This window comes from Molothrus ater, chromosome 5, assembly GCF_012460135.2.
Source record: "Molothrus ater isolate BHLD 08-10-18 breed brown headed cowbird chromosome 5, BPBGC_Mater_1.1, whole genome shotgun sequence".
Classification (NCBI taxonomy): Eukaryota; Metazoa; Chordata; class Aves; order Passeriformes; family Icteridae; genus Molothrus; species Molothrus ater.
Genome location: NC_050482.2, coordinates 60414359 through 60486447, shown reverse-complemented (window position 1 = coordinate 60486447; position 72089 = coordinate 60414359). Strand labels below are relative to the sequence as shown.

Here is a 72089-nt window from a genome sequence, read left to right as displayed (position 1 = left end):
TCCACTCCTTTCCACTGTGGACTTTGGCATATGACAATTCCCTCTGGAGACAGCCATGAGATGTGGAATTTCTGAGCTCAGCACGTGCCTAGTGAGAGGCAGAGGAATATGTCTGTCCTCAGTGGTGATCAAAAGGAGATGAAAAAGGGGGGGTATGCTGACTGTGACTTGAAGTGTGGATTATTTCTGCCCTTCAGAAATAAAAGCCAAAAACTTTTGCTTGTTTATTGTATTACTATTCTAGTGAAGATGTGAAGAAAGATGATAAAAAACGTAAACTGGTAAATAATTCAGAAAAACACTTCCAGTCTGAGAGATACAATTTATATCATTTTAGGAGAAAAAAAAAAAAAAAAAGAGAAAACTGTCATAATCTGATTCCTATCATCTCTCTCTTCTGTAACAGTTTTTGTTGAGGCTGAAACAAGCACATCCTTACAAAAATCTCTGTGCCCTTGATTTTAATATTTCTGGTTTACAGGGTATCTACTCCAATCAACAAATAAATCATTCCAATGACCAATCATTCCTATGGTTGGAGAGCTATTCTCATTGAATTCTGGTTCCCACAATGAAATCCTAATCTATGGTGTGGCAGTTTGGCAATACTTGGAGATATTTGCAACACTGTCACAATGACGTTGGCTGCTGTTCATTATGCTCCTGACTGGAAGAAATCTCAGAAAGAAATGAGTGAGTAAGCGGTTTTTATAAGTCAGTATGGGCCAAAGCTCAAAGAAGTTCCAGGGAAAAAAAAAATAGTGAAGGCTTTTAGCTTTATCAAAACAAAATAAGTGATGCTGAGAGGCTGCCTGTGACTCTGGGTACCCACCATCAATCTAAGAAAGGTGCCTGCCAGCCTCAAGAACAGCAGCTCAAAGCCTATAGTGGAAGCAAGCGACCCCCAACAAGGGGAGAAAGATGAGGAGGACTCCATATTATCAGAAAACTAATTAATTACTTTATTATACTATATTATTCTATATTACATTACACTCTATTACAACTGAATCTGCAAAAGCACTCACTGCACTCAGAATCTCGTGACTGCCAGCTGACAGTCCCGACTCATACACGTGGATCCAATTGGCCAATGAATCAAAACACTCACACCAGAATCCAATCAAGCAAATTCCTTCAGGTAAATAATCTTCCTCAATGCATTCCTCTTGTTCCAAAACACAGGAGCAGTAAATGAGATAAGAATTGGTTTTTCTTTCTCTGAGGTTCAAAGAATGTGAATCTCAGAAACAGCCTTGGGAAGTTGTGCCTTGCTTTTCTCTGTGAGGAGAAATGTGGCTACAAAAGCCAAAGGGGACAAGTCTCCTTGCCCTGAACTTGGGTGTCCAGGGAATATGCCCTCCCTTCCTCGGCATGCTGAATATCTGGATAGCTGACCACTCACAGCACCTGATCTAGGCTAGAGGGAGTAATGAAATAGTTCCTGTTCTGCTTTCAGAAATGGCTGAAACAGAAGAGCACCTGTCTGTTAAAGTACAAGAAAAGGGCTTTGAGTTACAGTGAAAAGGCTGAAAGGCAACAGAAGTTGGCGTATGTTCATCACTTTTCATGTCATGTAGCCTTGTTGTAAATCTATGTAAGCATTTAGGGTCCAAATTTCAGAAGAACTTAAAAAAATAAATACTAAGTAGGTAATCTAATGGTCATATCATGAACTGTCTCATAACCATTCCATAAAGGAAAAATCTTAATTAAAAAAAAAAAACAAAAAAAAAAAAAAAAAAAACAAAAAAAAAAACTTCTGTCTATATTGTGTTAGATTTTGCAGTTCAGGGGAAAAAAAACCACCCTCATGGTGAGAGGTTGGCAGTAGATGATCTTTTAAGATGCCTTCCAACCTACCCCATTCTGTGATTCTAGGATGATTCTATGAAAAACAACAATTGAAAACACAACCAAAGTGTCTATCAAGACTCAGAACATTAGAGGATAAAATAAAGCCTCAACTTGTTATAGAAAATGTGAAAAAAAAGAAGAAAGACACAGTGCCCTGATTCATGCCTATCAGGGGTGGGACAGAGGAAACAAAACCCCAGAGTGACTATGTATTTAATGTTTGTGACAGGACATATTGCTAAGCTACAAAAGAACCTCAGAGATTTTCAGAAGCATCTAATGGCCCTAAAAGTATCCATGAATTTCTTACAATGGAGACATTCTTCACCAGGAAGAACTGCCTCAGCTTGATAAATCAATATTGGATGACTTGGAGCAAATTGAGAAACTGAACCAGTGAAAAACTGCCCAGACCAGATGATATTTTTTCAGGAGCTTAAAGCACTTCAGCTGTTGAGCTGCCATGAGACGTGATCTATGGTTCAGCACTGACAAAGTGCTGGAGGAATGAAAGGTGGCAGTGTGGCACCGACCTTAAACAAGGGCTCCCTGCCACTGCTGGAAATCACAGAAAAAAATCCCCCAAATAGTAAATATTATCTGTATGATCTATGTATCTCCATTCATTTTGTCCAGGGAAGACATCCATGTCACCCATCACATGGACACAATCTGTGCTCAAGTGCTGAGTTTGCCATCTTCCAAAAAAGGTGCCAACAGTGCTCCTTAGTGAAAGCTCTTCAACCCTCTCAGTTCTGGAGGAAGGATTCCCTCAAGGACTGATAACGGTTTAAGAATTAGGAAAGAGAACACTGAACTAAACACAGTGGAAAGGCAGCTATCATGATGCTCTCCGGTTCAGTGCTGGGATATTTATTCTTTAACATATCAATAAATTACATTAAATGGGCTAAAATGGAGTTAAGGAGTTTTCAGATGAGACAAGAATTTCTGGATGTGTGGCCTCCAGCTCTGGCTACTGTGAACTGCTGCAGAAGGATTACATGATGCTGACTGACCAAGCAATACAATGGACAATAAAACTCAAGAACAACGATGTCACAGACATCTTTTATGAAAAATCCTTTCCTTAGGATTTTTCTCCTGAGAAGCTGAGAGGCCTCAGGAACAAAATGTAAACAATGGTTATCTGCTGCTGTGGAATGCAACAGGTGGATCTGTGATTGGTCTCATGTGGTTGTTTCTAATTAATGGCCAATCACAGTCCAGCTGGCTCGGAGTCTCTGAGTCACAAGCTTTTGTTATCATTCCTTCTTTTCTATTCTTAGCTAGCCTTCTGATGAAACCTTTTCTTCTATTCTTTTAGAATAGTTTTAATATAATATATATCATAAAATAATACATCAGCCTTCCAAAACATGGAGTCAGATCCTCGATCCTCATCTCTTCCCTCATCCCCAGACCCCTCTCAACACTGTCACACAGTGACTGTAAAGTAATGCAGATGTGCAAAAACTGAAACAACCCCCCACAATCCCCACAGAGGCTTTTTCATAGATTGTAAATGAGATACTTTCATTCAGGACAGGGCTATTCCACACACTGTACATGCTGCTCCGGGAAGGCCAGCTGGATTTTCCAGTAGGTGTCAAATAGGCAAAAATAGAAGGTTTAGCCAAATAAACGTCTCATTGCTGACACAACTTGGAAGCTTTCCTCTCCTAGTCCCTCCTTCTTAGTTCTTTCCTTCATTGCTGTCCAGCCTTCCCTGCTCTTTCCTCCCACACCCACTGATCCCAAGTGCCTGACCCCTCCGTCTGGCGCTGCGACCTGGCGGAGCAGGAGGCGAGCCAGCCCGACTCACCACAGACAAAAGCATTTCTTTTTGTTATTATTTAAGTGACCTTTCTGCCACTGCAGTAAATTGGCTTACTGTGTGTCTGGAGGAGCACCAGCAATGCACAAGCCATCTGGGGTTTATGAAGCCAGGAGCTGGGGGTGCAGAAGCTGAAAAGAGGGGCAGGACCTTTCCCTCTTGGCAGCAGCGAGCTTTTATCTTGGCTTAAGCTGTATTATGAAATCATAAGCTGGTGCTCATTTCTAAGCATCTGCTCCTGGCCCTGGACAGCAAATTACCTAAATTAATCTTTATTCTAATCCTGCACTGAAATAATTACACTCAATGAATCAGTCTTGGAATGCAATATGGATAGTTACCTTCAAACAGTGTAGATAATTCTGTGAACAATGTCCCAGAAATCAATAGCCTTCTCACATTAAGTCATCACTAACTTCTCCCAGCACTTCTCCCTGTTTAACAAATCATTAGGAAATTCAACTACAGAAGGCTATTATAAATTTTATATATATGCACAGGTATTTTTGAATCTCACAATTTGTTCCTTATTTGAAGGTGGAATACATCCATCTTTATTGCATGTTCCTCTTTCTGAGCACAGAAATAAACATGTTGCTATATTCCCAGCAGAAATGTTATAGCTGAGTTCATACAGACATTTTGGAAATGATTTCACCATTATTGTGAAGTCCCATGTGTTGCAAAACTCGTCAAAGAATGAAATGCTTTAGGGATTAATTACAGGCTCTGAGTCATACTTTTCTAAAGCTACCACAAAATGGCATCCAAGGAGCACTCAGAGAAACTATTTTAAGTTTTGAAATCTTACAGCCTGAGATGACTCTACCTGGAGACAACCTTTATGCCTCTGCCCTGACGTATCAAATCCAGATTTGGAAATCTGGGGGCCAATCAGTCAAAAACATCCTCAATTTGGGATGAAGACAAGGTCAGCAAAAGAAAATGTCATTCACAGACATTACCTGCTCCTTCTTCAGGACATACAAATGGAGCAAAAAACTGCATGAACTTGAATGTTTAAATTGAGGAAATCCCAAGACATAAGAGTCTCTGTTCATTTTTCTGAGACTAAGGCATCTTGCACTACTGTTACTGTGATAGACAGTGAAACTCAGAGGGTTCATGCACAAGGCTAAAGAAGCACAAGAAATGTGAACATATCCAACACCAAGACTTCTGACTACCTGTGCTCTAAATAAAAATGAAACATTTAGCAGGTGTACTAGCTCATCAGCTGCTATCAGCACATTTTAAAGACAATCAAGTTTGGCCCACAATACAAATATGGGCTCTGGTATGTTTGTGCTTGTGTGGGATATTTTTTTACCTTTTTTTTTGCTCTGGAATCCCTATGACCATACTGATCAAAACACCTAGAAGCTTTGTGTGCATCTTTCTGGTATAGCCTGGCACAGAACTGGTCCAAACCATTTTAAGCTGTGCCACACCTCTCTTCCAGCAGCAGATCTGTATCCAGGTTAAGTGCAAATATAGCCAGGCCTATATGCACTGCTTGATTTTTGTGTGAACAGGAGGCCAGCAAAGCCAGGACACCAGCCTGTCCTAGATGGGAAGATGCTGGAATTTAAAAGAGCATTACAATCCACTGTGGTAACCCTGAGGAAAATAGCCATAGGCAGCTAACAGATTGGTTAAACATGCTTCACCTTCCTGGCCAAAGTGAACTCTGGGAGTGCATTAATATAAACATTTGCATTTAAGATATTACCTCATCCTGGGAAAATGGTCATGAATAAATACAAACTGACTAAATACAAACCCAAGCACAAATTTTATTCATCTAGTTTATAGCGAGAAAAACACATGATCCTGTATTCTGCTTTTCAAATATCCTCAGCCTGCAGGAGCCCAGGCAGGCAGCTGTGAAGCCATGACAAATTGCTGCTACAAAACATGAGGAAGAGAGGGAGGCAGCTCAGGAGCCCAGGAGCAGCACCTGGTGCACATCCTAGAGCTGAGATGGTGCAGCTCTGCTCTGGCTCCCACCTCCCCTTTGACTTTGGATAAAATGCTGCCTCTCTCCAGCTTCTGTTTTCTCTCCTGATTTCTTTTTTCCTTCAGTATGTCAGGCATATGATCCAAGGTGCAGAAGTTTGGCTGAAAGATTCCTCTGAAAGACCATTTGGGAATTGAACTAAATGTAACTAAAAAGTAAATGTTATGTCTGAGATTCACAACCAGACACCACCTAGGGTAAACCCAGCTTTAAAAAGTCTTGTCAAACAAAACACTTTTCCTAGTCATGTAGCACTGCTTAAGAGAGGCAACTGTTTGAAATCTCACTTTAATTCTCAATTTAATGAGACTTCACAAATTCGAACTTTAAAAAGGGCATCTTCGTAATCTGGCAGTTCAGCATATGGGTGCTGGGGGAAGGAAAACTATTTTGCATGTCTATAAAAGCTGGTACCAGAAGCTGACAGTTATGAAAAGTGTTTCTAAACAGAGTAGAAGCTGTTGGTCTGATGGTAGGTTGTGTGGGGAGCAGGGAGAATATCCAGAAGTGAGTGGGAGGATTCAGCCTGGCTTCAGCTCTGAGATAATCACAACTGATGTGAGGCAGGAGTGATCAAAGGCCAACACCAGGCAAGAGCTGGAAAGAAATTGTTGCCCATTGATATAAAACACATTTCTTCTTCACTCCCAAGCTCTTAAGGGACATACAATAATAACTTTTTTGAATGGCCCTATGGAAGGCCGGGGTGAAGGAATGATCCCCTGCGTGGTTTTTGACATTAGCATTGTGGTAGCTTTGGTGGCCAGAGAAAGTGAAGCTTGGAGCAGAGCTAACATCATTCATCAGAGCAGATATAAAACATTTCCAAAGCACAGAGTCACCTGCAGAGTCTCAGAACCTGGCAGCATACCTGATTTTTCCAAATATATCAGCAAGGCTAGTAAAAAATGTTGTCACTCCCTAGAGATATTGCTTTTCTGAAAATATTGTTCTATACTTTTCTACTATAACAAGTTACAACACAATTAAATTATGCAAAAAATGAGGTCTGGGGAAATTCTTGTATCAAGACTGAATAGAACAAGAGGAAGAGAATAACTGCTGATGGACACATCAACTTTTTGCTTCTTAACAATGTTGAAGGGACACATCTTTTAGAGTTTTGGTCCCTCATCTATTACTGGGTTCAGTGGATGTGACCCAAATGAGACAGAAAGAATAGTTATTCTTAGTATAAAGCAGCCATGAATTTCAGAGGGAAATGCATTCTTGAGTGAAATGAGAGGCCCCAGTCAGTGCTAAGCCAAGAAACTGCTCATTTTCGGTGTCAGTGGAGTTATGGCAGTTTGTCAGACAAATATGATTCTTCTCATTTCTCCAGACACTACCCTACAAAACTGATTCAGGAATACAATGATTAACACTAGCAGCAGTCATTTAAATTCCTCTCTGACAGCAGCCACACAACATTTGCCCTGCTGGCTGAATGATTTCCGCTGGGGCAGGGAGCCGAGCGACTGAGAGCAGAAAGTAAACCCAGGACACTAGAAAGCCAACAAGGGGAGCAAAACATCTGAAGGAAAATGAAAATTAAAAAAGTAAATAGTTAGTAAAAACACAAGCAAAATCAATTTGCCTGTTTTATTACGTGCTGCTCCCACTTCTTCCCAACCAATGCAGGAGGCCACATGCCAAGCCAGTGTAAATGTATTGTGCTCAGGAGTGTGTTTATTCCCTTGGTCACAGCCCTTTCTCACTGCTGGAATTCATGCTATGGAAGCTGGGTCTGACAAACCTCTGAAAAACACTTCCCTAGACAAGCAGAATGTGACAAGAAACCAACCTCAGTTCTCCTTTTATGACTGATTTTCCTTTAACCTCTGTCATCTTTGAAGGAAATACCAGAGTAGCAAAAGTCACTTGCTAATGTCAAGCACCTTCTGAAAGTAGATTCTAAAACCTGGCCTTCCAAAATAGTCCCAATCTCTGCAAACTGGTTTCAAAAACTGCAGTAAAGCAGGCAGCCATCCATTCTCAGCTCTTGTCACAGTAACTCAGAGATCCACAGCCATGCTGACGTGTTGAAAGCCAGTGAGATTCCAGAGAAGGCCATCTGCATGCAAAGCTTGCTCTGTTTTTGCTGTCTCAAGTAAAGCCTACTTCTATTTTCTTAAGTGATTTTTGTTTGTGTGCCCATGTGTGGCTTGCAATAGCACTTGCTTGAAACAGGCACAGAAGAAAAAAGGTCTCAAGCACAAGGCTGGAAAAATGCCCCTGAGCACACCCACCCTTTTTGCTCCAAAAGGCACATTTCTTAGCAGTGTGGTCATTGCCAGGAAAAGATCATATTTTAGGACTTGGTATTTTTTGTACCTTAAAATAAAGAGATTTACAAGCTTTTATATCCTGATTTCATCCAGTTTCTGTTCCCTCTCCCCTGGTTGTGCCTTTGCTGCTGTTCTTATGCCTACACCTCCTCCTCCTCCTTTTCATTCCATTTCGTGACTATTTTCTCTGGAGCTCTTGAACTATATCTTCTTCTAAAATATTCTGAAAATAATTTATTCTGAGAATAATTTATCTGAAATTTTGTGTTCTATGCTTTAAATTATGCTGGCCATGCTGGCACAGAAGATTTCCAAATCCCTGGTTCAATGACATGGGGATAAATGGAAGAGTTGTCAAGAATAATGGCAAAACAATTCCAGTGTTCTGTGTCAGGAAGGAGGCTGCTCCAGAGAAGCAGGATTTGCCATCACTTTAAGGGACAACTCACATTGTATTTTTGGTAAGAAAAGGATCCACAATTGTCATAGCATGACTGCACAAGACAAAAGCTGAATCATTATAATTTAATCTCACAAAAAAATGCATTTAAGAGTCACCCTCACTGTGCACAACCCACATGTACTATGTTCCTTCCCTGAAAAAAATACAAGTGCTCTATTATTAGCAAAGGGCAGCAGCAGAGCTGGGAGGGGAGCACTGGTGGGGCTGGAGAAGGCAGTGCCTGGTAGCTGAACACATTTGCTTGCTCTTCAGTGAGCCTGGCCAGGACTTGCACAGCTTTTGGGACTAGAGCCTGAAGGGACAGGCTCCACAAAGCTGCAACAGCAAAGCTGTTCTGTGCTTATTTAAGCAAAACTCTTCCTCGGAGGCAGTCTGAGAGCTCCCCATGGGAAACTTATTTACATATTTGAGTGATACCTCACTGGGTTATGAGAACGCTTCTCAGGACTGTGAATCCTGTAGCTAGGCTAAATCTGGGATCTTGCCATGGTTTCATAGCTTCTTCCCAGTTACAGGCAGAGAAAAATTCCAACTGATTAGCTCTTTTAAAAGCAGCTCTTTTTTTATTACTGCTGAAGGAGAAAGAGGAGCAGGATGAGCCTTAAGTTTTCATCCATCTGGTGGTGAAGTTTGTGACTGTTTTTAGCTCTTGGACCACAGACCATAGGCTTTGAAGACTTGCAGGCCCACACAACTCTGTCTTTGAAAATTGAAGGGGAAAAAAACTTCTTTCTTCTAGCTAACAAGGCTGTTTTGAATCATTCAAGCAGGGCAAATATATAAGAGTAAAAATCTAGTTGAGGTAAGGTTTGGGGAATCAACTTTTAATATGGAGCAGTATGGAATGGAAAGCCAATGTATTCTTTAAAGCACAGGACTCAGATTGTGAAAAATGCCAATCACTTGGTTTTTTAAAAATTTTAAAAGTTTAATAGTAATAAAATGGTTATAAAAATAGTAATACAAGTAGACTAATAATAATTTGGACAATTTGAGTTAGGACAATATAAGACAATAGAGACAAAGAGTTACAGATGGTCCGGGTACCTTTTTCTTGGCAGCACGAGCCCAAAAAAGGACCCACGTTAACAGAGGATTAACCCTTAAAAACAACAGCCTGTTGCATATTCATACACCTCATACATGATGCATAAATTCCATTCAAACACAGGATTCTGTCTGGTCAGTGTCAGCTTCTTCCTCTGAATCCTGACAGTGCCTTTGAGATGGGAAGAAGTTCATTTCTTCTGAAAAGGGAGCAATAAATTCTTTTTCTCTGAAAGATTTAGGTGTCCTGTGGCTGCTATCTTGCTGCGAGTCCTTTCTTTAAAAAAATTATCCTACATAGCATAGTTTCTATTTTAACATGTTTTATAACCTAAAGCTATATTTAACACTGTACTTAAGAGAATTAATACAGCATTACTTTCTAACACAACACATATAATATTCATTTTAATATTTGCCAAAAGCCAATCATAAAATACATGCATTTTTCACACAGATGTTCCAGGAAAGGTCACTGGACATCCATGTCACACATGGTTTATGCTGCACTGGAGTGGGGAACTGACACAAAAGTAAGGGATTTATAGGCGAGGAGATGCATGGGTAAGAGAACAGTGCTGGGACTTTATCAGCAGCAGCATCCTGCAGAAATGCACTTCTAGAAAAAACAGGACCAAGTTCTCCCCCCCACACCCTTTGCAGGAGCAAAGTTTTAACAAAATTCTCTTTTTCTTTTGTGACTAAAATGGAAACCTGGAGAGCTGCGGGTCGGAGGCTGGCTCGGAGCCGTGGTTCACAGCCAGGAGTGCTGTGGTCCCCAGAGCTGCAGCAGCACAGAGCCTGTGGCCACAGCAAGAGCAGGCAGGGACACTGCACAGCACCACGAGCCCAGCAGCAGCAGCTGCTGCTCTGTGCACACAGCAGCTCTGCAGGGTGGAGCCCTTTGGTGGAAACCTTCATTAGCTCTGAGCTGCTGCAGGAGCTGCACAGGCACGCGGTGGGGCTGGGCAAACACCCCTGGGCACCCTGCTGGAAGGGTTTTCCTGTGGAAGCAGATTTCTTCTTGTTCTTCAGAGCACAGAGGGAGGACAAGGAGCCCCACAGGAAGCCATTAGCAGTCAGAGCTGCCCTGGAGTTCAGAGGGGAAGGTCACACACCTCTCATTTTGCTGATGACTTGTTTTCCACAGGGATGCCACTGCTGATGAATCACTCAATAGCACTGTCCAAAACCCTGTGCTGTATCTTGTTAGGAAGGATGAAAGTTTGACAAGAAAGTCTCACAGATATGTGTGCTTAGCAGAAAGATTTTTAAATGCAGAATCTGAAGAAGGAATAGAGATGGAAGCGAGTTTTGATATAGAAGAAAAGAATTGCTGAGCCAGTCTTACTGCCTAACCAAGGAGGCAAAGGGTGTGTTAGTTAGAAGGGGTTTTATGACTTACAGCAAAGGATAAACCCACCTCAAACAAGAAGATGTTTTTACCAAGCAGAAAGATAGCACAGGCAAACAAGTCAGCAAAGTTGCAAGTAGAAAAAAAGTCTCAGATTTTTCCACTGCAAGAAAACTGAAAAAAAACTTCTGGCTTAAACTGTAATGCACTAACTTTTAGTGATTGGAGAATAGTGACATGAATATGGTAATTATAGTAGTTATGATAGGCTATAGATAATAGTTCAGGTACAGATTGGTTCTACTGTATTAAGATGCTCAGCAAAGTATATAATGCACTGTAACCAAAACCAAAGGGTCTGCAGGCCTGCCTGCAGCTGGAGCTGACAGCTGTAGGCACAGCTCTGTCACCCATGACCCTGGACTGCTGTAACCTCTTGGATGGAATAAACTGCATTTTGGAGAGCTGCCTGGAGTCCCACATCCCTCATTTCGGCTCTTACAGTATCTCCCTAGTCTGGGGCTGTTTCTCTCTCCAGAATTGTGCAGCCCCTGGGAGCCAGGGCTGGGAAGCTGAGGGAATGATCAGATTACTGCAAGGCAAGGCAGGTGGAATTGTAAACAGGCAGAGGGAGGAGGCAGAAAGACCTGAGCACAGAGCTGTTGTTTCCAGCTACTGGCACGGTCAAGTTATTCTGTTCAAGGCCAAAATTACAGCTGGGGCAGAGAGTGTCCCAGGGAATCCATTATTACTGGAGGAAAGAGGAATTGGCACCAGCTACCTGCAGGCACTTGTGTGAGGGAAGTGAGGGCTGGCTGATGACAGAATTCACCTGTGACCTGGCTGGAGAGAGGGACAGAGAATGCCAGGGACAGTGTGGAGCAGGCCTGAAAACAAAAAACAAAACAAACAAACAAACAAAAAAAAAAAAAAAAAAGAAAAAAGAAAAAAGAATGAAAGAGGCAAAGAGACTGAAAGGAAGGGGTGGGAGAAGGAGTAAAACCACTTCAAAATCCAAAGTGTCTGTTCATCCAGATCAAGAGTACATTGCCTTCTGTCTGTACATACCCAGCTCTCACCTGAGAGGTGCAGCAAGATAAGGCCATGTCCTTGGCAAATCCCTTTATTTTGCTGTGTGTTGTCTGCTAGCTGGAGATGCCTGCTGCCTGCTCTTTTACCATGGGTCTTGTTTGCCTGATTCTGCTGTAAACTTTGAGGTGCTCATGCACCATGTCTGGCAGCAGTCATGGTCCCTGTGCCTCAGAGGAGCCCAAGGAGCTGCTGTAACACATCAGTGTTGTCACAGACATCTTTTATGAAAAATCCTTTCCTTGGGATTTTTCCTCCTGAGAAGCTGAGAGGCCTCAGGAACAAAATGTAAACCTTGATTATCTGCTGTTGTGGAATGGAACAGGTGGATCTGTGATTGGTCTCATGTGGTTGTTTCTAATTAATGGCCAATCACAGTCAGCTGGCTTGGATAGAGAGTCTGAGCCACAAACCTTTGTTATCATTCTTTCTTTTTCTATTCTTAGCTAGCCTTCTGATGAAATCCTTTCTTCTATTCTTTTAGTATAGTTTTAATATAATATATATCATAAAATAATAAATCAGCCTTCTGAAACATGGAGTCAGATCCTCGTCTCTTCCCTCGTCCTGGGACCCCTGTGAACACCAGTCACACATCACTGCATGAGTTCCCTTGAATGTTCTGGTGCCCTTCAGCTGCAGCAGCAGCAAGTGCAGCAGCATCCAGTGGGATGTTGCTGAGGCTGAAGATCCTCTGAAGCTGTTAATACCAAAGCAGAGGAGAAAACAAATGAAGGAATAAGTGAACTTTCATCTTCATGAGTTCTTAGCAGGGAAGGAAGGAAGAAGAATGGACAAGCAGAAAAACAGCACTGAAGTGAACAAGGCACTGTGATCTACTGAGGACATGCAGATTTCTGTACCCCAGAAATCTGGAGTACAAATAATCAGCTATTTGATGCTCCCAGAGCAGACCTCTGAAGCAGGTGTCCACACTTCTTGCACAGGCTTTGGGGAGCTCAGGAGCTCTCAGTAATTCTTTTCTTTAAGGCCCTGTAATGAGGTCAGCATCATTACTCCCAGTTTACAGATGAGGAAACTGAGGCAGAAGGAGGAGAGGTGATTGAGCCAAATATGCAGCCTGATCCAGCTACAGGCTTGCTCAAGCTTCTTTTATTATCTCTTCCAAAGAAAAGAGAGCATCATGCCATCCAAGAGTACAACCCAAACTTATTTGCTTGGTTCATCAGCAACAAACACTGCAATGTCATCAGTTACTGCTAATCTTTTCTGAAAGTTATGGTTTGAAGGGATGGGTAAACTGTTTTCCAAACTCAACAGAGTGCACTAAGAGAAGAAAAAAGAAAATAAGATCTGCTACGTACAAATTTCACATCAGAGACAGAGCTAATGTTTCCTATGAGCTGGGAGGGGGCAGAACACAATCCTGCTAAGCAGAGGGTGGAGTACAGCCCTGCTGAGAGAAAGTCTTGTTATGATGTTTAGCTTAACAAAGAGAAATGGGAGGTGAGGTGTTTTCACTTAGTCTGTGGTTTTATTCTGAAGCAATGCTAAGGTTGTGGCAATTCCCAAGCTTGTTCTGATCTCCCTGCAGGGTTGGGCTTAGTGATGGAGATCTGAGGGGTGAAGCTCTGCTTCGTGCAGACTGTTTTTTCACCAGATTCTGGGTGTTGCTGTTCTCTGTTGTACTGGTTGTTTGGTTTCACCTGCCTCTCTCTTATCAGAAGAGCACAATCTACTCTGGCAGACTGCATAAACAGGATCAGAACCTTCAAAAATAGTATTTTTAGTATTTTTCTTTCTGGTATGCAAGAAAAATACACATTTATGACCTCTAGTGCAAGTCAGATGATTCAGAACTGGAGACAGACTTTAACTGGGACATTTAACCTTAAAACACCATTATATCAATGTCATATCATTGACCTAGGGAATTTTTCAGAATGGCCTGAGTTTTTGAAGAGATAGATAGATAGATAGATAGATAGATAGATAGATAGATAGATGTAGATAAATAGATAGATATCTAAATAAATGTACTTTCATTTTTCTTAGAAGAGGTTCACTATCTATACACTGTATGTATGTCAGGAAAAGCATAGTGAGGATGCAATAAGCTTAAAAGTGTTGAAAATAAGAAAGTAAGGATGTCACTGCTAGGGCTCCAATACTTAAAGCCAAGCTGGAAATCAAGAGAAATAAAATTTGTTTCCATGTGAATTTAGTGGAGCAGTAGAGGGAGTCTGTTGTGAAAGGACTCTGGGAAGCAGCAGTAGTGGGCAGGGTGTTGGAAAGGCAAACTCCTCTGAAACCTCTCACCCTAAACCGCAATTGTTTTAATGCCTGTGACAGACCCTGCAGCCAGGACAGGAACCAGCAATTTGCTCACTGTTCACGAGCCCCGAAGGTGCCGGTGCAAACAGCTCATTCCGAAGTGGTTTGCACCTAAAAACATATTAGAATGCTACAGACCCAACCGGACTCCGCAGAGAGTTGCTGGGATATTGACATGCTAATTCTGGTGTCCCACCGGGGAGCCGCTCAATCCATTTTGTAGGAAAACAAAGGGAGAGGTAGTTGCACAATATGCAAAGGCTTTTGTAATTTTCATTAAAGGCTGGAGAGAATCCCCAGGGTTTTATTTAAGCAGAGAAGCAGTGGGCAAAGTTATTTCAAATGCACACCAGTACCAGTGCAGAATGGGAAATGAACTAACAGTAGCTATAGGTCAGTGAAGGTTGCAAGGTAAAAATAAATAAAATAAAAAAAAAAAAAAGGAAGACCAGATAATTATCCTTTCTTTCCTAATTGACCCTTGTTTTCAGTTTCTGCCTAGCTTTCCAGCCCTGAGGGAGAATGTGTTTGCAAGACAGGTGCCAGGTGATCCAGTTCAAGGTGTCCCATCACTTCTGAAGCAGAAGCAAATTACCTGAACTTGAGAATAAGCTGGCAGCTACAACAAAACCTGCTGTCACTTGTTATTTTTAGATCAAGAAAACGAGATATGTGGCCACAAAGGAAACCCCACCTGCATGCTTCGAGTGTAAGGCTGAGGACACTTTTTTTTTCCTCTTAAAGGGCACCACTCCCCTATGTGAGGCAATTTTGACAGGCTTTCAGAAAGTCAGACTGCCCTCTGCAAACCTCTGCAAACTCTAGTGAGTAATACTGAAACAAATTTAGAAGCAGCTCTCTCTGGTCCTTATAAAAGAACCTGTAGAACTGTGCTTTTCTATGCTTTCTAATGGCTCTGTATTTTTCCTCTTTCCTATAAGAAAATAGGTCATATCTAGCAAGGTCATGTTTGTTTGGTTTGTTTTTTTTTAATTACATGGAAAAGAAATTCCTGCTTGGCATTCTCTAGGAAACAAAAAAAAAATCTGGAGGAAAAGTAACAAGCTAATGTGACTCATAATCTTCCAAATCTATATTAGGGAGAAACCACCTATCCTGCAGGAAGAGGGGTAGTCATAGGTTGATCGAATCCCCACTAATTCCAGACAGGGCATAAAATCTTCCAGCACCACCAGAGGTAGATTCAGAATCAGGAGAAAGAGGGGTTTACATGTTGCACCCAGCCCCTGACTTCAAAGCATGGAAATAATTCTTCCATGTCACAGAAGATCATAAAGAATAGCTTGAACAGGACATGAAGCAATTACTGCTACGAGCTCTTCACAGCTCTCTGCTTCTCAATCACTCCCCCCAGCCACAGCCTCCTGGAAAAATTTACATTTCTTTCCCATAGCTCAGGCACATATTCTACAGAGCAGGAAGAATGATGGGAAAATTAAATCCACACATTAGACTAAAGTGCTTCCCTGCTCGAGTAAGATGTGCTACATCCACAGGAGAAGAAGAACAAGCAATTGATCACTGTGTCACAGGACAGGATGGAGCTGCTGAATTAGTATTGAGCTGGAGTGTTCCTTCTCTTAGGAAGCCAAGCTGCATTTCACAGATGTCATTTATAATGAAAGATAAGGTTTATATTCATCTGCAGGTTAGGTCTATAAGGAGATTCACTTCCCTGGCCTCTGAGTCACAGCACTGGAGTGACTCCAGCTCTCCAGCAGGCAGTGTCTTAGCCCCAGCCGTGGACCTGCCAAACATCAAACACAAAATGCTCAGCAAAGCACCCTCTTGGTGTCCCTTATCATCACATATTCACCTGGGGTATGGCACCTCCTGTCACCACAGAGCCATGGATAGTGTGACACTGGAGCGTGACCAAAAGGAGCTGCTGCCTCAGGGTCTGTGTCCTTGAAAAGTGCCTAATTCACCTGAAACCTCCCCTAGAGAAATAAATGGTGCTGCTAAAAGTACTGCCCAAGGGAAGGACTTTTATAAGAGAGGCCTTTCTTTGCAAATAAGAGTTTGTTACAAAATAAAACGAGTTAAAAAAAAAAAGGGGCAAAACCCCCAACCCTGAACTAAATCATGTGTCTGTCATTTGTGACCTAATCTAGGACTGTGTGTTAGAGAGATGTTAGTTTTTCTAGTGCTCCAGATGCAGAATTTTAGGCAGCACTTCAAATTAATGCAATAGGAAGCTTAATCCAAGGTGCACTTTCTCTTTCCTATTTTTTAGCAATTTGACAGTGTTCCTGAACGCTGTGTTTAGGGCCTCTGATTGAGTGTCTGGATGTGGTGCCTGTTTGATGAATCCAAGCACTGTTTCTAACCCACACTTAGCTTGCCACCACTTTAATAGCAGCACTTGAATAATTCATTGTGCACCTGCACAGAGGCTTCACACGATCTGCTTTGGAGGTGTCACCCAGAGCCACACAGCACAGCCCTCTCCTTTGCAACAACCCTGGTGCTGGCCATCAGGAGCCAGCAGAGCTGCTTGGCATCACCCTCAAAAGGTCAGAAGTTTTCACAGGCTGAGATGCTCAGCAGCTTTACAGTCTTCTCCTCAATCTGTCATACAAGCACCAAAGAAGGGAGCAGGGCCAGACAGCATGGGGCAGGAGAAGAAGGAGAGTTATTGGAAGCCCTAAAGAAGACTATTTTGAGGCTGGTCCTTATAAAAGAACCTGTAGAACTGTGCTTTTCTATGCTTTCTAATGGCTCTGTATTTTTCCTCTTTCCTATAATAAAATAGGTCATATCTAGCAAGATCATGTTCAAAATCTCTGTCTCTTTCAGTCTTTTGTGATGCATCCCAAAGCTCCTAGGTGTGACTTACAGATAAGGACAGGCAGGTTACCCAGAATGGTTTGAAGCTGGCTGTAAGTCATTCTCAAATATTTAATATTGCAGCTGATGACAATGGCTGCCCTCCAAGGGAATTTGATCCCCTAATCCAAAATGCAGAGGAAGGAGACAGCAAAATGAAACTGGTCACTTTTTAATTTTTTTTTCCATAGCTCTTTGCGTCACTGCTGCTTATTGCTAGAATTGGCTGAAATAGGGAGTGCTGAAATATATACAAAATAAACTACACTATTTCTAGCCACGCCAAAAATACTTGGAAACCAAAGCTTAGCATGCAACACTGTTCTCACTAAATTCAGATGAAGATTAAAGTCAGATTCAGCTTTTGGGAACACTTACTAGTTCCCAAATGAAATTTCTAAACTTAATAAGGTTTGCTCATTGTCAGATATTCTACTCCAGCCATGGCAGTGGTGAAACTTCATGAAAAGGGAACCCAGGATTCACCTGGCATGGAATACATGGCTCTGCAAATAATACAAAAATAATACAAAATCCAGATCTAAACATGAGTTGCTTTAAATGTGAGATCACATTGTGAGATAGCTTGTGGCTGTCCCATGCAGGGCCAGAGTTGGACTTTGATGGTCCTTGTGTGTCCCTTCCAACTCAGAGTATTCTGAGTTATAATTCTGAAAGTTATTAACAGAGCCCACATGTTTTTTCCACCAGTCTATTATGTAACAGACTTGTAGAAATAAAGTAAGATCTTGAAGCCAGCTTTTGTTTTCCTTATTTTGCTGATGTTGGGTATGAGAACACTCAGGCATTTTGGAAAGAAACCAAGAATTCTTTCATATACAGAAATAAAAAAAAAAAAAAAAAAAAATTAATTCCCGAATAGTTAGGGAAAAAAATAACAAAACCATCATCTTTTCTCAATATTGCACCTTTCTCAAAGCAAGTAATCCTAAAGCTGTGAGGTTTCCTAAGGTTTCCTCTAGTCTTCCCCTCCTCCCCACTTGCTTCTTTTTATCTTACTTTTATCAAAAATGTCCATTTTAGCATGCAGGAAAGTTTACCTTTCCCTAAACCCTATTAACCAAGTGAACTTTTTATCCTTTAGATATAGGAGGTCCCTTCTTCAGTTTCAGTGTATCTGATGTCTTCTAGTGCCCCCTCAAAGGCCTTCTGCAAAGGCAAACTAAATGTGTCCAAGTCAACAGGAAGCAAAAAACCTGGGATAAAAAGGTGCCTGTAGCACCTTTGAACTTTTCTCTGTGTATTTTTAAAAGAGCTCTCTAAAAATGAAAAGGGCAGATCTCATAATAGCTGAAACAAGGCTTCAGAGCTTGAAGACATTTAATATCTCAGCATTAACTATTCATTATGAGGCCATATGGATCGGTTCAATAAATGATGAAATAAGTTATTGAGAAGCCAAACCGGTAAAGAAACATTCTCTTACCCAGCTCAGCCACAGACTTACACATTTGTTGTTGAAGACCAAAATGCTCTTAACTCACTGAAGACTCTGTGTGTATATCTGGAGTCTCATAACCATTTTTCCCAGCTTGTGGGAAACAGGTTTCCCATTTTTCTCTTTTTCATTCATTTTTTTGGCCCTTGCTCTGATGATTGATCCTCCTCTCCTTTCTCATCTTCAGCATGACAAAATCTATACTAAAAATGACACTGAGAGCTGGATGATTGAGATTGTTCACTGATGATTCAGACCAAACCATGTGTGGCATGGAACTTGTACACGAAAAACCTGCATTTTGTCACATCAAGAGATTATAGCTGTCCCAGGTGAGTATAGCACAGCAGATCATTTTTCCAGGAAGGAATATGTTATAGCAGCCATGCTGTTAGGTGCTGAAACAAGTGTTTTATGTGTTATCAGCTGACAAGCAAGGTGAGAACATCCTTAAAATTAGGTACAGTTAAAGGGCCTGCAGAGTCAAAGCTTTATCCCACTTCCAGATATTCTTAGAGCTGTAATTATTTCTATTTGTCTCTTGTAACTTAATAAAAACCTAGTAACTAGAGAAGAAAAAGTGTGGATTTGCTTGCAGCACAATAAAATTTAGAATTAGATGATATTTCATTGCAAGTACAGTTGAAATCACCCTCCTGATTATTTACAGCTCCTCGTTTTCTCCCTAATAATGTAGGTCTGGCTCAAAGAGGCCACTTTTATGATTGAAATGCTTTTGTGTCTTGGAGTCCTTTGAGGTTATGATATTTCTTTGTAAGCAGGTTTGCTTTTCAGGTTTTTATACTGCCTCAAATGTGTTTGCTGCAGACACTGGTGTTGTTGAAGGACAATGGTTTATTCAGTTATTATTTTGCACTGAGTGATTGAAATTTTGCACTGAGTAGTTTTCCTATTGCACTAAGTGGTTTGTTTGTATCACATGGTTTGTTCAGTTCTCCCCTGTCACCATCATATTTTCTGAAAAATCCTCTTTGCCCAGGATTCTTCTCCTGGGAAGCTGAGAAGCCTGAGGGAGAAATGAAGGCAATAATTATGTGATTGCTTCTCCCTGTTTTGCTGCTTTGGAATGTGGTCTGGAGATTGTTTACCAGCTGGTCATTGATTGTTTTCATGTGAATTGTTTTGACTTAATGACCAATCATGGACAGCTGTGTCAAGGCCGTGACAGGACAAGGTGGGAGATGAGAATTGACTCCAAGTTCTCAGAAGGTTGATTATATTATATTATATTATATTATATTATATTATATTATATTATATTATATTATATTATATTATATTATATTATATTATATTATATTATATTATATTATATTATATTATATTATATTATATTACATTACATTACATTACATTATATTATATTATATTATACTATACTATATTATATTATATGTTATTATATTATATACTAAAACTGTACTAAAGAAAGAGAAAGGAGACATCAGAAGGCTAAACAAGAATGAATAATAAAAACTCATGACTGACCAGAGTCCCGACACAGCTGGACTGGGATTGGTCATTAAGTTAAAACAATTCACATGGAACCAATCAAAGATGTTGGTAAGCAACCTCCAAACCACATTCCAAGCAATCAGATAATTATGGTTTACATTTCTTTTCTGAGGCTTCTCAGCTTATCAGGAGAAAAATCCTGAGAAAAGGGATTTTTCAGAAAATATCATGGTGTTATACTATAGGTCATATTCGCCTCAACCCTCACCATTGGATAATTTCAAAACCCCTGTACCCTATAAAAATCCCTACTTCTGCCCAGTTTGGGAGAAGAAGCTGTCACTGGGAATCTTTGCAGAAGCTGCCAAAAAAGGACATCTCTGTGGAACCTCACACAGCCTTCTCCTCTCTCTCCCTGCATCTGCCAAAGGCACTTAGCAAGCAAAGAGCTGAAATCACAAGTGAGCTGATAACCCCTAAAGAGCTGATATCACCTAAAAGCTGAGCTTGCTAAGGTTGCCTGTGTCTCTGGAGCCTGCCTGAGGGGCCCAGACAGGTCGTGCTTATCTGGACTTCTCTGTTTGGGACACCCACTGCAGCCATTTTCAGGGAGACCCCAAAACACCAGAGCCGCCTCACCAGACGTTCCTGGACTGGTTCCACAATGTTATAAACGAATGCTCTGATTTAATAATCAAAGAACTTTATGTAATGATCAAAAGTATAAATTTGGAAAAGGCCACAAGCAATTTGACCCTGAGGCAGGCGGTCAGTGCCAGGGAGACTCAGGACTTGGTCTCTCTCTCACCAGAGTCCCTGTGGGTCTTCAAGGGTCATTTCTAAGGGGTCCATTTTTATACAGTCTCTCAGGCTTTGGAAGGGGGTCTTCTTTAGCATATCATCACGTTTCCCAGAACGGGTGAAAAATTGCTGGAATCCTATCAGGTGAAAAATTTCTGGGAATGTCTCCTGCTGGGGTTTAGTCAGATGAGTGAAATCCCCAGAAATGAGTATACATTTCTGGAGACAGCGTCTTCTTGGTGTTTGAATCTTTGTCACTTAGTCTGTTGCTGTTGCTAAAGCCTATCAAAAATGCCTCCTGCTGGGGTCTTGTCAGATGAGACATCCTTGGGAATATGCATCTCTGGTGGCAGTATCTTCCTGGTGGTTTGAATTTCTATCACTTAGCTTGCTTGTTGCCCGACTTTCATTTGCACATCATATGCTACTAATAAAAAGACAATAATAACACCAGATTTGTACCTTAAGCACAAATGAATAATAGAAAATAAATTATCCTGAAATATTTTTCAAAACTCAGGGAATAGTAGCATCATAGCAGAAAAGAAAAAGGCTTTTACAATCCCAAATGTTTCTATTAAAGGGTAAAACAATACCCCAGGCCATTTCAAATTAATGGAGCCTTTTAACACACATTTCTTGATATATCTTATTTGTATCTGTTGAAGTAATATAGAGCAGTGAAGCATGACCAGAAGTGGTACTCTGCAGAGAAATCTCTGCTGGAGAAGCTGCAGAATTTTTATAATTTCAATTGACTAAAATGAATGGGGGAAATCTCCAAAGCAAGTTGGCAAAAGGTTTGTTTTTTATAAATCCCATTTTCCTGGAAATAAAGATCCATTAATCAGCAATGATGATTAGTTTCATGAAGGAAACTAAAACCTATTAAAAACAAACAAAGAAACAAACAAACAAAACTAAACTAGAGAAGCATGACCTTAGCACTGTAGATGCAGCTAAGCATGGCATGAGTGAAGAGAGGCCAGTGATGGCAGAAATCATATCTGAGTGGGAATGGAAATAGACTTTACTGCTAGAAGCTGTTTTCACACTAGAGTACAGACACACAGCCAGTGTGTAAGATAAAGTATTACACTTTGAAATTAATTAATTACACCAGCACATAGCCTGTGCCTGAGTAAGGCATCAGAACTGAATCCAATGAACAGCTTTGTGTTTTTAACACTGTTCAACATCCAATATGGCTCTCAGAGCCATTTTTGAAATATTTTTCAGGTGGTTTGCAATCTGTTTTTCACAGACAGAGCTGTCACAGTGACTCAGTGGGATTCTGCAGAGTAGTCAGTGTTAGAATCAATACAAACAGCTGCAGCAGGTGCATCCTTGGAAGAAAGAAGAAAAAAAAACAACCCCATCTTCAAGATTTATAATTTTCTTTTAAAATTCCAAGACTTTGTCACTTTTCTTTTTCCATAAGGTCTACACAGAGATTGCCTTCAACAAGCACAGTATCCGAAAACATCTGAAAATATCTGTAAAGTACACTGAATTACTCAGTTTCAGAGGGTACCAAATCCAAAGCCAACCTTTAAAAAGCCCAGAAAGGCAGCTGAGCTTCTGATTCTCAGTATGACTTTAAAATATGATAATCCATATAAATTGCATAAATATGCCTCCCCTGTTTACATTTTTTGTCAGGCATGTATTTTAATGCCTTTTTAAAAAGTATGTTTAGCTCTATTTAATATATATACACCCCCCAAACAGATGAAACTTCACAAAATTGCTGGCCTAGGAGGAGTTTGGAAAAAGCACATTGTTGAAAAGGTTTACATGAGTAACTCCTTAAAAAAAAAAAAAGAAAAGAAAAAAAGAAAAAAAATGTTTTTAAGAGCATTTAGTGATGGAGACTCCTTAGGCTTTCTCAGAAATGCTTCAGAAATTCCCTATTTCTTGATACCAGTTTCCTCATTGTAGTTTATACCCATTTTTACCTCATCCTCCACAGCCATGGAGAAATACAGCTTCCCTTCCTCTTTGCAGGAGTGTTTTACATATCAGAAGGGCTGTTATTGCCTGTTTTCAGGACCTTTGATCATTCTTGCTGCTTTCCTCTGTGCTCAGAGCATTCAGAGTTTATCCTACTGGAACTGAGGACTTTTGATCTCTCAGAACTATTTGAAGTGGCAGCTGATGTCAAACATTAGCCTGCTATAAGCTGTTTACCTGTGTGCATTGTATCACAGAACAGAGACCCCAGTGTTTGGCCAGCACCTCTGGACACCACTATAAGGCCCTAAATACATTTGGTACCAGCAAGCCCCAGAGGAACTTGACTGAGAATTTGGAGACTGTGAATTTTCCTTCTATTTCTGTCCTTGACCATGGTGCTTTTATCTCCAAGTATCTGCTTCCTCTCTCAAACCTCCCACATGCAAATGGTGCATAAGAACCAGGCATTACTAATTTTATTTTTCAGCTCTTTGCCCATGTTATCATTGTGTTGGGGAACTCTAGCAAAGTTGATACATTTCCATTCAAAACATTTCTTCAAATTCCAAAGGACTGTCTACTGTATTCACAGACTGATAAGTAATTGAAACACAAGACACTCTGATGGCTTGTCACAGGCTGTTTGAGATGTCAGCCTGCTGGAAACCTTGGATTTTCAGTTGCAATGCATTTCTGGAACATATTGCAGAGATACAAGCTCACTCCATTCCAGGGCCTGCCAAAATTAATGATCTGTCCCAACTTAGTTTAGATGGAGATGAAGTCGTGCATTGAAGCTGCCTGAACAGCCACTGGTAATTTGTTGTTTGCTACAAGAGGCAGGGGCAGGGAATCAATTCATTCATTCAGGAAAGGAATCGATTGCTCCCCTAAGCATGTGTTTACCCTTGTAAAGAGCAGTTTATAGAGTAGGATGCTTCACAAGGACTTTGGGGTAAACGAGAACTTTTAATTGCCTGACCATTTACACGTTTGGGACGCTTGCATTCTCTTAATTCCTTTCAAGTCAGAGTCCAGAGCCCCCAAGGATTGTAAAGTTACAGGGTAATTACTGATTGTTAAGGAATTATGCTTTGTAAAATAATTGCCCCTATAGTTTCTTCTCTATTGCCCCTCACACCTGGTAGCCAATTGATTTTAAAGAAAAGAAACTTCAAGATAGAAAATGTTTAAGTTTTCCAAAGACTTTTGACCAAAAAAAAAAAAAAATCCCTTCAGAAGAAGCTATTAAAGAAATCTGGCAATCAGCACGGATAAAAGTTGTGGCACAGTTTAAAACTGGAGACAGAAAGAATTGGACATCAGGAGCCATTTCTCACTGCTGACAGAGGTTAATACTGGAGTGACCTAGGGACCAGCCTCAGGACTGGGCTGAGCACATTCAACCCATGAATTAATGAATTGAAAGGGAAGGTGAGCACCAAGGTGACTATGTCCCCTTGATTATTCTGGATTCTTGTGGCCACTAGCATTTACAATAAACTTTGGAAAGACCGAGCAAAGACCTGAGGAATGTGCCAGATGTGATGAACCCACAGACAGCTACAATTTTTGTCAGTACTGTCAATTAAGAAAGAAAATTTTGCTTCTTCTCCCTAACAGAAGTTAAAATATTGTCTCAGGATTATCATAGCTTTGCTGTTGTTGTTAGGCTGCATTTTCTGCTACTTCAGCTCTCTTTAGGACCAGGTGAGAAGTAGTGCTAACGCAGGAAAAGAGGCTGGGGCTCACACCACAATGAGGAGAGGAGGGGAATTCTGCTTTTTCAGCAGCATTTGTTATTTTAACTGTTTCACCAAACCACAGCACAAATGATTTGTCTGAAGATCAAACAAAATAACAAGGAAATCAGCTCTCCTGAATCCAGAGATGGCCACACCATTCTTCTCAGCAGAGGAAAGCACTGAACAGCAATATTCTCCTGGCTCTGTCTCCACAGTGCCTTTTTGTGGGTATCTGTAACTTTCCCACCACTGCTGCAATTTGTAGAAGCCAGGACAGCTCATGTCCCACCTGTGGCATAAGGATCCTTCACACCAGACCCCAATATGCCACCCTTTGAATGGATTTTCCTCTCCCTCCAGAATGGCTCGTGGAAGCTCATCAAGCAAGGCGTGCAAGACCATACAGTAAAAAAGGTGTTCAGCAGAGTTTAAAGCAGTCCTGGAGGTGACAGCTGTGAAAAATGAAGTCATTTGCAGCCACCCTCCACAGGCACTCCTGCCACTGAGAGGCAGGAAGGCAGGGAGCTGCCTCAAGGACAGGAGAACCCAGATAGATTCAGCCAGATAGATTTGTACTTCCCAGCCTCCGCTGGGATCGCTGGCTCCACAGTGGAGAGAGCTTAGTGCTTGTTTATTGCATTGAAATAGGCATTTATCTTTGTTATTTCTGTATTCAGGATTACTGCCTTGGGTGAGTGGCTCTCAAAGTTTTCTGTTATTTCTGTATTCAGGATTACTGCCTTGGGTGAGTGGCTCTCAAAGTTTTCTCTGTAATCGAACCAGAAGGAAGTTTCACAACCTCAAGCCAGCTGTATGTAAATTAAGAGAATGTGGTCATTCTCAAAAAAGGACAGAGTCTGAAAGTGTAGAAAGCCTGTGGAAAGTAGCTCTTGGTAATTATTGTTCATGTATATACTGCTAATTTTAAATAGGCTTTTGCATTTTAGAAGGCCTGCTGTGCTTGCCTGTTTCAGGAAGAAACATTACAACTGCTTTCCTGTGCATTTTGTAATACTATATTTCACAATGCTCTTTCAACTCAGCAGAATATAGTGGTTTTACAGTTCAAGGTTAAATAATAGCAACATTTGAAAAGCAAATATTCAGCCAAAGAACTTCAAAGCTGCAACATCCACTAATTCAGCTTCCATGTATTTAAAACTATTTAAAACTACAATAAAATAAAAAAGCTAAATGAAAAAGCAAAACTAATTAATTTGAAAATATTATAATTAATATCTCAAGTTTGGACTCATTTCTTTTGGTCTCTCCCAAATTACAGCACAAAAAGTCCCCTGAACTTTATCAACTTTTGCCTTACTATACTGAGTCAAAGCTGTCTGCAGCAGAAACTACTGGCCTGTGTAAACGTGAAATTTATTAGCAAATGCATTGCACTGCTTTCCCTTCCTGTGGGGTTAAAACTCTTTCTCTTGCCCCAGCCACAAAGAAGGCTTTGCTGCAAGAATAATTTTGCCATTTGCATTTTTTTATCAAGCTTTTTTGCAATGCACACTGTGCATTATTTTCCTTTTATTGTGTTACCTGGTAATTTTCTGGTTTCTCTAATAACACTGAAAATATCCTGTTTTCCCCTTCTTATGTATTACCTCTAGAGATGTTTTCTGTAGCATCACCTTCCAATGCAATTTCCTCCAAAACTCATCAATTCAAAATCAAAAAGAGAGCAATGGTTTGGACCCAGCTGCTTTGACAGTACAGCCACATGAATTGCACATGACCCTGCAGACTTCAGCTTTTTGTGTCTATTAAAAAGACCTCTCCACCACTGGCTCCACTTTTTAACCACATTTTATTTTCCAGGCAAGTGTTATTTCTTGACATGCAAGCAGGACAAATTCAGAGTTGTTCAACTTGGCAGTAATACCCTGGGCAATTGCATTGTACAGGTTATCAGAGCTTAAACTCACGAGCATTTCCTCCTTCTGATCATACCTTCCCAGAGGGAAATCATAACTGGCAAGGTCAAACCAAATCTTGTCAAGGAGGGACTTGCTAAATAACTCTGAAACTGAGGGAGGCACAGATTTTCTGGGGCCTGAGTTTATTTATATGTTGGAGAACCAGAAATCAACAAAATTCTCTTTTTTCCTCTCCCTACATACTTCTTGTATGAGTCTGAATTCCTTTGCTGCAAAAATAACTTCTTGTAGGAACAATGCTCAAAGTTCAGCTTTATCTTTGCAAGAGCTAAACACCACAGATTAAAACAGTGAAACTATTTAACACCCTCCCTAGTATTTTCTCCTGGTATTTCTCAAGTGAGGGAAGCACTACATCTCACAGGAGTAGAAAAGATGAAAGTTTTTGAGAAGAGCTGGCCTCCTGTAGACACTTGGCCTGGATATCGATGAAAACAACACCCCACAGAACATTTGCCTCCTGACATGGTGGCAAACAGAGCAGATACATTTTGCTTATACACAAGCCTTTGAGGCTGAGTATCTCCTATTTCTCTGATGTAGTCACACAGCCTTGGGGAAACCAGTTATAAGATGCTACCAGTACTGGCACAGGTATCAAAACACCAATAAGAACTTAAGTAAGTGGCAATTTCTCAGGCAGAAACACAAAGTCATTTTTCTGTTTGTTTTTGTTCATTGGTTGGTTTTCTTCTTTTTTTTTCTTTCTTTTTCTCTTTTTTGTAGTTAGTTGTTTTTTCGGGTTTTTTTTTTGAGAGGGAAGGGTAGGAGGTTGTTTATTTGTTTTGCATTTGGAAAGGAAGTGGCAGAATACCAAGGTTATTTTCAAACCAGCTTTTCATGTTTCTTACCAGCTGCCTCTCAAACCCAAGAACAACCATTAAATTCCTCATCACAAAGAAAGTGGATTAAACAGCCCTAAATTCTTCAGTTCTCAAGAGGAAATTCTTACATGTTAGGTACCAATTGTGATAACAATGATGTCTGATGTGATCCATTTATGTAGCATTCAGATTTTACAAAAACTTCATCAGTTCTTATTCTTATCTAACCCTGCCAAAGATATAAAGTATCAATTTTTAACCACAAAATTTTATCAAAGTCCAGGAAAATCAGGGAATTTCCTGCCTCTTATTACCTCCTAATCAATGGTCCATGAGTAAGATGAATTACCCTCTCTCTTTCTTCCTAAAATGAAAGAACAGTAATTAAAGCGAAAAAAAATCTAGTTCTGTGCTAGGTATTACTCTGACTGTTTACACATACAGAAGTTTCCCTCAGGCAACAAGGGATTATTCTATTTTAATCAAAGAACATACACAACATGACTCCTAGCTTTAAAAGACCCAAAAGACACAGACTAATGAATTAATCTACCATTACAGATAGATGAATTTTTGAACACAAAGGAAAAACCTGACTGAATTCCTCATTATGACAAAAGAAACCCTGAAAAATAACCCCAACTGCTGATAATATATTATAAAGTGACATTTTTTACTATTAATCTGTCAAAAAATAGATCTAGTATCATTTCAAAGCCTCTGCAAGACAAGCTTTGTATTTGTTCTTAGTCAAATACTTTACAAAGTTGAATCCCTGACTAGATATCTGCCTTCATCACTGCTGAACTTACACTACATAAAACTTAAAAAGAAACTTGCTACCCTCTCAGTGTGCATCCACAGTGATTCTTTAATGAGACTGCTGGCAAGAGTTACAAAATTTCACACTGGGGTTTTGGCCACAGGCTTTTTAACAGTGGGACACAGAACCTTTGAAGAAACATTCCAAAACCTCAGAAAATCACTGAGGCCTGACCCATCCATGGGTGTGCCCTAGCACATGTACCTACTACCTGGAAAAGATTTGAGCATTTCCTTGGGAGAGATTCCAGTAGGATATGGTTTTTTATCTGCAGGAAGTTTTTCCCCAGGCAGGTCAAACTCACGTAAGCTCTTTCAAATCAGCGTTTCCTCACTTTGGTATTTTATCACTAGATAAAAAGAACAACAATCTGGTTGAAACCTTTTTTTAAAAGGTAACAGCTTTCTGCCTAGATGGCCATGAGACCATACTATTGATGGGTATTCCCAGTCACCAGTGCATTTGGAGGCCCAAAGAGTGTCACAGCTCCTCTCCAGAGTGGAAAGGCTTGTGTGTGCAGCAGGCAGCTCTGCACTGACATGGGCCTCTGCTTCACAGCCAAACTGCAGTGCAATAAAACCAGCATTTTCCAGCCCAAATGGCTGAGGAGCAAGAGACACCTAAAATCTTCTAAAAAAAAAAAACAACTAAAAATTAATAAAACCCAATTCACAGAGAACATGTTTCATCTCTCATTTTGAAGCAGGAAGGCAATAAAAAAATATGTTCAGCATGAACACACACAAGTATTACCAAACACTTAAAATATAACAAAAGCCAACAATTTTAATCAGATTATATCTCACAGATGCACAAAAAAAATAATCTTATTCATTAAATTACCAGGTGCTCAGATTTGTCAAACACAAAACTTGAATGCAATACACTTTCATTGCCTTACCTCAACATGTGCTGCCCTCCCCCTAGTCTACAGCTCAGATTTTTATAAACTTGGCTTATAATTGTTACTGAAAAGCATTTAGTCTCCAATAGAAACTGAAGAAATCAGCCTAAAATAGAAACTGGTCTGTGAAAAACTACTCAGTCGCTATGGGATCTTACTTTTTATCCTTCACTTGCCTGCCTCGTTCATTGGTGCAATATTTTAAAATCCTGCAAAGCCCAACTCCAGCTCCTCTTGGGCTCCAATTTTTTTAAAGAAAGGATGGCCAATATATATTCAGCTTTTTATAGTGAGCACACAGCCTCAGAAGCACCTCCTTATTAAGTGTACAGGTTATGCAGCCTCATTGCTGTAGGCTGGATCTATTTTCTTTCAAGTTACTGTTTAATATGGCTCTGTAAATATTTAAATGTATAGCTACCTTCAGCAATTTCATTAATTTATAATTTTAGGTCTTGTTCTTATGTTTGCAGCCTCTGACACTAGAAACTTGTGTGTGCTTCCTCCATCTGTCTCATCTCTAAATGTGCTCTTCTGTGCTTCTGAGAACATTACTGCTATTGACTGCAAATTGCACTAAAAAACCCTTTTAGGTGTATCAAGACCTGAGAGATAATCCTCCTATCAGCTTACATCTTAAGTGACCAAAAGAGAAGGAAAGAAGTTGGTAACTGAAACACAGAGAAGTTTGTGTGATGCCTAGAGAGGCTACCTAGAACAGAAGTTGGACAGTGTTAAAGGAATAAATTAATAATAGGTATTTATTAAAAGGCCTTCCAAGGATACACCTTGGGTGGACAAGATCCCCAAGATGGACTCGTGGTCACAAGTTTTGACACCTTTATAAGTTTTGGTCCCTTTACATATTGGGGTTAAGTACCCAATTACAGCTTCAGGTTGTGCAGTCCTATCCTCCCAGATTGCTCTCCTCAGTTTGCTGCTGTTCACACTCTTTGGGCCCAAAGCTGCAATGGTGTCCTTGGTTCTCAGGCTGGAAAAGGATTGTTTGGTCTGACTAAACTGTGAAGAGAACTTGCTAACACTTGATATGAAGTTCAGAGTTACACACTAATGCAATACAGAACCTGGAAAATATGAAAGCTAAAACTTCTTTAAGTTTTATCTGACTATGCATCATGTGCATAGTCACAAAAAAAAAAAAAAAAAAAAGAAAAATCTGCCGCTATTTTATTGATCCCAGTTCTAGTGGAGGCTCACCAGTATCTCAAAAACTGTTCCAGATTTATCTATGGTAGGAGGTGCAGCACTAACTTCTAATAGCAATCTATCAAAAGCATAGATGTGAGGTATCCTTCAGCACAAATGTTTTTGTGTAACAGATAGACACAAATACAGGCTATTTTTTTTTTTTTGGCCAAAATATTGTAAGATAAATTTTTGCTGTAGAAAGTGAAATTATTGCTTCAAAAAGAGCGATGAAAAAACCTCTTCAAAATAGTGTTGCAACAAAAAGCCCACCAAAATATTTTTAAGTAACAAGAATAAACTTTGAGAAAGACTTCAGGAATGTAAAACCCAAATTTATTTGCCATAGATCTGGTTTGGTGGCTGCACTGAGATGTTGGCAATAACCAACCAACCAACAAGATATTTTGTGTCAATCAAACAGATCTGTTGGTTTTCCACTGAAAATAATACAATAAATAAAAAGAATAATAAAAGAAAAAAGGTAGCTGGACATGGTCACAAGATGCTGCTACTCAAATAAAAGGCTACATATCTTAATTAAAAGTGTAAAAGGAAAGAGGAAGCATAATTTAACTTCCATGAAGAGTTGCATACTTTTCAAGACTTCCTACCTCCAAATATTTTTCAGACAAAAGAGTTAAAACATTAATCCAAACTAGATCTTGTTTATTTTACTTTGAGACAAAAGCTTTAGTTGAACAAACTGAATGTTCTTTCAAATGCAATGAGGAATTACTTTCACTTAGAGGAAAAATAATATGAAACACACAAAAAGAAATGTTTCAGAGGTGAATTATTTAATATATGCACCAAAATTGAGCTCGCCAGCCAAGAAACTATTTTTGAGACTGAGTTTTGGACCCTCCAAATTTATGTTCAGTTTGAGACAATTGAAATAAATTTTCGTTTAATTAATTTCGATAACTGGATTGAGACATGCAGTCTGTTGTGGTTTTGGCACACTGTCCTGCCTCTTAACTTGAATGGCCACGAGATGAACCTCAGTGCATGAAAGCCTCTGTTCTTAATTTTAAAATGTTGCAAAATTGTGTAGTAAAGAAGAAGTGACTGAAAAGCACAAAAGAATCCTGTGTTCTGTGGCAGCCTGCAGTGCACCCATCCCAGAGACATTTAGGATGTGGGAGAATGGAGAGGTGCACTCAGGTGCTCTCCAAACACAACCTCAAGAGTGAAGACACAAGAGACTCCGGGATTTCTATTTAAAAGAAGGCTCTCCAAAACAACATTGGGTCACAATAGCAAGCAATGGTATTTAAATGCAACACTTCCAAGTTTAAAATTAGAAAACACTGTTTTGACTGCTAAGGTGGGAAGAGCGGAGCCCTGATCCTAGGAAAAAATGTTCACTTACTTCCCAAGCAGACAAAATCTGCACTGCATGAAACCAAGTGCTTCTCAAACACTCATCTAGGAAGTTTATGGCCTAGCTTAGAGTTGAAAGCTGTTTCCAGATGTCAGATCACGAGTAAAACATAAATATTTTGAGGAGAGCTCTGAGAGTATAAAGTTCTCCAAACTGAGAGAAACAATCAAGTGGTGCAATTGAAAAAATTCTTTTCTTGGGTCAACATCCTTTTGGATAGGAAACCATTCTCTTTCAAAAGATCAGCCATAGATAGATAAATATTAGAGATTCTTTACCTGCAAAGATGAATTTGGTTTGCCAGTCACTGAGGAATGGGAGCGAAAGAAATCTGCATTTTGAACCAAGAATATTTCCTCCTGTAGAAAAACTGCCCATTAAAAAAAGCCCAAAGTCACACCAAAAACACTCACAGAACAAAGAATCAGTAATATGAACACAAGAACTGAAGCCCACACACATCAGTTGCCACTGGCCATTACACCATTTGAAATGCTTTGGTATTCATAGTGAACACACTCTTGTTCTCTCCAATATTTGACTGAAAGGTTGTGCATGCAGCAAGAGAAGTTCTGTAAACTTTTCAAAGTTTAGCAGAGAAAACCAGGAAAATTTAATTTATTTTGAAATATTTTTTTGATATTTATAGTTCTTCTAATTTGACACATCTTCCTGTACTTTTCTTTATAAGTGTCTATTTTAAAATAAATCATATCAAACACTTCAGGCAATTAGAGTCAAATCTCTACTGACAAGCAAAGTTAAAAAAGGAAGTCCTGACAAAGTCACTGTAAAGATGTCACAAGAATAATGAATAAACATTTCTATACAATTTTATTCATACTTCAGCTGCGATTTCTGTTAATAACTGTTTTCAATTTCTCTGATGAAGGAGAAAGCAATTTGCTTCACAGGTAATAGAATTCCTTTCTTTACAGATTTCAGTCTCAGAATTTAAAATTAATAGAAGATCTTCAACCTTAACCATTTAAGCAGGAAAAGGAGATTACAAGGCCACCAAAATTATCAAAACCCCCTTTAAATGGATATACTTGAAAACCCCTCAAAACAGCCACAAAGAACATTATATGTTTAATTTTCAAAGCAGCTTCCATTCCGTGTTTCTTATAAGCAGCAGCTAAACAGTTTAATCACTGTACATGTGAGCTGGAAGTTAGATGCCTTCCAGGCAAATAAAATGTTGTAGCCTGAGGTTAATAAAACACAGGAGCAGAAACAGAAATGAAACTCCAAATTCTCATATCGCACAATTCAAGTTTATTCCATTCATTCTTGCAACACAAACTTAAAAATACAGTATCATTTAGCATTCTGATGTCTATGAACCATGATAATGATGAACCCAACTGTGTCAAAACAGTTAACAATGGTGAAAAGAGAAAGTCAAATATCAAAATGCACAGAGCACTAATTTTTCTTCTGTCACTGCGTAGAAAGATGATTGTTTATCCATTTACAAAATATAATTAAGACAAGTTTGTTTTGAAATTTTGCATGCAACACTGCAATTGCTTGACCTAGGACACTCTATTCTTGCCAGCCTCTTCTACAAATAATCAATGTTATGTTCAGTTCCATTTAACTATTGTACTCCTTTTCTCATTTGCCCCCTGTAAGAAAAAGGGAGCAGAGGGTACAAAATTGAAAATATACTTAAGTTTATAACATATTGAGCACAAATTTCAAAGGAAAAGGTTTAAGAACAGAGTGGATTTCCAAGTATATGCAATTCCAGTCTGACAAAGTATTTAAATTCTGTTTATAGAATGAAAAATAATTTACAGTTTGGTATTTTTATCTAGTTAGGACCTACTCAAAGATAGAGGAAGCCACCCATTATTTTTTCCACAAAATAGCTAACAAGAAAGAAACAAATGAACAAGCCCAGTCTTGAGACAATTACAAATGTATAAGCTTTTATTTTTACCTTTTTTTTTTTTAATCCTGGGCAAAATGATTAAACACCTGTTATGTAGTGCAAAAAGCAGAAAAGTATTTCTTCTTTATAAGCCAAACATTAAATGCCATCTTTTTAACTATCTCAAAAGGCAGCTTGGGTATATATTACAGCCAAATTAACACTTGACTCACTGAAGTCTGTTTACTTCTTTTTCCCCCCACCAGGGTGAAGTAAGAAAAAATAAGGTGTCCCCATAATCGTAGAAAAAGGGAGGCAAAATTGCCTCAGTGAATCTCCAGAAGAGTTAGTACAAAGATGATGTTTCTTTGCTCACTTAAATGAGAGTTAAAGGGAAGGGCAGGAAAGAATACTGAAGAAAAAAAAAAAAACCCAACAAAAATACAAAACCACTATGGCCAGACAACTTGATACTAATCAACACAAAAAACTTGAATAATCAAGTTCTGCACGTAAAAACAGATTGCAGTTTTCTAGACTAGTATTTGAATAGCTAAGTATTTAATAGCATAATATGGAGGCAAATTGATGCCAAAGATTGTTACTTTCATAGCTGAATAAAGAGTTAAACCTATAGTCTGTGTTCACACTATTACAATGACATGACAATCCAGCACTGATCAGAGATAAGATTAAAGAGTCCTCTTATAAATAGTTATTAAAAGCACTGTTCACCAAATATTCTTGTTCTTTTATCAGCAGTTCATCAATTGATTTATCACTGATTTCCAACCCTTCTGTTCTTCCTTGCCACCCAGCTCCAAGAAATAGAGTAATTGCACTGTACAGTTTATGGCCAGAGTTGATTGTTTTCTCCATTGCTTTTCTTTTGCTATGTGTAGATATAAATCAGTTCCCGCTCTCATTTTGCACTCTCAGTGCAATGCATTTATATCTGAGACATTCAATCCTAATATGCAACATTATTCAAGTAAAACTAAATCTCCATTAAATACGAGTGGTAGTCACCAGTCTACTTCTATATATCCTCTCAATTTCAACAGTGATACCAAAATAGTATCAGCTACTTTTGTTTAAGAATTCAGCATGAGATGTTATATACATTTGTTTTTCTGTATTCTGTTTGTTACCAGAAAGTTTGAAATCTGTATTTCAAAAGAGAGGAAGATGTATAGTTGGTGGAATAGAGCCTGTTACTCAGTTTTAAATGAACCAGGAGTCTAATGAAAATTTTCAGGATGAAAGCCAGCAGCTCAGATATTCCTGAGGACCACAAGGTGTGACAGGAGTGCCTACAACATCATTAAATACCTTCCCATCAATGTTCAAGACTGTCATACTAGTACAGTAAATCTTATCTAAAAGTCAATGGTTAATGTGGTATGGTCACACTGGGAACTTCCAGAACAAGCCTCGTGCCTTAATGGAATTTAAGAGGTTCATCCATTTGACAATGAAACACTCATTTGAAGATATGCACAGTTAAAAAAAATTCTGTAGTAGTTAGAGCAAGTTAAGACTTCTGCTTGTACATCTTCCTGCTTCTACATCTGAACATAGAAAGGTTCTATCTTTACCAGAAAAGTTTAGCAACAATATTCAGCTGATCTGAATGGCTAAATAACTACTGTCATTTTCCACATTTGCCTTGATTATCCTTGTGTGCCAAACAGCCTGGAGCTTTCACACATGTCTAGGAATTTTATGCTGATGTGGTGAGTAAAGAAATTTCATCTTACATTCCTTTTGGAAAAAAAAACTACAGTGAAATTTTGACCTCTCTCTCAAAAGCAGTTATTTAAAATGTCTGTCCTGTACTGAAACAAATACATGGGATAGAAAGAGTTCAAATTCAAGCATCCAAAAGTACCTTGGCAGATATTATGGAGTGTAACACCACCATGCCTCAACTGGTCTTTCTTGGTTTGCTCAAGAGTCAGAAAACATTAGTGTGACATCCAATTAGTCAATATAAAGAACAGCTCCGATAACTAGTATCAAAAGTTCTCAAAACTGCAACAGAAGCTTTAGGCAGAAGAAGAATAAAGCTACCCAGTGAGAGAGAAGAGAGAAGAGCAACCCAGCCACCTACATTACTACACTTCAGATTATGGCAGACACTAAGAGCATAGGACTATTGTCTCCTTCACAATTAGTTTCAGGTACATAGCACAGTACTTCCATCTAAAGGAAGTACTTCCATCCATCTAAAAAATCTTAGTGCTAATCTAGGAGGCTTACAAGCCAAGTATTCAGCATGGTCTGTCTTCCTTCTTCCATTTTCACTAGAAATGGGAAGAGATTGTGCACTGGAAAGAAGTCCTAGAGGGACACTGTTCATAATACTTTTCAACCTTCTCCAACCAGATTATCTTTGATACAAGCCCCTAACTAGTCTGACTCATAAAGAATTTCCCTCCCCCCAAAGTATTTAGCTGAAGAAGCTGGAAGATGCAAAGAGTGACAGACAGGCAGCAGTGTGAGGCCACAGGAGAGACATTTAAGATATCAGTCCATCCGTCACTGAAGAAGAGTCTTGATTGCCTGGTTGTCAGTGGCTTCAAAGGCAGTTAGTCCATCTGGGCCTTTCACAGTCTTATCAGCACCCTGGAAAAACAATGGGAAGGACTGTCAGTTCATAATGCCGGGCTAAATCAGTACAAAGTGTGTCAAAAGATACATAACTTGAATAATTATATTGATTACATACAGCTTTTCACTGCAGTGCCTTGTTTTCATTCAGAAACCAACCAGACAAGATTTATGCACAGAACTTTTCAGCATGCAGCTAATCTGAGTTTCCAACTTTGTCATTCAAAAATAAGGAAAAAAGCCACAATTTTTGTTACACAGTAAGTTGCAAATCCAACAAATTATCAGTTTATCTTAGATGTATTTCTTGTTTCCAGCAACTGCTACTCTTACAAAATTAAAAATTCAGTGTTACACACTTCTACAAAATCTACGGTGCACAAAGCTCTCACATGCTAAATTACACAGGTAATACCTGGAAGAGCTGATTTACTAACAAATCATAGTATATTAGTTTTATATCATAAAATGGCCACACTCATCAAGGATTGTGCTTCTCTTCCATTCTGAAAAAAAAGTCCCTATTGATACATCAGAAAAACAACACCACAAAATCATTCTGAGTCCAAAATTGCTCAGGTTTGTTTTGGAAGAGTTAGGTCACCTAAAAGGCAACCAAACAGAACAGGGAGGCAACAGGAAAATGAAGGGTAATGCACCAACTGGGTAAATTGGAGGATAATGCACCAACTGGATAAATCAAAGAATTAGAATAAACTGCTGCAAGTTAGCACAAGCACTGTGCCAGATTTATGGGAGGAGAACAAAAGAAGGGAAACAGAGTGATTAACTAGTCATGTTTGCTTTGAGCACTGTGTAATTCATGAAAGGGAAAACACAGACCAAACTGTAAATAGGGTAGCTAAATAAGGGGACAAAAGTTATTAGAGATCACAGGACTGATTTCAGAACAACTCTGCAAGATGATATGCAAATCTCACTTGAAAATGACAGGAAAAATACTTTGGGTACAAACACATTTTGTCAAAGTGTGCACAGCAGAGGCTTGTCTTCAGTTTATGTATAAGCTCTCCACAGAGTAGGTACAAATCCCTTCTCAATTACGAGGAAGATTGTTAGTTACTTTAAGGACACTGAATAGTTTAAGGACATAATGTACCTAGAATTTCCATAGCTTCTTCACTAATTAAACACACAAATCCCCACTGAACTTCCATACATAATACCATGTCTGTTCCCAAGACAACTCTCACTTCCCTAAACTTCTCTAACAGTCTAATAAACTGGATCTGATACCACTGTGATGTGCTACCAATGCTACTTTTCACAATGCAGCATATTTCCCTCTCTGAAACTTGTACACTCTTTACTTGCATGTACGCAACCTGTCATTTGAAAAAGATGGTTTTGCAGTGGTTTTTATGGCAGCACTGCCAGTCTTGTGGTCCACTGGCCAAACTGATCCTCTTGGAGCTGCTCATCTTCCTTGTGGCCTCTAGAGACTTCCAGTGCAAGAGATGCATTGAGTTCACTCCAGTGACAGGAGCAACTTTTAGTATTTCCTCTCTCCTATCACTGTGTAACATCCTTGGCCCAAACAGTACAAGGATGCTGCAGTTCTTTGGCATATGAACATGAGCTGAATTAGCCTGTTCCCAACAAATGACAATTTGGTTACTGCAAACACACACTTGGGCTGAAACCATGGGAACACGGCTTGTAAAACATTTATTTTTCCCCTAAGAAAACCCCCAAGAGATTTAGTACGTATTCAACACTTGTAATCTTAGTTGTCCAGGGAAAAGAAAGGCAAATAAGAGTACAAATAGCTTCTATGGCAGGTGTTGATTGTTTCTACTGCTTAGATAGCACTCAGATTAGAATCTATGTGGAAATCAAGAAGGCTTCAAAAGCTGTTCATTGATGGAAAATCTTGATTTGAAGAAAAATGGAACTATGCAGTAATTGACCTGACAGAATTTAAAGAACTTTAATTCATAAAACTCTCCACCAATGTACCAGCACTTAGGGCACCAAAGATAACAGTTAACTGGGCTAACTTGGAAGTATAAAGAGAGGTTTTAATCTTAACATGGGACTGCTCTCCTCCCTCAGAAAAATACTTCAGAAAAATTACTGACATTCAAGACCTGGGTTTCTAAAACAGCTTTATTGAATGTAGGATAAGAGGGTCATGACTACCTAAGGAGGACACCGTTTATTAAACTCAGTACTAATAAATTTAGAAAATTGGCCATTAGCTAGATGGAAAGACTCCTGCCTACATTCAATAAAAAGAGAAGGAAACAATAAAGGTCAGGTCAAGAGGACTTTAATTTGTAGAAGTACAACACTGCCTGGAAGCAACTTTATTAAAAAACTCATGGAAGTACAATGATTTCATAGTATTCTCTACTTTCCCCAAGTAAAAAGTTCCTAATATTTGTGTTATGTTCTACTCTGAAAATACACATACGCAAATAAATATAAACCCTCTCTCCTGGGCAGGGTAATAACAAACAAGGATGTTTGCCCACTTAAGTCACCAGGCAAAGCACAAATGTTAAACAGGCTCTGAGAGCCACACATGAGCTACTTGGCTCCAGCTGCAGTTCTGGAAAAAACCCAAAGCAACAAGCACAGAACCCATGATGAGAGCTGAGCTCCCACCAAACTGTGAAACCAGAACTGGGGGCACTTAACGAAGCTGGGAGAAGATTGGTTTACACAGCAAGCAGCAAACTGCTAAGAAGAGTTGCCAGATGACACAACAGAGGCAGATGTCTTCTTGTTCAAAAAGTACATGGATGAAGTCATGGCCAACAGATCTGCCAACACTTCTGAACAGGGGACAGATGTATGCACCTCTGAAATCCCCAGTACAGCAACCATGAATGAGGGAAATGAGTGAGCAGATGTGGTCATACTCACAGCTCTTCCTTTTGCCACTGTCAGAGAAGAAAAAAGGGGCTTAACTGCCCAACTTGACAGGATACTTCTTGTAAACAAAAGCAGAACTATTTTGGGAGTTGAACAAATGGATGAAGTTTGTTACATCCTATGCAATAGCCCTCATTCTCTAAGCTTTCAAAACTGTTGTCTATTTTAACATTCTGGCTTCTCTGACATTTAAAAACCACAACTTTTTACATTACAAATCAAACACCAGATTATTAAAGAAAAACACGGATCAATGTCTGAAACATTTCTTGAACTACTCCTCCTTCTCCTCCCTTCAATAGCTTGAGTCTCATGTAAAAGGTTTCCAACACCTCCACAGTCCATCCAGCACAAAAAGCAATGGAGAATGTTGGCTTAGTAAGTGGGAAGAACATTAAACAGTCAGGAATTTTTACATCTTTCAGTAAGGGTTGACTTCTGATTCCCAGGTATCTGCTACCAAAGAACATATGACTATGGTACAAGCAAGGCATGATTAGTTTAAACTAATGTTTAAACAAGGTTAATAAAATAACTGTGTTAAGAGACAGAACAATCTCTACATATAAGCCCTGCTTCAAACAGACAGAGCTGATAAGCCAACTTCCAGCTTATAAATACTTCATCAGCTAGCCCATGTAAATGGAAGCAATCAGCATTTAACTCAGCATGAAGAAATCTGAATGTAATTTGAAATAATCTGAAAGTAATCTGAAATTATTTGAAGTAATCTATTTGGGAAAACCCTCCAAACCAGAAATGGAAATAAATCAACATGGGATAAAGGATACCTTATTTTATGATGATCCTAAATGAAGGATCAATCCTCACAATAAATTTAAGCAAGTCGGACACACCATTTGAATAGCAAATTAACAGTCACTGCATTTGTTTACAAAAAAAGCATAAGTAGTATCAGACAAGATCAAAGTGAAATTCATGAAGCATTGAGGAAGCTAAGGAAAACTTTACCCTGTAAGTGGCACATGAAAGTATTACATGGCAAGAATTCCTTTGGCCAAATGACTTAAGTGTAATCAAGAAGGAGTGTATGTGAATGGAGAAAAAAGACTGCCTGAATTAACTACTGGCTTTGTAAAATTGATCACTTTTGTAATAAAAATCGAAGTGCAAACAGAGACAGATTAAGGTTATTCTCCTCAGGACAAAATTTACAAGCTGTAGGAAAGAGAAAGCTTGGCTCCCTACTTTTATTTCCCCTCCCTCTGCCAACCCAGATGGGTTCTCAGTCATCTGGCAAAAGTTGAGGGAAACCACACCTCTGAGCAACTTCACAGCAGAGATTGCATCACATGAAGCACTTAAACAGCTGCCAAAGCCAAATCCACTGAAGGAATGCATTTTTTTTCCCCTTACTGATTTGCAGCTCTGCTCTCTAGCTGGAGCCCACAATACTCTTACGGTCACTTACTTTTGCTACACAACAGAAGTCCTTCAACTTTGTCTTTCAGCTACCTTTCACCATGATCAGAGTACTCTGTTTTAGCATCTGTTTGATGTTCTGAACATATCATCTGGAGCATCATAATGTTATTGCAAAAAAAAAAAATCCCAGTAATATGCTTTGCTAATGGGTAACTTGTTCAAAACATTCCTATCTCACCTTTGACAGAAGCAATTTCACACAGGAAACGTGGCCCTCATAGACTGCTGATAGGAGTGGTGTGATATTGTGTTTGTCTGGAGCCTGCAAATTGAGATACAATTACTTGAAGGACAATTTCACACAGCATTGTAATGTTTCACAGAACTTCTTAATTTTCTTTAATCAGTAAGGAAGTAAAAAACAGTAAGGAAGTAAAAATTTAAGAATATTAGCCAGAAATGCATTCCACAGGATTTTTTACCTCTTTTTTAATACAGGAAAGTTATAATTTAAAAAAGAGGTCATAGCAAGATATATCTTCCACAAGACTTCAAGGTATCCCAAAGCTTGTCCATAATTTTAGGCCAATTGAGCAAATTGCTCAAAAATTTTGCCCAATTAGTTTAGCTCAAAAATTTTGCCCAATTTAAAAACACTACTCCTAATTCTCCCATTTCACAGGCAGCATCACTTCAGAAAATAGTTTTGGCTGAAATATTCTTTTGGCTGTCTTCTCTCTAAACTACAGTCCTGGAAAGAATAAGAAATGGAGCAACTGAAATGCTATTTTTAACTCTTCCCCAGCTAGGAAAATTCCCAAGGAAGAGATAATCTTTCCAGACAACCAGGAGTGAAATCCTAGCATTTTTGTTAGAGCTAAAGCTAAGATGTCTTACATGTTAACTTTTGGACGAGCATTCTAAGGCACATTTGGGGTGTATGGTTAAAGTATTTGGAATTTAACTTCTGCAGGGCTGATACAGCTTAGTCAAATTTTTTCAAAACAAGAAGCCATGCATGTCAAGCTACAGGAAAATGTCTTAAACAAGAAAGAATGTCTCCAAAGAAGAGACACACTTTTTTCCAATGTGTCCAAAGAGAATTAAAACATTTAATAAGCATAATTGTGAACTTCTAACCTCTAGAACCCCACCTCTCAAATATTTTGAAATGCATTGAATTGTTTAGTTTGATTTATACTTTTCAGTGACTGTTTAAGCACTTACACCAATCTCTCTGGTGTGTGTGGGAAGACTTTAAGACCCATTTGCAAATACAATTATACATACATTAATGTCAGCTCCTTTCAAGAGCAAAAATTCCAGAATCTCAAGCTGGCCACAGTCTGCTGCATAGTGAAGAGGCTTCCTCCCACCTTCAAGTGTCCGGTTGACATCTTCACCCTTTAAAATAAACATAATCTCATCAGTAAAATTTTGGAGTTAACACAAGAGGAAGAGCTTGAAAGAAATCCAACACCCTTAAACATGTGTGACAGTGTTCACAGGGGTTCTTGGATAAGGCAAGAGATGAGAATGTTGACTCCATGTTCAGAAGGCTTGATTTATTATTTTATGATATATATATTACATTATAACTATACTAAAAAGAAATAGAAGTAAAGGTTTCGTCTCTCAGCAGGCTAGCTAAGAATAGAATAGAAAAGAAAAGAAAATGATAACAAAAGGCAGCTCTCTTGGACTCTGTCCGAGATAGCTCCGTCTTGATTGGCCATTAATGATAAACATTCAAGATGGCCCAACCAAAAATCCACCTGTTGCATTCCACAGCAGCAGATAACCATTGCTTACATTCTCTTTCTGAGGCCTCAGCCTCTCAGAAGGGAAAATCTTAAAGAAAAGATTTTTAGTGAAAAAGATGTCAGCGATAAATATGCTGAAGAATGTTCCACCCAAATATTTCAGTCACAGCCCAAGAAAAATGAAAATTAAGTTGCTCAATTTTTATTCCCTCACATCTGCACTTATGACTTTAAGTCAACCTTGATCCCTTGTTCTGTACTGCATCTCAGGTGTCCCTGTACACAAGGTACAAGTGCACTAGGTAACTACTCATGATTTAAAAAAACACCCAAACCAAACCAATAAAAAAAATCATGAGAGCTTGTACAAAATGGCTCATTTTGCTTCTCTTGCCCCATAACTAGGATCATAGTTATCTGGCCAAGTTCCTTTATCTGCTTCTATGAATACTGAAGCTTTGCATAATGACAAACCAGCTGCATAGAAGCAAGTCAGCATCATAACTACCAGCAAGTGAGTCCAGACGATCCATAATTTAAAACCCAATTATGAAACTGTCCACCCTGTTTTATAAATAGCATTTGCCAATTCTACATGATACAAACAAGTCTGAAGAGTCAAGCAAATCAGGCCACAGGAAGCTGTACTCTAATGCCTCTCATACGAGTGGATTGAGACATCTCTTAAGGCGTAAACAAAATTTAATTTACTGAGTACCTAATCAGCTTTGTTTCCTCACCTTGGGTTGTGCAACTAAGGATAAACTGATTTACTGCCCTTCCTTAGTGACAAGAAGTTACTGGAAACCAACTAGAGACAAGCTGTGTGGTAAGTGGCTTCTTGTTCTTATGTGCAAGGAATCTTAGTGTTTTAGGAAGTGGCTAAATTTTGCATCATACCTCAAGCCCTGTAACTCCACAGGAAAACAATCAGGAGAATTTCAGCTGCAGCACCAATTGATAGTTCTCTATAGAGCCCCTGCAGCTCCTCCACTCCTGTCCCAAAGTTTTAGAAAGTGCACAGAATAGAGGGATTGACATACATCTTCCAGACATTACTTCCCTTCTAAGAATGGAAGAGAAGATTGCCAGAAGGAAATCTTATTCTGCTTTTGATGTTCTATATAATCAGTTTTACACTACTAGTCAAATAACAAGATGACCTCATTATTCTCCTCTCTTCTCAATAGAATATTCAATTATTCATCATATACCCTTGTAGCAGATAGTATTGTGATGTAGCTTCTCATTTGCTGAATTTCATTGACAATTATGTTCCAATTAAAAAAAAACCACCCAGATCAAAGTAGGCTAAGAGCACATAAATAGTCTGGGAAAGCACATTAAGAAGCAGCATGTACTTATGTTGAACATTAAACTCTACCCATACTTTTATTTGCACAGGGACTCTTCCCATAATTTTAAAACAACTGGCATTTACAAAACCCATCATGTTTGCTGATACATTAGGGATTGGGTGCACAGGTTTGAGAAGCCAACCACATGACAGCCACAAAATAACCAACCCAAACCAAAATGATCTCCAAAAACCCTTGTAAAGCCTGACACATGCCAAGTAAAGGAGCATGGGAGAAGGGCAGGCAAGCTAACTCCTGGGACAGCATACAGTCAAGCCATAAAGTTCACAGTCCAAAGGAAAGTTAGAGTCATCATTTCTCAAGATTAGGACAGTCCAGCAAAGCTCTCACTTCCTTAAGCTTATAAGTATTATTTGGCTCACTGGCTTATAAACTATAGTAATTTTTCTTTTGTTTTTAAAGAATAAAACAAAGGTCCTCTCCTAGGCTGGCTGTGGAATAAATTCCTCCTGGATGATGAACTTTCAGAGGAAAAAAAAAATACCCAAACTCCTAGTTTTTTAAGATCCCTGTAAAGATGATAAAAATGTGTTTATAGGGGAGTACCTAGCAAAAGGTTTGCAAAGAAGGATGTCCCAAACACAGATTACATGGTATTGAATACTGGCACTGAGAACATGTATCATTAACATTCAAAGTTAAACATCAGAACATTTTAGTCTGAATTAACAGAACACAGACATAAGTTAGAAAAATAAAAAAAAATCAAGTACTCCTATATTCTGCAATAAACCAAGTCAAACATCCAGGTGTTTCATAGGTTTGAAAAGCCACTGTAAAACAGACCACTGAATGTCATAAAGCTTTACCTGGCCTTTCCTACTTCCAGTCCAAGAAATACAGAAGTAGGAAGGGAAGATAAACCAATGCATTTAATATACAGGGATCAAACTGGCAAAACCACTTATTTCAAATGCAGTCACCAACATATATACATTAAAAAAACTTACAGGACTCTTCACAGGTAATTTCTCTCAGGTCTTTAGATCTCCTATTTACCTAGGACATCTCTCTGTAGGACAAGCAGTGGTTTCCAAAGTGAGGTGTGAAAACTCAGAAAAGGGTGCAAGAAAATCCAGTGGGTTGCAAAAAGAAACTATATATTGTACTATTATTAAAATGTAAAAATAGCATTCATTTCATCTTTAGTTCATCTTTAATTTCCATTTTTGGGGTATATTTTATAATGTGCACATTACACAGTACAGGAGTACATATTGAAGCTGATATAATAATACCTTAAATATCAAGTCCCAATCCACCTGCTCAGGGTCAGGCTGGATGGGGCTTTAAGCAACCTGGTCTTGTGGAAGGTGCTCCTGCCATGCAGGGGGGTTGGAATTAAATCTTTAGGCATAAAATAAAGACTTAAGCCCCTGCCTCATAAATGAGACAGCTCTGGTGAAGGGGTGGCTAATTATACCAACACGATGAGATGAAGTGGTCTCTCAAGCCCTGTCAGAGGTTGGTGCAGGAAACAGCACACAAGTAAAGATTCAAAGAGAAACATTATCTCTGCATCAAGTTTTCCAAATGTACTGTGGTTTTGAGTAATACTGGCCAAACGTGCCATAAAGAATGTTATGAACTTGGGTATCAGCAATCTTATGAAGTGATGATTCTCAATACAGAACTCTGAGACAGCAAAGTAACCAATATATTGGTGGGCTGAAACGAAGCTGCTGAAGGTTTACACGAAAAATCACCATCCCCTGCAGAGGCACATGGTCAGAATCCACATGAGCTGACAAAATGAAGCTTAATTTTTCCTTTACACCCACAGGAGCAAAATCTTCTGTGCACTAGACCAAAAGTGACAGAACGATTCTTCAAGGAGGTTTTATGGGACTTCTGCCATTTTCTAGAGTCTAACAGAGCAGCAAGGAGGTTAAGCTGTGTATTTGGAGGAGATACAATTAAGACAGAATCAAGGAATCATATCACCCTCAAAATAAAATGTAGCTTCAAAGGTCAGACTTCTCCTGAAAGAAGATTATTTCTTTTCACTTTCTAGAGTACACCCACACATTCACTAACAATGGTGTAAATATCTGTGCACAGCTTCAGAAAGTAATTTGCCCAGGCAAAAGAAAAGACATGATCACCTCTATAATGGCCTTCCAGAATACACTGAATTTACTCAGTCAGCCATTTAAGGCTAAGTCTGGCACAAACCACATTAGTCACATTTTTCTTTTCAGATCAAAGACCCAGGGCACCAGCTATGTATTATCATTAAAAACACCTGGGAACTGATGTTTCATGGGTGTAACGTATCTGCTTTAATCCCCTCTATTAAAATCTGATTGGGAGTAAAGAAAAGCCTCTGTGAATCTCCAATTACTAAAAAGATGACATAAAAGAAGACTTTTATACCCTATTTCAAAAAGTCACATAAAACGGCTAACAGAAGAACTTTAAATTAGGAGATCTTAAGGTATCAATTTCAGTTGAAATGTGACTTTCAATTTTTCACTGCAGGACAGGAAAATAAAAACTGGAAACTCACTTCCAAATACTTTTAAGAACTTTGCTTTTTAAGTAACTAAGAGTAGGATTCATTATAGCAGCCTGTGAATGCAACTATCACCCACTTTCTGTAATAGAGCAATTTAATCCATAAAAACATCTGTTCTAACTAATTTCTTAAGTGACTACTGTCAAAAATACTTACTCTTGAACTTAATTCTTTCATTACCCTCTCTCACTCACATTTTCCTTGCTTTACCTTCTCTTGTCAATATATCTACACAAAATCCCTTGTTATATCTCATGTCCTTTTCCAGTTTAGCTCTAGTCAAGGCTTTGGCTTTTTTAGTTCCATCTCTGCACACCCTGGGGAAGTGACTATGTTCTTCTTGGGTACCCACCCCCAAATCCCATTTTTATGCTCCCCTCTTTCTTCCTGAGCTCAGAGAGGAGATCCTGACAGCCAAGCTGCCCTCTACCCTCCTGCATACCTGGTAGATGTCCCAGAGTAATCTGGAAGGATCTGCACCTTAACAGCTGCCCAAATAAGTCGTGCCAAATTTAATTCCTTTTTCTTTTGCAGCCCTCGTTAAAAGAATGGACCAGAGTTTGCTGACTTTGTCCCTAATGCACATTATGACCTCAGCTCCATGAAAATGAACATGTTTAGTCATAAAGTACACGTTCTGAAGCTCATTATTTTCCAGGGAGATTATTTAACCACACCTCACTGATTCCATCCTTCAACTGCCCCTGCCTTTCTGCAGCCTTTATTACACAAGGCTGTATTCAATGCCTGCCTTGGTCTCCCTTTATCTGCTAACTCCCTCTTTTCCCAGCTTCTGCCAGTTTCAGAAGCATCAACACTTAAAGCCAAATGAGCTAAACTCAAGTTTAACCTAATCTAGGTTAAACTTCACCATTAACCTAATCCAGGTTAAACCTAATCACCATTCTAGCACCCTACAGCACACTCCAGGTGCTTCAAGCACAGGCTTATTTTGCAGTGGCACAGGAACTGAAACCAAACCTGAGCCAGGTGTTCACATGAGCACTGTGGTTTGGCAGAAGTGTTGTTCTAGAACATTACTGCCAGGCTACGAATGCCACAGCTCACCCTTCACTTGAGCACCAGCTTTTCTCCTGTGGGGCAGCAACAGCTTTGCTACTTCCAGCCAAAGTTTGACCCTTCCCACCACTGCACCAGAATCAGTGGCTGAATGATGAATTCAATGAGGGAACTAATCAGTGTGAGAATTTATTTGATCATTTCCTTCATCTGTTCCATGACTTGGCATCTGATCACACCAGCAATTAGTAGCTGGGATTTACACTGCAGTCCTACCACAGGAATAGAAACTGTGGCCTCATTAAATCCTATTGCATAGGTTAACTGTATTAGTAGAGCAGTGCCTGTAATACTTATGGCATTAAAATGCTCTTTCAGATTTAGAAACAACTCCATATCTCCATCTGTACTTATCATGCAAAAATAACTGCATCTCCCCTTTTCATGCATTCCTTTCATTTCAGTTTTAATGAAGGAAATCAGATTCCATGCAGTCAGATGTCCTTAGAGGGCAGGGAAGCCTCTTGCAGGAGCTGCTGTGTAATTCCTGTCTTTATTATAGTAGGAAAGAAAATAACTCACTGTACAGTCTGTTGCGTTACTTCCATCTCTTTGCACACAAGGGATGGCCACCCTTACAGTGTATTAGATAACTCTGACATTTTAAGCATAGCAACAACTTTGCTGTCTCAATGGACAAGAGGAAGAGTAAAAAATCCTCTTTCTATAGAGAAAAGTTCAAGCCCTATGGATGAGATACTTTGACTTTTTGCTGCATATTGAAAATGCTACTTACAAAAACTTTATATTTACTATTTTCTCCATAGGCTTTGTTTATGCTGGTTGTATTATTTATTTTTTAAAATTCAAAGAGATTAAATGAGATGGCAGAAGTAAATTAACGATATTGGGTATAATCTCAAGACATTTCTGCTATAACAGAAATTATATTGGTATCTACTGAATGAAATCGTTCCCTCCAATATAACTAAGTTTTAGTTTTTAAATCAAGCTAAGTGCCTGAAATGTTAAGTTCTATGTTTTGTAGTGGAACATATATAAACTGAGCTCTGAAATCACTTAAGAACAATCTATTCCTTAGTCTTCTGAAGGAAGAGCAAGCTTGGATAATTTTTTCTACAGGTGTGATTTATTAGCCATATACTCAAACAGTTTAGAAAACAATCTTGCACTTCCACAGTTGGTATGTGGGGGGCATGGATGAACTGATTATGACTTAATCTTCCCCAAACACTCTATTTCATTTTCTCAGAGCTTGAGTCTGCTCACACCCCTTCAATCATTCTCCACTATAACTTCTCCAGATTCATTCATCACTGGAAAGACTTTTAAAAAAATCCACAAACCCACTCTCCCACCCCTCAAAAATCCACAAACACCAGGTAAATACTCTGAAATTGAAAACACATTAAGTTATTTTTGTCATTCTATTTCAATTCTCAAAATGGTTGTATTTTAAGTACATAAGCCAAAGTACTTTACTGTTTAACCTGTGTTTGTTCCAGTTGTATGTTCATAGAGCTTTCAAGTGTTTACTGCTGTCACATGGCAGCTCTGGGGCTCATCTAACCAAACGTTACCTCTCTAGCAAGGAAAATGTAAACACCTTGACTGAGAATCCCTAAAAACAATGCCGTAGAAACAACTGAAAAAAACACCCATTTTCTACACACAAGTCAATCATTCTACCATTTCTAAAATAACTGTGAGCTCAGAAATATTGTAAGGCAAGCACAAACTTCAGTCCACACTCAAACAGCAAAAACAACATGATGTTTTTTATACAGCTAATCCACGGGTCATAAACACTGGTGGAAATGAGGGAAAACTTAAATACCACACTTCCTGAAATCTGACTAATAACCTAAAAATATAAGGAGAGTTTAATTCTACAAGCTTGTCAGTCTAGTGACTCATGCCATTACAGACTATTTAAGGCTGAAAGGGAACTTTGGAGGTTATGCAGTCTAACATTTGCTCTTAAGCAGGTCCAATCAGATCAGGCTGCTCAGCTGAGTTCCAAAGACCTCCAAGGACTGAGGACTGCAAAAGTTCTCCAGGCATAAGCCCTTTCATTTTGATCATCCTCACAGGGAGTATTTTTTCTCTTACACCTAATCAGAATTTCTTGCATTTTAACTACAACTGTTGTCTCTTTCACTGTGCACAGCTAAGCAAACTTCTCTATATCCTGCCCTTTGTACAGAAAGATAACTATAAAACCTTCCCAAAAGGAAAAAACCCAAAAATGAACAACAAAACCCAAAAAAACCCAAGCTACCACAATTCTAATAACATTAACTTGTATATCCTTCACCTACCAATAAAACCAGAGGTAAAAAAGCTTTTATAATTTTTTCAGTAGGTCCTATACTTCATAAAACAGCTGGTACAGATCTTCCTATGCCTTCCAGATTCCTAACTAATTTCAACTGCACTTCAGCTGTCATACCTCCTCCATCTCTGCATATTTGTACAATATTTCTAGATTCCTTCCAGTGGATCATTTTGCTTTCCCCTTCTCAGTAACTCTGAGTATTTGTCATAAATTCCTCAAAGTATGTGACACGGAATGCAAGCTGCAGTATTGAAAAACACTCAGCATTTCTCCTGCTCTCATGGAAGAGAGCTCCAAGTTCTAAAGAAAGGCCCCTGCAGGATCTTCTTTGCTTTAAGAAAGTGCCATCTTACTTGTATTCAAACAGCACAAGTACAGGCTGGGCAGAGAATGGATCAAGAGCTGCCCTGGGGAGAAGGACCTGGCGGTGAATGGCCAAATGTACCATGGACTGCACCCAAAGCCATGGGGCCAGCAGGGCAATTCTACCCCTCTTCACTCACCTGGAGTGCTGTGTTCAGCTCTGGGAAACATTTAGGTGAGATATTAGGAGGAAATTCTTTACTGAGAGGGTGGTGAGGCACTGGAACAGGTGGCTGTGGAAGTTTTCAGGGCCAGGGAAGATGGAGCTCTGAGCAACCTGGTCTAGTGGAAGGTGTCTGTGTTCATGTCAGGGAGGTTGGTGCTAGATATGTTTTAAGTTCTTTCCAATCCAACCATTCTATGATTCTATGAAATAACACAAAAAAAGGCAATCTGACCTTTCATCATAGCAACAGAACTTTATATATCCTTCCTCTTCCACAAATCAGTTGTTCAAGCACAGAACTGGAACCTCAAATACTCTGTTTTTCAATTAACTTTGAAGATTTGAGAAGAACTAAAATTGATTATGAGTTCAAACACGAAAAGTCAACACAGTAGACTGAATTTTACCAATGAAGACTCAACTGCTACTACCCCAATTTTCTTACTATTGGAATTTTATTGAAATAATCCTTGGGCTTATGTGCAGAAGTACTAATTTCCCATATGACCTGAACAAGAGTGCTTTCCTGCTCCTCAGTCTGCCTCTGGAATGATTCTGTAAAGATTCCATTCTGCAACCTTGTTCTCACCTAAAGCACCAATCCACACACTGCCAACCTTAACTGCAAACTGGAATGAAATACACCTACACACCCCAAGAGATGCATTTTTATAAAATATGCTGAAGAAATCTGACAGCCTTGTAGAATAGCAGCTTGCTACACAAAAATAGTCACCTGGTCTGCCTTTTAGGCCTTCACTTCAGTGATCCCAGAACACTCAAACAGTCCAGAACAGCCTCAGAGTCTAAAAAGCAGCACTGACTTTGATGAAGTAGTTTTCATTCTTGCCAAGACAAACTGATTTAGCCAACCAAAATCAATGCTAGCACATTCACAGGTCCCTGGAGATTACCAATAGGAAAAGACTTTAGGTATGAATTACTGAATCCATTTTATGGTGTATCTAAAAAAAGATATTTATTGTTTTCAAGCGTCAAATTAACATTACTCTAAACACCTTTGACTAGCAGAGAAAATAAATTAATTTCTTCTTCCAAGCTGGTTATAAAATTTCCTTTAAATACTTTGTTATGGTAACTGAAATGAGCACCAGCCTGAAGCAGTTTTTGCTGGGTAGAGAGGTTAAATTTTGAACTGACACAGCTTTTCATTGATACAGCAAACACACCCTCACATCATCTTCTTTAACACAAATCTGAAGGTAACTGAATCACCAGTCCAATACTTTAGACAAGGAAATAATTTATGTAAGCTTTTGTGTGTTTCATCATAACACTAGTCCAGTGTGCTGATTTCACATTCCCATCTGCTTTAACTAAGAGCAAGAATAATTCAAATGACCAGTTCAAAACAAGTCAGTGCAACACATTATTTAAACTTCTGTACATTTTTTCCCTATAAATGTAAAAAACTCTTGACATATGATGCCTCAAGGGTTGCAGACCTAAGAACTGGGCAGAGCAGATGGAAAAGACAAATTTCACATTTCCACTCAATCTGTTTTATTGAAAAAAAACTTCTAAAACAATGCAGGAGGCCTAAGAAGAAGCAACAGTATTTTATCATTTCTGTCCAGCAATTTATTGAGTCTCAAGTTTTCTTATCTCTAGCTTCTGATTCACAAGAAAAATGACCATGTTTCACTAATAGTCACTAAATATTCCAACCAAGAGCAAGAGTGGAACCTGCTGAAATAACTAGTAACTCAAAGTCTGGGTTAAGCCAAAGAGCAGAAAAGGGAAGTAAAAAGATTAATGTTGTAAGCTGTGAATTGTTTATAATTTTGAAGCTAGTTTCTTCAGTTAAAAACTTGCAATAAGATCCTGCCAGAGCTGAGGAAATCAGCTCACTGCAACTGAAAGTAGGCAGTTTCCAACGGCAACTGCAAAAATTTTGTGCCAAATCCAAATTTTCACGTGAATGCCCTATAATTTCAAAAATTACTTACTTTCAGTCCACCCAAAAAAATCAGTGTAACCCAGCCTGACTCAGGCCGCACAGAGACAACTGCTACTGCTGCTCAGCGGTTCAGCATGTTCCAACCATTCCAGAGTTCTCCAAGTGCAGCCTGAGTGGACTACAGCAGTCTGCAGACAACTGAACTGGAGCAAATGACCTAGATTTGTTGTGTGAGATAATCACTTTGCACTTGGATAATTTCACCCAGAAGTTTGTTCATTTTTGTTTAACAGTTGAGTGTGACTGCACTAGTTAAGCCTTCCTACTGATGATTTCTGTGTTTACCCTCAGACAGATTTAATAACATCTTTTCAATTCCTCTGGGTGTTTTATTCCCCATCCTCTAAATTTTATAACTTGAAGCAAAAAGGAATTTTCTTCCAGATGTCTCCTTTCTACCCTGGATGCTTTGGGAAATATATGGGACAAGTTGTTTTTACACCTCCCCCTTTATCACATCTTACTGAAACAAACAGAAATAGCAAAAACATCCACAAGAAATCCTGTAGAGATAGTGATCAAAAACCAAATCCAAGATAACAGATGTTGAGAAGGGAACTTGAATAACAGAAAGTTAAATCCCTGTGGAAGAGGCTGAAGACATGAGTATCAAATTTTCATTATTTTTCTGGACTAGTTTCTAGTATTTGCTATTAGTTTATCCTGCAATATCCAACTGAGCTTCTGTTTTAAAAAATATGAAAAAAAGGCTACTCAAAGAATTTCAGGACAGCATTCCCTCTAAAAGACCCTTATCAGTTTATCAAAAAAGGGTTTCTGTTCTGAGGATAGTGTGTGTCTCCAGCTGGCATTTTGTAAGAAGTTGTACAACCAGAGCACACAGATGTAGATGCCCATGTAAAAAATGCATATCTACTTTGCAGTTCTCTACTTTAGGAGAAGCCTTAATTGCTAATAATAACACCAATACCTGGTCTATAAAAGTTAAGAAAATGAATTATGAACCTGATGATGAATTTTGCCTGCCTTGATATAATATCTAAAGTACTCTGAAAAGCTTTTAAGGCACTGATACACTTATTCTGGCTTGAGCCAACAAAAAGGTGCTTAACAAGCATACTTTTCAGGTTTTGTTGGTGGTAAACAATATCTAGCTTATCCACCATAATCAATGCAATCTGAAGTCCTTTGTCTCAGTCAAACAAATACAATTCCAGAAACAACTGCTAAATAAACTGAACTACTGAGCCATCTGTGCTTCAGTTGTATCAGCATTTTGGGAGACAAACAAACCTGATACATGAGTTGTTCTGTAGAACAGCAATGAACCAACTGTTTCCTAGCTACAGCTTCTAGAAGCCCATGCTACAATCCCAGCTTCAAAGATGTGCGAAACACTGTTATTGAAAACAGTTGTTCTCCCCCCACAAAAATGCTTCACCTGTGTAAGATTTGAGTGAGAAATAATGTAACCCACTCACTACTTGCACTAGCAAGGGATGAAACAGGAATGAAGGGCCCAGTTGTGCAGCTTTTCTTAGCTCCTAGGAATTCCCATTTATAAGTCTGGTCCAAAACTTCCATTTATAAGTTTGTTTCTTAGTTAGGCAACAGCTCAGAGTAATGGCAGCAAATAGTTCTGACAGAATAGGCTGCTGCAGACAAATGTATCATTGCTCTCTGTTCAGATTAGCCCTTTAACTCATGAATGTTAATGCATGAAATATTCTGGATGACAAACTGAAACAGCCAATGACTAGACACTTCCCAAACTGTCCCTGCTTAGAAAGATTGTCAGAATTCAGAATTAAAGTTAAAATGCTTTAGTTACAGCATCAGGACTCACCTGTCAGCCCTGATATGGAGGGGACAAACATAAATGAAAGCCTTTAACCATTAATTCTAAAGATTTGCAGATCAATCTGATGACTTTATACCTTAAGTGGACATAAGCCTTATGTTCCCCCTGAAGAGTTAAGCACTGCATCTATTGCAGACAGTGCAGTGTCCATTTTCAAAGGCCTAAAAGGATTGGATTTTTGATTGCAGAAATGATTGGCCAGACTTCATGTTTTACCAGTGTATTTTAGATGATGTGATTTGCATGATACCTATTCTAAGAATATACTAAGCAGAAGATATTCCAGCTCACATGGGTGCCAGACAATTGCTAAAGAGGAGCCATCAACCATACATAAACCAGGAATCGGAGCATTAATTCTGTCTCAGTAATCGACCATCAGCAAACTGACAACAGATGACACAATGAAAACAGAAAAATCTACAAAACTATACCTGTTCCTGCAAAAAGGAATTTTTTTCCTCAAACTTAACATGTCAGAAACTGCTCCAAAAGTTAAGCAGCTGAGCAAAGGATCCCAGCCATTGCCATACATTCTGCATTGAGTTCTTTACTGCCAATTAAAACACTTTCAGTTTCTGGAAGAGCCCCACATCAAGTTCTGCATTAAACTGCTCAGGACATGTTGTCCAAGGAATGAACAGGAAGTGGATGTTTTCCTTTGAGGCAAACACACGGCGCCAGCTACTGGGTTTCAGTTTCAATAGATGCCAGCTTGATAGTTTGAATTCTCTGCATGATCTAAAGAAACAATAAGTAAAAACCCCTGCAACAATAATAAATGTGAATTCTCAAAGCTCAGGTTGTACTGTACCAGGAAGAGATGAGAGAATCAACAGGAAGATGAGTGTATCTCCCAAAGATTATTGCTATGGTTAAAAGTTCCCTGAATTTAAGTGCTTTAATTGGGGCTTAGCACCATAAGCAGGAATTACCTCTCCAGAAACTGAACAAAAGATATGTCCAAGGCAATATCAAGTGTTCTATCAAATCCAAAGCAATGAAGCTTAGCTTCTAAACAGGTCTTCCTATAAGATTAACAGCCATTATTTTCCTGTGCACAGCAAATTTACATTTTCTTCATTCAGCTATGTATAAAAAAATATGAAATGTCAAAAGCAGCATTAATGAGTTCTAGAAGTTTTGTGCCTTCATGCAGAGTTTTGTTGACATGATGAAGCAGTTGGTGATTGGAGTCATGCAAAAACAAAACATGGAAGCAAAAAACTAGATCAGAAAAGCTTTTTTACATCCATAAAATAAATGCTGCTTTCTAAGCAGTATATACTTAAAAATATATGCATTATCAACTACTGAATGGCTTCTAAACCAATTATACACACTTGGCATATTCAACTTCACTGTAATACTTTCCTTAAAACTTATAAATATTGGTATTGCACTTTTAAATTTGAAATAATCCTCCTACAAAAGTTAAGCTATTTTCTCCAGGAATTACTGTTGAAAATGCTTTAGTAAATAGAGTCTATTGACTTGTCACAGAAATGGAACTAAACTGTATCTCATGTTACACTCTAATTAGAGGACCCTATTTTGAAAGTAATTATATTTACTGTCATTATGCCCAAGATAAATTTAAATAACAGACAATTACTGCTTTAATCACGAGCCAAATTAAAGTTTTTTAAACTATGCTAAATATCCATGACTTTAACCAAGAAACAGTTAACACCATTACTGAAGTTATTGAGAAGTCAGCAATCCAAGAAATAAAGATTCTCACAAATGCCTCACTTGAGTACAAAGGATTCTGTGGGGTTTTTTGTGACTTTGTTTGATTTTTCTTAATACAGGGCACAAACAGAAATGCAGATCTCATCTCACAGGAACTCTCCTGGCCTCTTTTTTATTGGACTCGAAATCTTCTACTTTCAATTGCATTACATGAATCAAGCACTGGAAGTATTTTTGAGCAAACAGAAAAATACTTTTTAAACATTTATTGCCTATGGTATTTGCTTTCATAGTGTCATTAACAAATCAGTTTAAATGAGAGATGCTGATGGTAACTGTTCTATGGACAGCTCTCTGTCTATTGTCTCAAATGGCCTAACAGCTCATCTTTCCTGCTTGAAGCTAATCACTAATTTATAGGTCACAAGTGTGTTAAAAAGCAAGTTCATAAATGACCAGAGTTTGGGAAAAGAAAGAATCAGTCATCCAACAATAATTATCAAGACTTGATCTTAGCTCATCAGAAACTCCGAGCACACAATTTTGTTGTATAAAGTGACTCAGAACATTCTCTGAACTTTGGCTGGAAGTGTGACAGGGCAATCTCCAGAACACCTATCTAGTGATGTTTTGGTCTGCTCAGCTCATTAGCCACAGCATGCAATTACTCTCTTTGATTTCCAAAGCATAGCTGAAGGCTAAGGAAAAGGATTTCACCATTTCCCTTCTGGCCTGTAACCACTGAGGAAGGCAGCAATGTCTGTAAGCAAAGACAAAACTGCAGACCATATTCTAATTCTTGGTGCAGCAAGAAAGACACAAAAATTCTTTCTTTGAAGAAATGCAATGCCCTTGGCAAATCTATCTGAACTGAGCTATGGAATTACACTGCATAAGAAATACTAATAAAGAATGTAAAAATGGGCAAAGTGCTAAGAGCACCAAATCCCAACTCCCTCAAGCTACTTCAAAACCATATTCATGTGCATTATGAGTTTTCAAAACCATATTTTTCTTTCCCTTCCTACTGTCCCTCATCAGAATTTCAGTTGCTTTTGGGAAAACAAATTATTTGCTACCCTAGTCTTTATTAAAAAGAGAAAAAAACAAAACCGACCCCCCCCAAAAAAAACAAAACCAAAAAAACACACAAAACACACATAAGTACATTCCAATCAAACAGAGAATTAAGACAAACACTGTAGCTTGTTCAATAGGACTTATTAGTACTGACTCCATTCCAAGTCAAAAGAGCAACACTACATAATAGCAGTTCCTTAACCATTTAAATGAAGGTATTGTTTCCTTCCCCATCTGTGCCCTGTGACTGTAGAATTTGCCATCACTGGTCACAATCAACATAGGCTTTAACACCAGTACACTACAAAAAGAAGTCAATCCCCTACCCCGCACCCAATAAAAGTTTAAAATTCACTTTAATACAAGCTGTACTGATTTGTACCTAACCCTCCTCATAATGAGCTAAAGCAGAAGAACATCTAATTGTTCAAAACTGCTGAAACTGCAACTTGTAAGAAAAACAACTGTTGTATAACCAACTGGTCAGTTATTGGCACTTATTAATTCCAGCTCATGCTTTTGTCCTAGCAATAGATCTGTCTATGGAAATGACAACTGCTTCTTTCCACAGAATTGTACTGTGAAATCCAACATTTATTTTACTATGGAGGGGGATGAAAAATTAGGGATAATTTAACACAAACCTTCAACTAGAAGTGGGAAAGTTAGGTAGAAAGAAGTAACTTTGCTCACACTTTTGTGTGGACACATATTCAGAAGTTCAAACAAGCATTAACATGAAACCATAAAAAACATTCAACTGATGCTTTACATAAAACTGGATCCCCATGACTTCAGCAATACAATTATATACATCCCCTGGTTTTCTGCATCTTTCCTCAATTTTCTCTTCTGACCTTTAATCAGGCATAAAAATTCTTGGACATGAGAACTCTCAGTTCACAATGCTCTCCTTGAACTTAAGTAGAATATTTGATCTTCAAATCCTGATATATTACCAGCTGAGCCTGTGGTCCTTCAGAAAAACCACAGAGAAGTTGTTTGGTCTATTGAGAACTATCCAAAGGAATCCTTATTTATGCATTTTGACACTGCTGCGAGATCCACTCATTCAGGATTTTTTACTTATCTGGCCTGCATGAGTCACCAATGCCATGGTACCCAAGTCAACATTCACTGCACGATCTTCACATCTAAGTCAACTTTCCACATATTATTCCAAATGGATACAGATCCATACCACTGCAGAACTGTTCTCTTGGAGTTTTAGAAAGCTTAGCTCATCTCCTGTTAGCCTTCTGTTGAAGTCAAAATTAGCTAACTGAGCTAGGCTTGAAAAACAAGGATTTAATAAAGATAAAACTGACACAAGAGGGAAAACTGTGGTTAGAATAAAGGAGGGCAGAAAGAAGAAGAGCAGTAGTAGAATTAAGTATTTTCCTCACACCACCAAATTCTCTGCTTGTTATTCATAACCTATTCCCAACTTTGACTGTCATACTCAGGAATGCATATGCTGTATACCACAAACTTGGACAAAACAGGATATATTTCAGAGATAAAATTTGCTTTCAATTTAGGGAATGGAATACATTAGTACATCAGCAAAAAGAAAAAAGATTAAATTCAATGTTTTATTATCTGGTCTTAATAACTACTTTTTGCAGCAAACACCCATGAGGCACAGGACAAATCCGCACAGTAAGAACAGCCCAGACAGAATCAAGTAAGTACTTAACTTGGGTTTTAAGCATAGAAAGGTCAATTATGAATCACTTAGGCAGTATGTTAAAGCCACCAAGATTTTCAGAGCACAGACACGAACTCAATGAATAAAATCACCATAGCCTGACATCAACATCCCAAAGAAAATATTACATTTAGCAGTTCCAGATTCATGATCATTCAAATGATCACAGCTGGAATGAGCTCTATTTACATTTCAAATTGAAATGGCTGAAGAATCAGTTCTATCTGTACCTTCACCAAAAAAAAAAGGGAGAGATTTGAGAATCCTGGGATGTTCATTCAGTCAGTGAGTCACACATTCCATCACAATGCCAGGTTTGCAGGCAAGTTTGGTACTCCATGCTGCTCCTGTGAACTACTTAAGAACTGATGCACAAACTATTAATATCTTTGAATAATTCTTTGCCACATCTCCTCAGACTCTCTTGGATCAGACTGGGGAAATTAATTAGCCATCCTGAAGAAGTGGTTTTCAACAACCTCATGCATTTTATTCTGCACACTACCAAGAAGTGGCAGCTGTGCTGTGTTTTTCTGAAAGTTTTTCTAGTACATTCCTGGGATTTTGGTTAAGAGCAACTCCACCATGAAAATGGAACCTGCTAATGGCAGGTTACAGTAGCAAACAATTATCTTGTCCCATAAAAGAAGGATGTAGGTCATCATGTTAAAATTTGCAAAATGTAAATTGAACACCAAGTTTAATTAGAACTATGGAGTAAAACAAAATTATCTTTACCAATCACACTTCAGCAGACTCAACAGTAATCAAGTGGAAAATAACACAACTCCTAGAATCTGCAGATGAAGACAAACCCTCATAGTAAAAGTGCTGGCGAAACACTGGGGAGTTACAGAGATTCCAAGGGAGTTACAGAGATATCCAAGAGGCCCCAGAGGGAATAAGCTCAGTCCAGCAGCTCCCAGATCAGGGCTAGCTCTGATATGCTCCTGGACAAGCTAGGGAGGTAGAGCTGCCCTGCACTGTAATCCAGACAGGCTTCCAGGCTGTCACTCAAGAGCAGGAAACCTGTTACCTGACCAGAGGCAATTCAGGTATCAATGTAGCCATAATAAGAATGTGCGCTTCAGCATTCAGCATGATGAGATAAGGGGAATTTCAATGTATCCATTATATGCCTTATCTGTAAATCAAGTAATCCTCTCATATATAGCAACCATTTAAGCACACACATTTCATTTAGTTTGTAACTGAAGGTGTAATAGTCATTGGAATGGACACTGAAGAGAACAGAGGTTATCCCCAAGAATTAAAAGCTATTTATTACTCCATGTTAATCTCTCTTCTTTCAGATATGTTTAAGTCTCTTCTCTTTTTCACAACACTTAACTATACCCCTGACTACTGCTTCTTGTTCAAAAAGGTACTTCTAGACAATTTTTTTTAATTTTAGCCTCCATAGTTAGTTTAGCAATAGTCAAGTTTTATGCATTTCTCAAGACATGTATTCAAACTTCACTATATCCCAAAGAACTGCAGATTGCAGCATCACAGTTTTGTCAGGAACACACAGGTGGTCACTGTTGTCTAGATGAATAATTGGAGGTCCTCCAGGAATCTGGTTTTGTTATTTAAAAAAACAAGACTCCACACCAGAAATGCCTATGAGGCCACTTTCTACAGACATCCATTTCACATCCTACCATAACTTCAACCTCCCAGTCCTCTGAGCAGCAAAAATCTGGTGCTTCCAGCTTTTTTGCCTGTCCTATCTTCTTATGGTATTAGGTTAGTTGATTTACCAAACTTAAATGTAAGCAGCAGTAGGTTTAGGAAACGATGTAAGCGATTAAATCAGCTCATGGAAGTGGGAAATTTTCAGTTAAGCTATGGGAGATGAAATTACTTCAGAACAAACATTTACTGAAGCCTCTCCTACAAATCTAAGTTTATCTTTCCAAAAACTTTATGCCTAGTGAATAAAAGAAATTCTACTTCACCTCAGAAATCTACTGCTGATTGGAAATGCTATGTGCACATGCTGATAGAGAAGTCCTTTCTAAGCAAATGCAGAGTTTATCTAATTCCACTGGGGAAGAAGGGTAAAGAAAAAGAAAAAGAGCAAACACTGTTCATATTAAGAAATTCTGTAGGTTTAATGCAACTTACTCTTCTTCTAACTAGTACTTTTAACCCACTCCCTACCTTGAGGGAGGTAAATTTCTTTCAGCTGCGTGGGTCCTCCTCACCCATTAAACTGCACATTTGATTCAGTTGTTCCCATGGAAGTTCCTGCTTTCTTGAGGAATTTTAAAAATTTGAGTGGATGTACGTGGGAAGAGTGCAGAATTCCTTCAATCCCTTAGATTCCTGTAGGCATCTCTGAAGCTAACATATGCTGGCTATATTAAAAAGGAAGACATCAAAGAAAGCAAACAGTAAAAACTACTTTTTAATCTAGTCATCATAAAAATAGCTGACACTGTACTTGCTGGCATAACACACTAGATACACTATTCCAGGAGAAATTTACATTTACCAGGAGAAATTTACATTTACCATAAAGAAAAAGTTGACACTGTTGTAAGTTGAGAAATGTAGACACTAATATCACATATCTTACAAAAACAGAAATAAGACTTACATGGCTATTTAAACTATAAAAAAAATCTTTCATATTTTAATCAAATAGAAGTCACCAGTATCTTTCAAATACAGACTGGCAACACTGAGATCTCTTTTGCTAAGCAACAAAGCAGTATCACTTGGCATTGTCTGTCTCATTGGCACCCCTCAGAACTACTCTTTCTGTGAAAAGTTTTTTTCTTGAAGACAGTACCTTCAGGAGAATGCAAAATCCCTATGTAGAAAAACATGTAATGCAAATGGAGACCCTTGCTTCTGTTCCTGTATCCTTTCTTTGTCCAGGAATTGTTGAAGTGGAAGAAACATTCACATTCTTCTTGGTACTTACTAGCCAAACCTCAGATTAAAAAAAAAAACAACTTAGGACTCCACAGACAGAACCTCCACAGCTTATTACACACAAGTGAAGAAAAGTCCAGTCTGGTTAGGGGGGGGTTAATTCCTACAGTCCCACTGATAACATCCATTTATATTATTATTTTTGGAGCACCCAGGGTCACCTAGTTTGCATTTCAAGCCGTGCCATTCAGATATGAAACAAAATCAGAGGTCAAACCCTTCATGTGGTAATTGGTGGCAAAACTGCAAGAGCATAGTTAAAGGCTGTGTTGTTTCCAAACAAATAATGAGGAAACAAGACTAGAACAAGAAACAAAACAAATGAGAAGCTGGGAAACAAAAGTTTCAGGAAGAGGGACAAGGAAGAATTTTATGAAGATGCAGACTGTAAGATATATGACTGCCTCCCCCATTCCAGGGAGAGGAAATTTATGCCACTGCAAAGTTTATATAAGTAAAATTCCTGAACATTAAATCATACTTAGAGCAGGAAAGCAGCAGGGAGCAGAAGCCATGTAACTGATAAGGAAGAAAGTCAGAAAGAACATAGAGCACAGAACAGATACTTTCTTGAGAACTCTAACTACCAAAGCATGATTTGCCTTCACATATTTCATTAATCTCAGAACTGAGAATGTGAAGTTCCAGCTGAGGCTTCTCCTACATTCAGATGTTTACAGAGTTCTGTTGCCCCTCCTTAACGTGCATTTCCTGTGATACAGTAAAACTAAACTCATTCTTGTACTCTTCCCTTCCCTGAAGGCACCCCCTCTATTTCATTTACCTTACCAAAACTGACCGACCTGCACCTCTGTGAAACTTACAAAAAATCAGACAGAAAAAAAAATGCACAAACCACTAGGAAGGATAAGGATCAGTCAAGACTTGCTTATATAAGCTTTGTTTCCACAGGAAGCCAGCCTAGGAGTTTACTAGCCCACTAGTCTGTCAAGGAAAGAAAAAGGACTGAAAACATTTGACTTCTTGTAGGTTGTTTAACAACTGAAGTCACAATACATACTTGGAAGTGTGAGAAAAGTATGAATAAGATTAGATCACAAACCAACAGAAAACACTCAGAGTTGATTCAACTTCTACATCAGAAGCAGTTCTACAATGTGAGAGTACTCAAGGATTGCAGGTTCCTTTTACAATAATCATCTAACTCCAGTAAGTATCTCTCTTTTGAGGATGTCTGCCTCATTAGTTAGATCACAGACTTCAGCTTCTTTACTGCAGCAGCATCAAACCTCTTTGAGTAGCAGATGGAACCAAGTATTTGACTGGGCACTGAAGCAGATGAGGAGTGATCACATAAATCCATTTGCTACACGAGTTGCAGTGACACTCAGGAACAGTGGGAATACAGAAAAACTTTCTAATTAGCACTGCAGTGAACTTGTAGATAGAAAACTGAACCAAGACAATGCCACAGCCTTAAAGCTTTTGCCTCAGCAAAAGATACACAAGGAACCAATAATTATTAGCATGCAGTGAATTTTCTAGACATAGAAACCATTTAAAAGCAGGAGGAAAATCCAAATATGCTGCTGACACACACTGCAAGTCCCCAAATCTGCGAAGATATTAGACATACCAATGTATTACCCAACTTTATTACACATACACAGGTACACAACCCTTAGCAAACAGCTGAAGTGGGATAATTACATTGCTCCCAGTTATTTCCTCTAGAACTTTATAGGCAGAGCATGTGAGTGCATAGCCACTTTGATGCAAAGTCCAGAAGCTTAGCTGGAACTGTCAGAGGAGACTATTCAGGCTAAGCTGTTGGACTTTGTACTAAAGCAGCTGGAAGTACTTGCACACTTTTCTTTCTGCCAGGAGCACTACGAGTTTGAAAGTTGACAACTGGAGTAGAAAGAACCTAAATCATCACGGCGAGTTGTGTCAGCATGTGTCAAGCTCCCAAAGACAATCATTAACTTGTTTGGAGATCAAAATAATTACAGGCAAATTAGATGTACACCTCTGCTCTGATGTAACAGCTCCCAGACAATCTTCCTGAACAGTAAGGATTCACTGAAGCAGGATGTTACCTTTGTGTAGTTTTTCCCACAAACCTCAGTGACAAGAGAAGGCGAATGAGGACAGAATGCAGGTTTCCAACCCCGCCGTGTACCTGAGGAGCGCTCAGCCATCACACAGGTGTCCGCTGTTCCCGAGCACTCGCCCTGACTAGTTATCAACACACTTCCCAGAAGGTTAATGAATTAAGCCTCAGCACACCCGGTGGCTTAGCATCACCCTATTAAGGATGAGCCCTGAGGCACAGAGGGGAAGGATAACCAAACCCAGGCCACAAATCCACACAAGATCAGGGACCGGGATCCTGCCTGTCAATCCTTTAAGTTTCCGTGGTGACACGGAATGACTCCAGCGGCATACGCGAGGGGCTGCCGGGGCAGGAGGGAAGGAGGAAGCCGAGGAACCGAGAGGCCCCGAGGAGGGGGAGGGGGCCCTGGGCTCCGCGCGGAGCTCAGCCCACGGCCGCGGAGCTCAGCCCGTACCCGCCCAGGCCGCGGCTCCCGCCGCCCCGGGCCCATCCCGAGGGCTACGCGCACATCCATCCCTCCCCTCCCTCCTCCGCCCGCGCCGCCGCCGCCGCCGCCGCCTCCTACCTTGGCCACGTAGTCCTTCACCTCATCCAAGTCTCCGTTTTTGAGGGCCCACATGAACTCCTTGTCGGACATCGCGGCCGCCGGGCGGGGGGACGCGGGCGGGCGAGGCGGCGAGGGGCCGGCGGCAGCTGCCGGGAGCGCGGGCGGCGGCGCGGGCGGCGGGAGCCCCTCCCCGGCTGCCGGGCGGGGCGGGGCCGGGCTCGGCGCAGCGCGGGAAGGCGCGCGGGCAGCGCGGGGCGGGGCCGGGCCGGGCACGAGGCAGCGCGGGCGGTCCCGCCGGGCTGAGGAGCGGCTTCACTCGCGCGCGGCCGCGCTTCCGCTTCCGGTGCCCGGCCCCCGCTCCGCCGCGACGCCCACGCGGGACGGCGGCACGCGGGGCGCAGGACGCATGCGCGCGCTGCCGGCATCTCCGAGTTCCCCGGGATACCGCGGGGGGAAAGGGAGGGCGAGCAGGGAGGGCTGCGCATGCGCCCTGAGCCCCGCCCGGGCCCCGCGGTTACCATGGAAACGCGGCCTAGGCCGGGCCCGCCGGGACCGAGCCGTGCCGAGCTGGGCCGGGACGCGAGATCCGCCCTCACAGCCTGTTCCCGCTGCGGGAACCACGTGTCTGAATAGCTGTTCTGCAAACCCCGAGGCGCTGAGCTGCGGATAATTATCATAATGCTTCCAAAGCAGCAGCGGGGAGACATGAAAGGAAGGATGTGGTGGTTAATTAATATGTTGGCACTCGGCGGTTGCATCTGTTTAACGAAGCCACATGTTTTGCGTATGGAACATGCAGCCTGCTGTGTGACTCAGGCTTGTCTGCCAACAGGCAGCCGCTCTCCCTAATCCCCCCTGGCAAACAGCATCCCAAACATCCTCGGAGCTGGAGCTGCTCTGCAGTGCCTGTAGCCGGTCTGAATCACAGAGCAGTTCGGTTGAAGAGACCTCTGGGATCATCCAGTCTGACCTGTGACCCAGCACCACCACCATGCCTGCCAGACCATGGCACTGAGTGCCACATCCAGGCTTTCCTTGAACTCCTCCTGGTGACTGGAGGCAGTACGAAAACACACAGGTTAGGAAGAATTTCCTCATTGTGAGGGTTGTGAGGCACTGGGATGGTTACCCAAGTGTGAGAGGTAACTGCTCACTTTGAAAATTTAAAAAGGTTTGTTAAACCTTAACAAAAACATAACAAAGGTCTACATAAAGAAAAAACAACAGCACCAGGAACTGCCCTCTTGCACACCATGCAGCCAGTTCCTCTTTAAGATGGATGCTCAGGCTTTTATACCCCTGGGGGGTTGCATCAGCCAGCCCTGGCCCCTCCCAAAGTCTGTCAGTCAGCTCCTCTTTGCCATTTATCAGTGGAGATACTGATGTAGGTCAGGTACTGACCTACTTGCTTGTAACTGGATTGGAGGCTCAGGAGTTGCCGTGCTGCCCCCCTGAGCACCCCCAAGCTTTTCCATTCCCCACTGCCCCATGCCAGGGACACCTGTGCAGCCTCTTTGTACCTGTCCTGGACAGCCCAGGCTGTCCGATGGCAACAGTACAGGGGGGAAAGGGAACTGTGGGGAGAACAGAGGACATCTAAACTGCAATAACATAACTGTACATCACTAAAGCTTTTCTTAATATTCACACAATAGTGATCTTTTAATTGTGAGAGCCAATCATCTCATTATCCATCTATAACACCAAGGAAGTTAACAGATGCCCCATCCCTGGAAATGTCAGGACCAAACTGGATAGGGCTTGAAGCAATGTGGTCTAATTTAAGTTGTCCCCGTTCATGGCACAGGGCTTGGAGCTAAACATATCTTTCAGCTCCTTCCAACCCAAACTATTCTATGATAATGAGTTCAAGTGTAGGGAGAACTGTGCCTTTTCTGTGCCCAGTTACACCCATTGAGATAAAATGCAACTTTCTCCTTACTGATTAAGCTCTGTTTTGAAGTCCTACCTTACTGCTAAAGTGTCCCAATCTGTTTTAATAAATAAATTGTAATTCATTGTTGCAGTCCATTATACACTGTTGGTATTCTATAGTGTATCCACTTGTATAAATCATAAATACAGTACACAAACAGTCTAGAATAAAAGATAATCTAATTAATTCAGCTATCCACCTAAAAAAACCAAACCAAGCCAACAAAACCCAAAGAACAAACAACATAAAAATCCAAGAAGGAGACTTGAATACATATTGGTCCCATTGCAGGTTTGATTTAAAATCACGAGTTTGATCTCATACTTGCTATATTCCCTTTGTGTAATCCTGAACAATTCGTACACAACAGCTGTTAGTTCAGCAACAACAGCCAAACAGTAATATAAAATACCCTCATATAGAACTCAGTCTGTTGAGGAGAAAATAATAAAGGTGACAGATAGCAGCCTAGATATAGTTATGGAACTGACACAAGAGTGACAAGTGAAAATTGAACAATTGATTTTCTTTCTGTTTATTAGCTTGTATTTATACTGAAGGAAGAGGGAGTGGAAAGGAAAAGGAAAGAAGAGTTATTTTTTTCCTTCCCAAGGTCAAGTGAAGCTTGCAGACAGGGATACCCAACAATTATTGACTGTATTCATTGTGGGACTTGAAGCAGGAGGGGAAGCAGACAAAGTCAGACACACACCATCAGTTCTTTGGTGCTTGTTCATGGATCCCAGTGAGTCTGGGCCTCAGAAAGTCACTTGGGGCTAGCCCTGGTGGTGGGGAAGGGTGTCAGTCTATGGAAATGTGTCTTCCCACAGAATGGAAATGCCTTTTCCTTGGACACCGTAAACACAATTAGCAATTTCTAAGCAAGGGACTGGCTCTGAAAACTAAACCAGGGGATGATTCAATGTTGACAAATACTCTCAGCCAAATCAGAAGGTGAATAATGGTTTGGAAGTTTCACCCTTAATACATAACCAGGCTGGACTTATTTATTAACACAGAGTAATAACCTTTTGGCTATAGGTTTCCTTTCTTTCATTATTATAATTTTCATTGTTTATTTCCCATTGAAGTGCTGCTGTAGGCACACAGTTTGTGGTGATTGGTAGTGGGGCTGTGGCTGAGCCTCATCCCCAGTGTGCTACAGCTGTGCAGGACAGGTGAACAGCATTGAGGGTAATGAGCCATGGAGTGCCCAGGGGCACTGCCCAATCACCAGAGGGAACAGAGGGCACACAGGTGCAATGCATGAGTGTGAGGGGTATAAAAGTTGGGCTAAAGAACAAGAAGAGTGGATGCTTGTAGCCTTCTGAAGTGGTATGGTGTTACTCTGTTTGGGTAAGTCCTTAAAGCCTGAAATTGTATGGTGATACTCTTTGTATTGTGCCCGTCTCAACTGTGATATGCTGCACCTTTTACTTACAAGAGTGTGCCTGTAAGTTACTGTTACATTATTTTATTCTCCGTGATTAAAGCAAGCTGAAATCTTGTCTTCACTCAAGACAAGTTTCCTTTTATTTCTATAATCTTATCTATATTTTCAAGAGCAGGCCATAGGAAAAAGAAGTTCAAGAAATTATCTTTTGATAATCTGTTATTTCTTTAAATCAAAGTCATAAAATTCTAGACACACAAGACTAATTTAGGTTGGAAGGATCCCCTGGAGGTTATACCTGATCTAATCCCTGCTCAAAGCAGGGCTAATTTGGATGTGGCTGCTCAGGGCAACCAGTCAAGTTCTGAATATCTCCAAGTGTGATGAACCCACAATTTTTTCTGGGAGTTTATTCTGGTGTTTGACTGTTTTCACAAAGCAAACAAAAGGCCCTTCATTCTAGTCCCGATTTCACTGCTGTAACTTTTTGTTTGTTACTTCTTGTCCTAGCTCTACCTCTTGAAGAGTGTTTGTCTCTATCTTCTCTCTGTATTCTCATGAGATAGGTGAAGATAGCAGTAAGAGCCCTCTACTTTTACCTTGTCATCTTAGGGCTGAACAAGCTAATTCCTTGGAGCTTTTTGTCACATGTCAATTGTTTAAGTCAGGTTATCATCTCGGTCATCTTCCAAAGGACTCACTCCAATATGCCCTTGTCTCTTTTACCCTGGAAGTGCAAACCTGGAAGCAGTACTCCATCTGCAGCATCACAAGGGATGACTAAAAAGGGTCAGTCCTTAATTTTCCCTTGGAGGCTGGAATTGCCTCAATCAAATCTTTGAAATTAAGGGTTAAGCATCAGGGTATCCAACCCTACTGTGTTGGCTGTGAGTGTCAACATGTCTCTGTTCCAAAGCAGGGGCTGTTTAGGACAGCTGAGCATCACAATCAGGAGAACTTAGCCTGAAGCTTTGCTGATGGGGCCAGAGCCTGAATAGGTTGCAGTTTGGGATTTTTTTCCACAACAGCTTGGGCTTTGCAGTGCTGACAAAGGTGGAATCTTCTGCTAGTAAGCAAATGAGAGTTGGTTGTATTAGGGACTGATACTGACAAAAAGGAAATGTAACTACATTGTTTCCCTCACAGCACTCATTGTTAAAGCAATAAGCAACTGACTACTAAAAGTGACACTGATGTGATTTTTTTTTTAACAAAATGAAAATAAATTATTATTATTGCATTTTCTCAGCTGCCTAGAGTAAAACTCTAAGTGACATTCTAGAGTTTTATGAGCACTTAGAAAACTGGAAATTCCCAGCTCTTTATGGAAGAATTGGATAGCAAAATTCTACCTTTTGTGGAAATGGTAGCCATTGAGGAAAAAAGAAATTACACCTAGCATGTATTTTTAGCCTAATTCAGAAAAGGTGTTTGTGTGAAAGTTGTGTTTGGAAAGTGAACATAAATGTCTAACTTCTATGTTGGGTGAAAGAAGGACTGGAGAGATTGAGTAATACCAGAAGTAGGACAAAAACTGAGAAAATGTCTAAAATTTTCAAGGAAGCTGCCTCATGATCTTTTGCTTGCTAGATCTGCAATTTTCCAGTCATGATCTATGTACTTCATCATGTGTTATGGTTTCCTACCCTTAATAGGAGTTTTCTGAGACCCTTTTTACCATGGTGGAAAGATTTTACATGTGGGAGAGACATTAACTGCTGGCTTCTAGATCTTGCTGTTTTTGAAAGAGTTTCATATTTTAAGTGTATTAAGCACTGTCTGAAACTCTACAGTGTGTATGGTCGGCATGTGTACTGTAAGCTGTCAGTGTTCTAGAAAACAGAAGTTTTGGTACAAGATACAGAATAAATCTGCTTTTATCAAACCAATGGTTTTCAAGTTCAGAAGGTCCAAGTTAATCATACAGGTTACACACAGGGGATGTAATATTTGAGCATTTGACAACAGTGAGAAATTTATGCTCATAGTCCACTCAGTATCATATTTAAATTGGGACCACTGAGATACTGCTCAAGGTTCCACCTTGAGATTTACATTTTCAGAGTGGCGTGGTCCTGGATTTGTGTAGGCTCATCACAGCTATACTGGTTGTTCTATAAGCATCAGAAGATAAAAAAACCAAACTAAAATCTGAAAACCCTCCAACCAATAAAAAAAAATTTTAAAAACCCCCAAAACTACAAAACCCCCCTCATTCAGTTATGTGTGTTTGTGCTAATTGGTGTAGTCTAATACTTTGAGGAATATTTTGAATATTCCAATGTGTTTGATAAGCCAAGTATCTCCTTATAACTATAAGGGCAAGGACAGTAAATTCCCAATTTTCTTGGGTTTTGCCTTATTCACTAGTGTTGTTTAACAAACAATAAGCAATAACAGTCACACTTGCTGTGCCACAGGGAGACTCCATTGTCCCAGCCATCATTTTTTATGCCTTCATTTTCCTATCCATAATCCAATACTTTTCTACAGTTGTGGAGAGCCTTGAGTATCTCAGATGAAGAATGTTGTATCAGTGAAAAATAGTGCAAATATTGATGTGGTTTTTCCTGACAATCATATGCTGAAATGCAGAATAGACAAGTCTAAGGAATCAGTTCTAGTTATTACTTGCCTTTGGAGAAGAATTGGAAAAAAAATAGTTAGGATACTTTGTTGACATGTAGATTTCTTCACAAATTGGAACATACCCTGTTTTTTGAGACTCTTTGTTTCAGAAATTAAATATGCTTGGAAACATGCAAGAAAGACCACAGCCATGCTACAAATTCTTTTTTGTGGTGCAGCACTGAAAAAGTTTAGTTTTCTGCATTCATGATAATGTTCTTGTTTCACAGTAACTGAACATATTCTTATGTCACTTGTATTTCAGTTGTGTCTTCAGTTGGGTTTTTCCTGAAAAAATCTGACAGGTTATATAAATTGAAAATGTTGTGCTTGAGAACTCTCCAGTGTTTTTCAGCTAACCATAATGACTTAATGTCCAATTTGAATCAGCCTTTTCCTTACTTTGAAGCAGCAGTGGGGGTTTTTATCTTTTTTCCTTCCTTCCTCTTTTTCCATATTTTTCTCTTGTCCATTTCCTATTTAATACACGGGCTATCCCTTTATATTAACAGAGGCAGAACTGTGGAAATGCTCTTACCATAATCTATGTAAGAGTTTGTGCCTCCTTTTGCAGAGAGGAATAGCTTTGAGTGGGTGTGTATTCATCTTGCTGCATTGGTGGTATGGATTATGAAACATTTTGCTCTCAGTTTGGGGTGCATCTCTGGTGCAGTACAGTCTGGAGCAGTGTTGTGTTGCAGTGCTGCCCCTTCTATCTTCTCAGGGAATGTTTTTGCTGCATTCTCCATGGTCCTAGCAGGCAGTGGAAGGACTAAATGCCATCCTAAATTGAAATGGCTTAGAATTTTATCTTTCATCTTAATAGTGCAGTTACTGAAGGCCCCAGCAAACCTGTAACATTCATTATTGTGGCATTGTAGTGGAAATACTGCAGGAGTATCTCAAGAGAACAGCTAAATCTTGCCAGTGTGCTCTGTCAGGTTGCTCCTGTTGTGTGTGTGCCACAGCCCAGAAGCACAGCTGCTGATGTTTGTAGTGACAGGGTACAGCCATCACCACTGTTAACAGACTGCAGCTCTCCATCACTGTGTGCCCTTTGCACAAAACCATCTACACAGCTCCTTCTTGTCCTAGGAGATGCCTGCTGGAGCAGTGGAGCCACCTCAGTAGCCTCTGCTCTGTGCTCTCCATGACTCCCGCAGTGCCTGCAGTACCCCCAGTAATGAAGAAGATGGGCTGTGGTAGCCCCTCCTTATTCTCATGGTTTATTTGTACTTTCAGTTGAACCACCTTCTGCTAATAGGGTACTTCTGTTTATTTCCTTAGCAGATCAATGAAGTTATAAAGTCTCAACCTGGAAAAGGAGAGGGAGAGTCCTATGCCTGGAATATTTCTGCAGCTATAGATCATCTTAAAGCTTTGTGCTCATCCCTCATGAGCTGGCAGAGCCACTTTTTATCCATGCTTTGCTCCATCCAGCCAATATGCTCAGGGGCTCTGTCACTTTTCTTGTGGTGGTGCCTACTGTCTCTGCCAGAGGGGATGGAGTACTGGAGCAGTGTGTTAATATAGCCTCTCTGGATAAAGCAACACATGCTGTGTATGCCTTATCCCATATCTGTTCCCTCTTTTCTGGAATGGTCTTCCTTATCTTGCAGAACCACTAATGGCACCTGATTAAGTATTTAGAGTGTTTTCTCACAGTTCCCATTTGAAGGGCAATTGCAGATTACATTATGTACATGCTAATAATAAAGCCTGTGCATAGGCATGTGACATTTTTCTCTATCCATCCACCAGGTGTTACTCTCTAATTTCCAGCTGCTATTCAATGTGAAATTCAGGATGTAGCAGTGGAGCTAAAATACAACTAAGAGAAAAAGAATGACTTTTCCTATGTCTGTGTGTCCTTGTTCCTCTTCATGGAAACTGATGAGCAGTTGGCCCTCTGTTTTGTTTAGTTGATGTGTTTTGGTTTGTTTCTGGGTTTTTTTTGAGGGGTGCTTTCTTTTTGAATCTAAGGAAACTGAATTATACATGGATTTTGGCTATGCATATGGTTTAGAAGTATTAAGACAGCAATGCCACATATATATAATGTATGGGGACACAGGCTCCAGAGCAGGCTTCAGTGGCACTTTTCAATTTGCCTCTGTAGACCCTGTTCATAGTGGTAAGAGGCAAATAATCAAGTCACTATTAGCCACAGTTTCAGAAACAACTTTAGATTGTTACAGGCAGTAATTAGGCATTAATTTTTGTGTGTCTATTCAGACATAAATCAGAAGAGTTCTCAGCTTTTTCTGCTTTGTGTACATTGGGTTCAGACATTGAAGCAGCT

At 39.6% G+C, this 72089-nt stretch overlaps 1 protein-coding gene across 1 annotated transcript; it reads right to left on the bottom strand.

The window, feature by feature from the left end:
- Positions 1-32887: 32887 nt before the first annotated feature.
- MTPN (myotrophin) lies at positions 32888-63999 on the bottom strand. The gene is made up of 4 exons (XM_036400722.2): positions 63849-63999; positions 41694-41807; positions 40642-40725; positions 32888-36131 (listed from the first exon to the last, which is right to left on the bottom strand). The coding sequence occupies exons 1-4, from the start codon at positions 63918-63920 to the stop codon at positions 36045-36047; spliced, it is 357 nt and encodes a 118-aa protein (XP_036256615.1). The 5' UTR covers positions 63921-63999; the 3' UTR covers positions 32888-36044.
- Between the last annotated feature and the right edge of the window lie 8090 nt (positions 64000-72089).

Coding starts and splice junctions, on each gene's coding strand:
- MTPN (XM_036400722.2), bottom strand. CDS start 63,920: ATGTCCGACAAGGAGTTCATGTGGGCCCTCAAAAACGGAGACTTGGAT. Junction 41,808..63,848: donor TGAAGGACTACGTGGCCAAG/GTAGGAGGCGGC, acceptor TTTATTTTAAAG/GGTGAAGATGTCAACCGGAC. Junction 40,726..41,693: donor TGAAAGGAGCTGACATTAAT/GTATGTATAATT, acceptor CTCAATTTGCAG/GCTCCAGACAAACACAATAT.